This window comes from Hemibagrus wyckioides, linkage group LG20, assembly GCF_019097595.1.
Source record: "Hemibagrus wyckioides isolate EC202008001 linkage group LG20, SWU_Hwy_1.0, whole genome shotgun sequence".
In the NCBI taxonomy this organism is placed as follows: domain Eukaryota; kingdom Metazoa; phylum Chordata; class Actinopteri; order Siluriformes; family Bagridae; genus Hemibagrus; species Hemibagrus wyckioides.
The window spans coordinates 15,457,592-15,529,680 of record NC_080729.1 but is presented as its reverse complement, the minus strand read 5'-3'; the positions used below and the strand labels follow the sequence as shown (position 1 = coordinate 15,529,680).

At 39.6% G+C, this 72,089-nt stretch overlaps 2 protein-coding genes across 7 annotated transcripts; both read right to left on the bottom strand.

Moving 5' to 3' along the window:
* Positions 1-26,139: 26,139 nt before the first annotated feature.
* On the bottom strand, positions 26,140-60,231 carry epb41l3b (erythrocyte membrane protein band 4.1-like 3b). 6 transcript variants are annotated; one of them, XM_058418481.1, is made up of 22 exons: positions 60,076-60,231; positions 47,509-47,639; positions 45,904-46,027; positions 44,310-44,414; positions 44,168-44,210; positions 43,992-44,067; positions 42,887-43,105; positions 42,109-42,196; positions 39,528-39,680; positions 39,312-39,409; positions 38,998-39,173; positions 38,670-38,848; positions 37,661-38,134; positions 36,700-36,738; positions 36,443-36,478; positions 34,783-34,863; positions 32,461-32,517; positions 29,987-30,082; positions 29,791-29,889; positions 29,220-29,300; positions 28,765-28,880; positions 26,140-27,548 (listed from the first exon to the last, which is right to left on the bottom strand). In XM_058418481.1, the coding sequence occupies exons 3-21, from the start codon at positions 45,955-45,957 to the stop codon at positions 28,770-28,772; spliced, it is 2,265 nt and encodes a 754-aa protein (XP_058274464.1). In that variant the 5' UTR covers positions 45,958-46,027; positions 47,509-47,639; positions 60,076-60,231; the 3' UTR covers positions 26,140-27,548; positions 28,765-28,769. The 6 variants fall into 6 exon arrangements, with proteins under 6 accessions (XP_058274464.1, XP_058274465.1, XP_058274463.1 ...); XM_058418482.1 differs by having other exon boundaries at positions 60,081-60,218; XM_058418480.1 differs by lacking the exon at positions 60,076-60,231 and adding an exon at positions 52,485-52,640 and having other exon boundaries at positions 47,509-47,666.
* Positions 60,232-61,086: 855 nt separating this feature from the next.
* Positions 61,087-70,205, bottom strand: LOC131370601 (transmembrane protein 200C). Its single transcript, XM_058417968.1, has 2 exons — positions 70,017-70,205; positions 61,087-63,384 (listed from the first exon to the last, which is right to left on the bottom strand). Exon 2 carries the CDS (start codon positions 63,349-63,351, stop codon positions 61,822-61,824), a length of 1,530 nt encoding a protein of 509 aa, XP_058273951.1. The 5' UTR covers positions 63,352-63,384; positions 70,017-70,205; the 3' UTR covers positions 61,087-61,821.
* Positions 70,206-72,089: the final 1,884 nt, after the last annotated feature.

The following is a 72,089-nucleotide window of genomic DNA, read 5'->3' as shown; positions in this document are numbered from 1 at the left end:
TTTATAAATTTCTACACTACATGCAGTAGACATGAACCTAGCTGTTAAATATTAGCATACAAACATCATGCCAGCTTTAAATGATCCTTAGTTCCTTTGCAAGTTTCACTAATTCATCAACAATGAAGAAATTCACTGTTTGATATGAAGCATAGCCTCCTTGACTTTATCCTTGTGTCCAAAATGCTAATGCTAATGCTAATATGAAATGCTATGCTACCAGGACACCTAGTAAGCTGCTGTAACACAATAATTTCCCTAATGGGATCAATAAGGTCTATCTATCTATCTATCTATCTATCTATCTATCTATCTATCTATCTATCTATCTATCTATCTATCTATCTGTCTGTCTGTCTGTCTGTCTATCTATCTATCTATCTATCTATCTATCTATCTATCTATCTATCTATCTATCTATCTATCTATACCTACTTACTCAATAACCAATTTGGACCAATCAAGTACCAATTTGGAATTTGGAATAATTGATATTCTATGCTATTGATATTGATATTGTAACACAATAATTTCCCTAATGGGATCAATAAAGTCTATCTATCTATCTATCTATCTATCTATCTATCTATCTATCTATCTATCTATCTATCTATCTATCTATCTATCTATCTATCGGTCTGTCTGTCTGTCTGTCTGTCTGTCTATCTATCTATCTATCTATCTATCTATCTATCTATCTATCTATCTATCTATCTATCTATCTATCTATCTATCTATCTATCTATCTATCTATCTATCTATCTATACCTACATACTCAATAAATCAAGTACCAATTTGGAATTTGGAATAATTGATATTCTATGCTTAGACCAGCTATTTCTAATCAGAAATAAAATCTTACATAAATAACAGCCACAAATCCTCAACCTAGGTAATGGACTACCTGGAGATGTATAGGACTGCTGTGTAGACTATGGCGCTGGCTTTGAACTACTGTTGCGATGGTCAGTTTTGAGGTTGAGTCTTTATCATTGAACATTGGATTGCTTTGCTTGGGCAAGACAGAATTAGTGTTAAATTTATTATGAATTCAGAAACTACGCTGATTTATAAGTTCAAAAGCCGGTTACACAACTTCACTTGACTAAAAATAGTTGTAAAAAAGACATTATTTATATTTTGAGTCTGGATCCTTCTGGATTTTTTCCTCATATCATCTCAGGGAGCTTTTCTTTGCCACCGTTGCCTCAGGCTTGCTCAATAGGGATAAATATAAATTTAATTTGAAACTTTTTCATTTGTCTTCTAATTTTTAATATTTTTCTTTGTCCAGTTAGTTAGTTAGTTAGTTAGTTAAAATTGCTATACAAATAAAACTGAATAGATTTGAATAATGAGAGATCGAAGGGCAGTATGCTGACTTTAATTATCCAGCAGGATTCTATGAATCTATGAATTCTATGAATCATCAGCAGCATTCATTTGACTAAGAAAGCATTTTTTGTAATGATTTTGGAGAAGGCGAACCTATTAGCCTACTAAACCTATTCATACTACATGGTGAATATATGGTTTCTGATCAAGTCCACCTCCTTCTATTCCCTCCTGCCTTGGTCAATTTTGATTATTGAAACCAGGCATGCAAAGAATGCAAAGAAACGCTGATTTTTGTCAGAATCACTGACCCTTTCCCAATACCTGTACTTTAATCATTTTTGATCACTTGTTTCTTGCACACTACACTTGTAGATAAGGCTCACACAGTACATGATGTTTTATCATGAGAGATAATCACCCCCCAAATCCTGCTTTCTGAAAAACAAATACAAGAGCTGTTTTGTACTTATTTTGTACAGAAACAAAAAGAGAGAGAGAGAGAGAGATAAAAACGTGGACGAAATGTTCAGAGACCTGTCTGTTTTGCAAAGAGTACTGGAGCTTCATTGTTATGCTTCATTTTTGCTGTTCCTAATAAATAAATAAATAAATTTGGTATGACATGACAAATAATTTCTTGTTGAAGCATTATTACTGTGTTTACAGTTTGTACTCGCCTTCCCACGCAAATTGAAAGAAACTGGATTCAGGGATCAGGCCAACTTCATATAGACTTATAATCTATCCAGTGGTAAATGTATTTAACACCAGTTATATTTAACACTATATTAACTATTTAGCATTTGCAGACTGTCAATCATTTATGTTAAATTGCAAACTTGTCTTTGTCCTTTAAATGTCATTGGTCAATACACACTAGTCCAGGAGTGTTGTTTTAAGTCTCTCAGATTTCATTAGCGTCCTATTAGCTATATATAAATACTATAGGTGTAGTATTTGGGGGATTTTAACCCATAAAGGTCTGATAAACTCTTCCTTGCTCATTAGCAGACTTTACTCAGATCCAGGAGTGATGAGTCTCTTTCCAGATGGTTCTCTGAAATAGTGTCTGTGACATTCAACATACTCCTGTCTGGATGATGACTCAAATTTATCACTATCAAATTTAGACTATGACGTGGCATCACATGGTGAAGAGCCAGAGGAGATAAAGACACTGTCAGTGTTAGTAAAGTGTGTGTGTGTGTGTGTGTTTGTGTGTGTGTGTGTGTACATTCATATGTATTTTGATTTGTTACACTCCAGATATGCCAGTGCAATCATAAACATTTTATATGATGAAGGCTTAAATCTAGACAGAAAGACGATGGCGTTGATCCTCCAGATTCTTTCTCAGATATCTAATAACAGCAAAACATCTTCCATATGAGACTTTTCATGTGTTCTGACTGCTGAATATATGTAATTATACCGCAGTATGTACAGGACAGTCGAGCAGGCAGGAACCTGCAGTTAGCTCTGTGTGTGTGTGTGTGTGTGTGTGTGTGTTTACAGAAATGTGGCAGTCTGTAAAGATACCTTCAAAAGATGTTATCATTTGGGGGAATTCTCCAGTGGAGGTTTGGAGTAATGTGCACTGTAATACTGTAATTAAAAGCTAAATAATTATTAGTCTCATATTTTTACTATAAAGGCTTACAAACGCACAATATACAAAAAAAAAAAAAAAGATTTACACAGATCTGTAAGCATATAAATAAAGTAAAAAAGAAAGAAATTAACCAACCAACCAAATAAAAAAGGAAATCCAATTTTGTTGGCTCTTTAATCAAATTTGTTTGGTAAAAAAAAAAAGAAATAATAAATGTTGGTAAGCTGTTATAATCTTACTGTGGTGCAGGAGGAATAAAACATTATTAATGGAACATAATTGTAAAAGTCACAATATTGCAGTTGCCTCTGCAGTGTTGTTGATTATTTTCTTGAAACAGCATGTCAAAGTTGTTTTATAGATGTTGTGTATGCACAGGAAATTCCATGTAAATACAAAAGTGTATCTATTTTACAACTAAGTCTCTCCGTTTTGCTTAAACCTCAGGTGATGTAACCTTCAAGCCTTAATGTTGATGTCAGTGAAGACCCTCAAAGCTGATCTGTGCATGTCAGGTGACTCTGAAGTGATTCACAGTGTGACCTAAACCATGTGCACCACAATAACTTCCATAAGTGCAGGCAGACTGTGTCTTCAGTGAACGAAGATTTGTCCCAGACTCCTCTCGTCCTTTCTTCCTATGTGTCTCTTCAGTCGTCTCTCTCTCTCTCTCTCTCTCCCTCCCTCTAACTATACGTCTCTTCAGTCCTCACTCTTTCTCTCTCTCTCACTTTGTGTCGTTTCAGTTCTTTCTCTCATTCTCTCTCATTCCTCTTCCCTCTCACTGTGTCTCTCCCTCTGTGTCTCTTCAGTCCTCTCTCTCTCTCTCTCTCTCTCCCTCTAACTATGTGTCTCTTCAGTCCTCTCTCTCTCTCTCACTCTCTCTCTCTCCCTCTAACTATGTGTCTCTTCAGTCCTCTCTCTCTCTCTCCCTCTATGTGTCTCTCCCTCTAACTATGTGTCTCTTCAGTCCTCTCTCTCTCTCTCTCTCTCTCTCTCTCTCTCATTTCCCTTACCTCTCACTCTGTCTCTTCAGTCCTCTCTCTCTCTCTCTCTCTCTCTCTCTCTCTCTTTCTCTCTCTCTCTCTCTCTCTCATTCCTCTACCCTCTCACTATGTGTCTCTTCAGTCCTCTCTCTCTCTCTCTCTCTCTCTCTCTCATTCCTCTACCCTCTCACTATGTGTCTCTTCAGTCCTCTCTCTTTCTCTCCCTCTATGTGTCTCTCCTTCTAACTATGTGTCTCTTCAGTCCTCTCTCTCTCTCTCTCTCTCTCTCTCTCATTTCCCTTACCTCTCACTATGTGTCTCTTCAGTCCTCTCTCTTTCTCTCCCTCTATGTGTCTCTCCTTCTAACTATGTGTCTCTTCAGTCCTCTCTCTCTCTCTCTCTCTCTCTCTCTCTCTCTCTCATTTCCCTTACCTCTCACTATGTGTCTCTTCAGTCCTCTCTCTCTCTCTCTCTCTCTCTCTCTCTCTCTCTCTCTCTTTCTCATTCCTCTACCCTCTCACTATGTGTCTCTTCAGTCCTCTCTCTTTCTCTCCCTCTATGTCTCTCTCTCTCTCTCTCTCTCTCTCTCATTTCCCTTACCTCTCACTGTGTCTCTTCAGTCGTCTCTCTCTCTCTCTCCCTCTAACTATGCGTCTTTTCAGTCCTCACTCTTTTTCTCCCTTTCACTTTGAGTCGTTTCAGTTCTCTCTCTCATTCTCTCTCATTCCTCTTCCCTCTCTCACTGTGTCTCTCCCTCTAACTATGCGTCTCTTTAATCCTCTCTCTCTCTCTCTCTCTCTCTCTCTCTCTCTCTCTCTCCCTCTCCCTCTTATTCCTCTGCCCTCTCACTCTGTCTCATGGTCTGTCCCTCTGTCTGTGCAGCATCAGATGCTCTGGAGCCTGGCTAGAAGCGGAGGCTTTAAGCCTACATACATAAATAAAAAACAGCCTTTCATGCCAGTGCAGTTTACTTTTATGTTCCCCTCAAAACCTCCTAGTGTTTATGAGAGAGCAAATATATTCAAAACATCTTCTAGCCACAAAATTAGTTCTGCTTAAGCATGCCCCATCGGGACCCCAGTGCTGCCATGGAAACGAAATGTTTCTAATGTAAAACAAATATTAGTGCCCAACCTCATCCTCTGTCCAGCTAGCTATTTTCTTGACATCTTATTTTGAGATCTCTCTTTTTGTTTTATTTTTCATCGGGTCTGTTTGTAATGTGGCTTTGTAGTGGAGAAACCACTGTAGTTGACTTTTTATGGGGAAAGCAGTAAAAGAACAGAGCAAAGAAAAGGAGGTGAAAAAGAGAAAGAATGGACTTCTCAATGTCCAAACCTCTGGTTATACACAAGGCCACTACCGGCATCTAAAATCTCATTACTGTATGATTCATGGTCCTTCACTGATACTTTTGTGTTTTGCTCCAGTCAGGAAGCCATATATCACTGCACATGACCTGACCACATAAATGGCAAGACCAAGTTAGAAGAGCCTCATGGCAGAGAGAGAGAGAGAGAGAGAGAGAGGCATGTATCACAGTATACACTGTATATCAGTAGATCTTGGGAAAAAGCCTCTTATCTTGGTCAGAGGAGTAGCATGTGACAGTGTAATATAAAATGTGATTAACACTTAAATCTCTAAATTTTGATTTTATGGCATTTTGAGGAGTTTCCAGATACTTCGAGTCGGTTCAAAAGTACGCTGTCTAGGATATGCACTGAATCATAAATAACTATTAATAAACCAAATTTTATTTATATACTGGGTTTGACCTTAAGCCAACTTTACAAACTATAAAACATTGAATAAAAGAAAAATAATGGAATTTTTTTTTTTAATGTTTTTCTGCTCACTAATACTAAATAAAGAGTATTTAGTTAGCAAGAAAACATAAATGATGCTCACTGGATTTATTATTATTATTATTATTATTATTATTATTATTATTATTATTATTATTATGATTATTATTATTATTATTATTATTTTATTTTTATTTTTTTCACCTTTCTCTTTGTAAACTCTAGAGAGTGTTGTGTGTGAAGATCCAAGGAGATTAAAGTGACCTGTGGGTGTAGATCCTCTAGATATTTCCATTTATATCGAGTATTTTTGACTCTTCTAACAAGACCTGCATATAATTCATGAGTAAAAATAAATAATAATATCAGTTCAAAAGCTCTTTTATATATAATAACCTATGTGTCTTAAATTAACAGTGACCGAAATATGTGATACTGGGGTATTTAAAAGATTTCACTAGGATTTTTTCAACGTTGAGACATCATTAAAATGGTTAATGATTAATTCTACTATAGAATGTTTCAGATATGGAACCGTTTTATTTTTTTCCAGTCTGGTCTCAGGGAAAAATTTATGGTTATGTTTTACCGGCAGCAGTATGGCTCTGATGGTGCATGGAAACCACAAAAGCTTGGTGCAAGCAAGATTAACCAACAAAAAATAAAAAATCTTTTCCCCATTTTTCAGAGTGTTCTGTTCAGTGTTTGGCACAGAGGTCGTATTTATACCTTTTTCATATTGTATAAATCCAGATAAAAGAAAACCTTCAATTTTCATTCTTAAGATTCATAATAGATCAGGCTGAAGTAACCAGCAATTTTTATGTTTAACATCAGATAAAATCTCCGAATAACAACAGTTTAGATAACTGTCTCCCGGCTAATTTCATCCTTTTTAAGTTTAATGGTTGTAGTTTTGACTTTTTGTGTTGCACAGACAAATATTTTAAACCCTTAGACATATTTTATATGATTTTTTTTCTCAGTCTGTTTGAGGCAATCATCCATATATTAAAGTGAATGTAGGTGACTAGGTTGAAAAAAAAACAAAGCAATAATAATAATAATAATAATAATAATAATAATAATAATAATAATAATAATAATAATAATTTAATTTAATAATAATTGCATAATAATATTATTTTAGTATTCATTGAGCCATTATTGCGCCCGAATATTTCGTCTAGCCACGATGTCGATGTGTTCAGTCTAATATCCTGACCATCTAATGACGCATCATACAAAATATGTAACAGATTTGAAAAGCAAATGGTATTCATCATGTTATTAAAAGCAATTCATGGATGTGGCAGTCAACGCTGACTCTGCAGATACTTTCTGGAAACAGCTGGATCCATGTCTTTCCCCCTGAGACCATGGGACAGTCCTTTTCAACAGAAATCTTTCAAGTTTATTGAGAACAATATGTTTTCAAAGCCCCAGGCCTTGGTTAGGAAACACAGAATCTGTCTTCTGTTAAGACCGTGTTCTATCATGAGAAGAAAAAAAAACCCAAAAAACATCTTATTAAATCAGTGTGCTATGCAGTGCATAAGGTTATAGATGAAGGCTAGGTGTCTACAATCTATAGCTGTGACTTCCACCTTTTGTTGAAAATGACAATGTAAAACATTCAAGCTGCGTTGAACAGTGTGATTTCAGGAGTTTTGTAAGATTATGATTTGCCGTTATTCTTGAGATGACCCTAATGAAACAGCGCTGGACGCAGTAACTGGTTTGTGTTGGTACAATGTAGTACATCGACTAGAAAGTGTGCTGTACCCACATTCCAGATTTGGTCTTTTGTAGTAACTGGTTGTGTAGTAACATCAGTCACTTTAATTTAACTCACTTGAGCCTGCATATGTCCAAACCTTGTGTCTTATTATACACTTAATCACGCTAAAGTCATAATGCTATAACTATGAACAGGGATAAGTAAAACTACATTAAATTCCGGATATATTCAATACTGCAAACACCTTCTAATAAAAATGTAAATACAGCACTGAGGTAATTTTCTGATGGAAGAAAAATAGCTAGCATGAGCATCCTCCATATACCACTGTACAATAAATAATGAAGTATCCTTCAATTTTGTGAAGAATTTTTGTGCTTACTTATTGTTATTTGTCTCCCATGTGGTAGTAAACGCTTAGCATAGCTACAAGATCATAGTTGCTTTGCCTGCTAGCAAGCATCCAGCATGACTAGCTAGTCAAAGTATGTAAATACTATAATCTTAAACAAAAAACATCCAGTAATGCTAGATAGATAGATGAATGTGTTTCCGCTAGAGAGTAAACACATTACTACCTTTCCATTTCCTCATCGATGAATCAATCGGACGTTTCTACAAAATAGCAAGAACAAACAAGCACTCTTTAATTCCAGTCTCTATTTTAAACACATTTATGATAAATACTGATTACCCCTTTATACCCCAAAGAGAATGCCCAGACTTTTTATAGACTAAATTAAAGAGAATTGTCTGGTATAGCAATCCCTGTAGCTACATTTTCAGTAAGCCAAGCCACTCCAAGTGATCTTGGACACTAAAAACAGTTATCAACAAAAGCGTTGTCCTATACAAGACTGTAACACTGTCAGACTCCTTCATATAATCACCTCCTACACCCCACTTCCTTCACACTCCAGGAACGGCCATATCTGTCAGAGCGCTGTGTAAACAGATGAGAGCATGTAGTGATATATAAAGTGTTATCTATGAGACTGGTAAAGGTTTGTGGGGAAATGTGTACGAGGGTGTGTGTGTGTGTGAAGCGCTGGATTACCACAATGTCCCTCTCTCCTCCTCATGGCCTCTCCGGCTTGTCAAACAGTGTGTTACTGATGAGCTGCGGCCCGCCAGCCTCAACATTCTCCTGCTTCCCTCCTGTCTGTTCCCCCACCTTCGTCTTTTGGCAGTTTTATTCTCTCACACAGCACAGGTGGAGCGAGGTGGGACTTTTTTCTTAAACATGTCAAGCATGAGGACAAGGTGTAATCAAAAGATTTGCAGACTACAGACTAAAATAAAGACTAATGGAGTAGATTTGAGTAGATGTAAATAATGACTCCGCCCTAAAATAATGACGGGATATAATTCCACATTCAGGAGTTGGGAAACTGTGCTCGAACAATTCTACGTACATACTTTTTCAGAGACAGGAGGGTTTAGGCGTTTCAGAGACGGCGTGATAGTCTCCAAGTGGTTCTATACACAGCAGTCCTCTGGGTCACAGGCTGTCCACGCAGTATCCCCAGCTTAGAACTGATCCGAGCGCTGTGATGCAGCAACAGTACATGCTACACAGCCCTGCCATCTAAGTACAATTTCATTACAACTACAAGAAATCCTCTGTTGAGCATGTGGGGGTGTCATATCTCATATGATTGACAGTAACTTTGGGTTATAGTGCTAGTGCGAGAGAAGCATGCAGGGATTTTCAGGAGGCATTGTGTGGTTTGTTATTATAAATATTAGTAATATGTACTTTTTCCATATTTCCAGCAGCACAGTGCTCACAAAAAAGCCGCAAAATCAGATGCAGGCCAGTCTGTAAGGAGGTGATCATGGTAATTATACCTCTTCAGTGAGGCTTTTTTTTTCTGTTTGGAATGTCTTGCATTGCCACTGATCCCATATTTGGCCTCCTTTCACTGAGACAAGGACACATTTGAGTCTGTGGTGTTTTAGGTTCCAGCTGCAGGCTGATAACTTACTCCTGGAATGTCCACAGCTCCAGCAGGCCAAAGGGGATCACCGATGAAGCTGCCGTCATCAGTCTAGCATCCTCAACAGAAGCCTGGCTGACTCTGATTGGCAAGTGTAATAATATCCCTCACACATTTTAGTGTTAAGGAGCTCTTCTGTGGGTTCACTGTGAGACTCAGAGCTGTAATGCGGATAAGCAGGGTGGATGTGTCCTGGATGGCCTTCTCTTTTGTTGGCACACATGGTAGCCTAAGTACGGCATTATATGGATGCCACTGGCAATTAAGGGAGACACGGCTACTTGGATACTACTGGAAAACAACCCCAGTGCTACGGATAAGGCCAATAATTTGCTGAGAGAGTGAGAGAGAGAGAGAGAGAGAGAGAGAGGAGAGTGCATTTAATATGTTCACCACATAGCAGAACTTGTCTGAAAACCTGCAGTCTGAGAGAAAGAGAAAGTTTGGCCCATACTACATGTAAATCTAAGCGTTCAAAGGTATTTTTTAAAAACCAAAGTGAGACAAGATGTGGGTTTATCAGTACAGACAGGATAAAACAGCTTGTTGAATAAAACTGCCAAACAGAGAGTCGTATGAAATGTAATTTATTTGGAACCATCCGTAGATACTTACCAACTGTAAGGCTTGCTTTGACTTTCGACTGCAATGCCTCTGTGACTCATTTACTAAATATATTTTGAGTTAAAAAAAAAGGTGTGAGTCTCACCTCATTCACAAACAACACACTATAAGTCAATATTTGTCTTTTATAAAATATTCCCCGTGTATCCCGATGATGAAGTGCGCTTTGTGCGTCATATCTCTAAATATCCTAGACGCGTGGCGCTGGAGTATGAAGTTCTGTTTGAGCTGCCTGTGGCTCTGCTGCTGACAGCGAGGGTTGATATCATCTCAGGGAGTTGAAGAGAAGCTCTGTGCCAGTCATGCTTTATACAAACGTGGCCTTGTCTATGTTCTGGGATCAAGCCTCCATCAGAGACACCCAATACAATGCAGGCCTGGATTAAACATGTCATATTTCAGGCCTGTTTGTCATCAAACCTGGATGGCACCTCTTGCTATGGGATGCAGTGAGGAAGTGATGGAATTAACATCCTAACCCTTTTTAAGCCTGCGACCACTAGCCTAAACATTGTAGGAGAAATTGCAGGACTGGTTTCAGATACTGTATTCATGGAACTATTTCTGTCGGGTTATTTGATAGTGTGTGTTGACGATTTTTTTCTTTTGAACCTGGAAGTCAGAGTGACAGAATTCTGAAGTGTTTCACTTACTTACAAAAGTATCTTTCAAGGTACTTGAAATACACCCACACTAAATCTAAACAAACGTGACAGTAAGCTACTAAACTAAGTAAGTTAGCAAACTAGCTAAATATAGCAACTGTGAACAGTTCACAAGAGCCCAGGCTAGGTGTTACGCTACAGTAGATAGCATTTTCCTCCTAATGTGTTACGCTGCTCTGTAATGGGAGATTCTGCACCAGACAGCATAGACACCTATCTATCTATCCATCCATCCATCCATCCATCCATCCACCTAGTCCATGCATCCATCCATCCATCCATCCACCCACCCATCCATCCATCCACCCAATCCATCCATCCATCCATCCACCTACCCAATCCATCCATCCATCCAACCATACATCTAAGCCGTAACTGCATATTAACCTAAAGCTAAATTTTTTTCTGTTTATTCTTAAGGATCAGGCAAAATGGAGGAACTGCTACTATTTACATAAGGACATATAACAGTAGAAAGAAATCAGAAAACTTTTTATAAAATTTTTATGGCTTCCACAACTGCCTTTGACTTCAATTTTATGTAAATAAACAACTTTCTACTCTATTCTCAATACAAAATTGTTTATTGTTCAGTAATATCCACTTCAGGTTATTATTCCTTTAATCGCCACACAATTATTGTTGGTCTGACTCAAAGGACACACTTTTTATGATTTATCCTTCCGTTCTAGTGAGTGTCTGTGTGTGAGATGCTGTAGATGATCCTATACATGACTGTAAACCATCAAGAACTAATCAGCAATAGATGCAGACTTCAAAGGGAGCAGAGAAACCATGACCTGTATCATGCTGGAGTGCTGAATATGTATGTGTGTGTGTGTGTGTGTGTGTATGCAGCTCCAGACATATGTATAACTGATAGAAAGGAACTGGCAGTCATTAGTGTCATCTTTCTTGTGTTTAGGTTAACAAGATGCAGACACAAGAAAAAAGTGCCTTTGCATACACATGGAAAACAAGCCCTTTGATAAGTCAAACAATGTTAAGGGCTAAAACTATACACAAGATTAGATTTGAACTCAAAATGTTTGGAGTTTTTACTACCAGACCAGAGATTGGGATTAATACGGCTTGATAGGATTGATTGATAAACTGAATAATTCTCAAGTCTTTCAGTTCTGGGGTCAGTTCAAGAGGATAAGATAACTAAGAACTTCTACAAGCTTTAATATGATACCAAACCTCTCACTGTGATGGATATGACAGAGGTGCTACATGCAAGAAATCAAAATAAAGAACATCAAACTTTGATAACACGTTAAAACACAACCAGAAATGCTTGTTAATTTGAACAGCTAGTGTCTAGCTTATTTGTCTAGCTTGATATCTAAAAACATGAAGTAATTCAATACAATTGAATTCGATCTATTTGTAACAATCAACATTGTCTCAAAGCAGCATTACAGAAGTATAGGAACATAGAATATGAAATAATAAAGTTTAAAATGAAGTTACTATTTATCTCTTAACATTTATCCCTAATGAGCAAGCTTGAGGCAAGGGAAAAACTGCCTGAGATGATATAAGGAAGAAATCTTGAGAGGAACCAGGCTCTGAATGGAACCTCATACTCATATTATTAAATCTTCTTCCTGGCGTTCAGTCCTGCTGCGTCGCAGGGTCCGCCTTTTTGCATTGTCTTCCCCATTTGGCGCGATCGAGGGCATCTTCGGGGGCGACGTTGGCGCGTTTCATGTCCTTGGTGATTCTGTCCATCCAGCGTTTCTTTACTTAATAATAACTATATTTATATGCAGTAAAACACCTACAGTTAACATGTTAAATACAGACTTGCATAAACATCTCTGCGTAAGTCGGACTGGAAATCTGTAAATGAATGGGTTCGATTACTTCAGGGATATGAGAAGCGGTGTTTAATACAACAGAAAAAACTATCCACCCTCACTTAAGGGTCTTTAGGATTACTAACCAGTCCAGACTCGAACAGGTTATTTGTGAAATAAATCTCAGCTTCACACAGTACCTGTCACTATTTGTTTCTAATATCTCTTTGTGAGATAATGACTTCTTGTCTTTGTTGCTTGTCAAAACAAAATGAGAAGTTGAAAAGGAACAAAAGCTCAATTTATTCCTGTTCGTTTGAAGCCTTGGCCTATGGAGCGTTTATCTGATTAAAGGAAGACGTGGAATACTTTTCTTGGCTTCATCCTGTGCAAAGCACAAACCACAGATGAAAAAATCTTCGTATAAACATTCATCTATGTGTGTGTGTGTGTGTGTGTGTGTGTGTGTGTGTGTGTCTTTCCATGTCAGCACAGATATTCTGAATGATTCTGAATGAACAGCCATTATGCTGACACACCAAACTTCCTATGATGGCATAATCATATTCAAAACACAGGAAGAACTCCTAGGCCTTAATTAATCCAATATGTCCACATCTTTATTCAAGATCACATTCGACTCGACTAGACGAGCATGACAAGTGCACAGACGGTTAAAGGTGGCGTCTGCATTCTTGGGAGTTCTTTCTATTCCAAAACAAGCCATATCATTTCAAACATACATAAAAGAAAATGTGTAATTCGGAACATTTCTATGCAACAGATATGTGTCTTTTCTCCATTTTAAAGCTACTTTGTACATTTTTTCCAGCCCAGAAATTATTTGGGCTCCTGCCCTGAATGGAGTTCTGCATGTTTTTCTTTAAACTCACGGAGTGTACAAAGTGTACAGGGAGAGGTCAGTTTGACAGGGCTGAGCTGGTCTGTGTTTTTTAAATGTAGTTGGGATTTGCCTTGAAAGATTTTTAAGAAGCTGTAAAAATGACAAACGGCCGCTTTAATAGCATTAAGCATATAGCAACACTTCACAGAGTAGTGATTTCTCACAGAGCAGTCATTTGTTTAAGCCTGGTTTAGCAATTTTATTAAATTTAGGCTTTTGCACTCCTGAGTCAGGGGTTCATAACTACACAATGACCCGCTACCCTGCACAGGTGAGTTAAGGGTAGGGGAAACTTTACGCCGTACAGGGCAGTGGGTCTCCAGGACTGAATTGGATACCCCTTGCTATAGATAGAACATTTATCTTTGTAAAAAAAAAAAAAAAAGGAAAAGTAGAATTGTAAAGTTTGCTGAAAACATCAACTGGCTTGTTTGAGCACTGGCTCTGCGTTGGCTCTGTAGCACAAACAGCCAGGATCCTGTTAAGCAGACCAGACCACCCAGCATGACCACTGAACCCCCTCCACCTCTTTTCTCTATCCCTCTCTCCTTCCCCCACACCCTCTCGCTGCTTTCTGCTCTCGGATTACACTGCTTTAGAGGGCGAGAAAAGGAAAATGTCACCAAAAAAAAAGGAACTTGAACTTCAAACAGGGGGCTAATCTGACGGAGCACCGGCTAATCGCCTGCATCTGTTCCTCAGAGAAAGAGAGAGACTGAGGGAGAGAGTGAGAAAAAGTGAGAGAGGGACACTACTGACCAATTCATCCACTTTACCAGCATTGTGTACAATTGTGTTAGACGTGTTGTTTGTAAGTCTGTTCTGGTGATTCGTATTATTAAAGGAATACTGGAGTGTCATTACTGTTCACTGCCTCTGTGACATATATGTGATTATCACAGAGCAGAATGTTGACATGTTTACCTGTAATGAGAAAAGAACAAGTTTCCTTGTTTATGGGAATCTTGTTTATCATGGACATCAAAGCGCAAACTGCAACAAGAAATTCTTAACAAAGTAATTAAATAATTGATTGCATAGAATGTTCTAAAAAAAAAATAGATAAATAAATAAATAAATAAATACATAAATAAATAAATAAATAAATAAATGTAAACACAATTAATTTAAGAATGAATAAAAAATGTAAAATTAAAATGTTATATAAAATTCATTAATTTGTTAATAAATGGGAATTTCACTATTTTTGTGGGGTTTTTCCTCCCTCAGTATAGTAAAACATGAAAAAAATTTTTTTATTAATAGTACATACACACAGACATATTAAATTTTTAAAAATGGTAAAATATATCAGGCAAAATTTACAGGTTTATTTATAGAAATAAAGAATAAATCAGTATAAAATTAACGTCTTTATTTCTAGTTGCTAGGAAAAATATTTGTATTCAATGTCTTTTGTCTTTGAATGGTTTGTAAAAAACAAAAAAAAAACAACAACCCAAAAATCTATAGGACTCTTTACTTGGCTATCATTTTCGTTGGCTGTGTCAGTTCTCACCAAAAGGTCAATTCAGGGTGAAACGCTCTTCTTTCTCTTGCTTGACATCCATGTTCCATTTTTTTAATCTCCTCACCATCCCTTGCCCTCTTTTTTTTTTCTCCTCGGTAGTGTCTGCATTCTTTCTCTTGACAGGAAAACAGAGACTGCTGGGTTTCGTCTCCGACAGAGACTCGGCCTGGTGATAGCAGCTGAAAGACATGTGGCCAATGCCCTTGAAGGCAGCTCAGAAACATGTGTGTCAACCACACACACACACACACACACACACACACCCTCAGGGTCACCCCAGCATGGCTGTTGGGAGATGATTAGGGAGATGCCAAAATCAAAGGATCCAATTGACTAAATTATAGGACTGCCTAAGACGTTGATCTCTTTCGCGTCCCTCCCTCTGTTCCATATGTTAGAATGAAGAATGTATTTCATTCGAGGAGCTCTCTTTAATTTAACTCTTCTCCTCTGCAGATGGATGGAAGCGTCAGTGAAATTGATTTCCCTAGTTCTCCCCCTCAACAATAGGGGAAGTGGGTGTTTACATAGAGGCATGTTCATGCACTGGTGTGATTTCACTCTTAATTGTCCTTTTTCTCTCTTCTCTCTCTCTCTCTCTCTCTCTCTCTCTCTCTCTCTCTATATATATATATATATATATATCTGCTTTTCATTAAATAATTCTCATTAATTTCATTTTGTTTCGCATTGGAACATGAAGTTTTGTTCATATTTGTCTGTTTTGTATTTCTTTTACACCAGAGAAAAGACGTTATTATATGTATATCATCTTGTATGCATAGAGACACTAGGATCAACAAAACATATTTAAGGCATTAACGATGGTTTCTAAGTGAAAAGTCGGTACTTTATCTGATCAGTCCGGTCTAAATCAGTAAACAGGTGCATTTGTTTGGGCTACACAGAATTTTTAACACTGACGTTATTTTTCTCACTTTTTCAAACAGCCATCTAAAACTCAGTTTATTAATCAGCATTCATCTTAAAGCATATTATTATTCATATTCTAAGTATGATGAAAAACAGAAGTTTGGACCTGGTCTCTCAAGCTACAGGACTTCTAGTTTTACTACCATATCTGGTACATTTGGTCAATAAAAGCATCCAAGCACAGTCTACTTTCACAGAAAGACACAGTAAGATGTAACAGATGTTCAATAACATTCCTTCTCCAGGAGTTTGTCTGTAAACATGGTAAATTATCTCGTTTACTCGACAATTTAATGGCTACCAAAAAAGCTTTTTAATATTTTTTTCATGTCATTTATAAGACAGGATTCTGTGACTTGTTTTTGTGATTCTGTGACAGGTCAGTGGCTATAACTAGCTAAAAAAAGCTAAGAAGGTGAAGGTTGAGGCTAAAAAAGTATAAAAAATACAGTATTATTTATTCTATATTAGTATCATTTTTCTTATTTTAATTCTTGCTAATGATAATTATTGTATGAACTTTGTCAATGCATTAAACATATAGTATACAGATATAACAAAATGCTTTGATCCACAGGATTAACGTCCAGGTCCAGATTAATGCTCAACACACAGCATTGCATTTACACCACCAGAGCAGACTGAGAACAAGAAGCACAGACAACATTAAACACCCCATGAACTGGATAAATGGGAATAAAGACTGAATAAATGGCTCTAGTTTCCTCACACCTCTCAAAAACACATAAGTGGCTGTGTGAATGAGTGTGTGATTCCTTTAGATGGATTCATAGTCTGACTATTCTGACTGTCCTCACATTTTAACTAATAACTTCCTGTATAACATCTACACTTTCTATCTTTTGTGTCACATAGGCTTACCAATACAGTAACTATGCTAGAGAGCATGTCAATGTTAGTGACAAAACTACACTATATTGCCAAAAGTTTTGGGACACCCCTCTAAGTCATTGAATTCAGGTGTTGTTTTTTAGGGGTTTGGCTCTGCCCCTTAGTTCCAGTGAAAGGAATTCTTAGTGCTTCAACATATGAAGACATTTTGGACAATTTCATGCTTCCAACTTTGTGGGAACAGTTTGGGGATGACCCCTTCCTGTTCCAGCATGACTGCACACCAGTGCACAAAGCAAGGTCCATAAAGACATGGATGAGCGAGTTTGGTGTGGAGGAACTTCACAGAGTCCTGACCTCAACCTGATAGAACACCTTTGAGATGAATTAGAGTGGAGACTGTGAGCCAGGCCTTCTCGTCCAACATCAGTGCCTGACCTCACAAATGCACTTCTAGAGGAATGGTCAAAAATTCCCATAAACACACTCCTAAACCTTGTGGAAAGCCTTCCCAGAATTAATTGAAGCTGTTACAGCTGCAAAGGGCGGGCCAACTCCATATTACATTCATGTGCATGTAAAGGCAGATGTCCCGAAACTTTTGGCAATCATCCGGCTTATTGTATAGTAAAACTAGCAGCCAAGCCTTATCTGCAATGATTAGCTAGCTCTAATGAGTATTAATGAAAAACACTGCAGGGAAACTAAAAACACAACAGCGAATTCAAGAAAAAAGCAAGTATGGAAACACAAAAGCATTAACTCAAAACAGAAAGAAAGGGTGGGTCCTTTTTGAACATCACATGCTCGCTGCTGATTGGTTGAGACGCTGCAGAAACAAACAGCTGGATGATGTTTACAGTGAGTGGAAATAAGAACCTAAATACATCTACTGATCCTTTTATTTGTAAATTTTTATAATCAGGGGAATTCATATTGATGATATTTTAGATTTGCTGTCAGCATTGCATGGCATCAAAATGAATATGAGAATGCTGAAAGGCTGCCTGAGGGAGTTATTCAGGACAGCAAGTCACTTTTCGCTGTAATAACTTTACATAACCACATTACATTGTAGATAGAGAGAGCGAGGCTGGAAAAAAAAAAAAGCACACAGTTCTTTTCCTTATGATAGTTATAAACCATGAAGAATCAGTGAAGAGGTTGAGATGCTCAGTGAGGACGTTCTCTTTCGGTTTTGAGCTGAGGTCAGTGTTTCTGAATTTACCATTGCTTCTTTTTCTTTTTGTTTGTACACTTTTTACTGTATCATTTCACCGCAAGGAATATTGGCTCAGGAAAAAGTCACAAGAACTCATCCATTTTGACATGTCTTGCTTCATGTCTAGACTTAAACTGTTAAACTTTTATACAGGTCACACACTCAAGGGATTAACATTACATTTAAATTAGATTTAACAACTTTATTTCCACTTTTGGCTTGACACCGTGCTTGCTAGTACAGCATTTACCAACAGAAACATGCAGCTATGCTAGCCAGCTACCTAAAGAAAGCACCCAGTCAGCTAACTACACGACTTAGCTAATGTTAAACAAGCTTCTTAGACAGAATCGGGCCAAAAATCACTGGCAAGTTAGCTAATATTAAATAAAAAAGGTTTTTATTTGATTGTGTAACTAAAACTAGCAGTCAGACTGGCTAGTTCATCATCTCTTCAGTTAGCTAGCTCTACTAGCTTGCTATATTACTGTTTATCAAGCAAAGCTGATTTAAAGAAAGTTAGATTCCATGTAAAAATAACAAAAAAAACAAAAAAGCAATTTCATTACAGTCACCAATTTTTACATGAAGGCCTCAGGTGAAGGAGAATAAAAGCTAGTCAAGCAAAAATAAAGAGATGCTGTTACTGGCAGGGCGGCTCTGCGATTTTCATGAATGAGCATGATAGATGGGGGAAGTGTAAGACTGATTACTCCACAGTTTGGAATGCCAGAAAAAGATTCCTGAGAAGAAAACCCAGCAGTGTTTCTTTAAAAGGTGTTTTGCCAGGACACACAACCAGATAAGTCAGATATATATCTTTTGCCCCATACAGGTGTCACACACTCTCAAAGCCTTTTTGAGAATTGAAATCCTTTTACATGGTACGCTTGGCTTAGCGAAGTTAAGCACATATTCATTGTTTCAAGTATCAGAGAGCGCCAAAGGTTGCTGATAGATGAGCGAAAACAGTGAAGGGGAAATATTAGCTTTGGCCTGCGAGCTGAGAACTGTGCTGTGTGCTCAGTGCTCATGCTGTGGCGTATAATCTTTCGCTGGGTCTCCCACAGTGCTTTTATCGAACACGCAGTCTTTGTAGGCGCACACGCTGAAGTACTCGCCCATCCACACACAACATGTTCAGGTATGTGACCCGGTGCGTTTGATGTGAAGTGTTTCCTGCCTGACTGTCAGCACAGCAAACGGTGATTTATTGCTGGCCCATACTTCACTCTTTATAAGACACACACACACTCTTTTCCTAAGACATATGCTGACACATGATCTATCTCTTCACTCAAATGAGGTTCCTCACACATGCTTTTTCTCTCACACACTCATATAGCAACTTCAATTTCAACCTACAAGCTTTGTGAACTAAATTAAACCATTTGTCTTTATATCCAGAGGTTGTTCTACGCTTTCAGTTTTTGACCATAGATAGATAATCAGAGTAGTAGAAGAGTGATATAAGATATCTGTCAGATTGTGGACTTGAAGACGAACTCCAGCGTTTTGTTGTTGTTTTTTTTTCTTTTTTCTTCCTCATCCCATCTGTAAAGCATATGCGATTTCCACAGACACAGACTTTGAGACGTTTTCCTAAATTCTTCGAGCAAAAGTCAGACAAATGCATTCCCGTAGAACACACTCAGTAAGAAATTTGTGAATGGAGCTCGAGTTCTGTATAATATGTCTATTTGTTTTCCTCTTGGATCAGTTTGCAGTCGTAGCGCTGTGTGCACATATTGACACCACAAAACCTAACCATAATCACTGTAATTACTTGCTACAAACTACAACTTTCTCATGTTGGCTTCTTCTCGACCGTATTTAGAGTCCTGAATTTTCATCAACAAATTGAAATGTTTAGAATCGGAACTTTTCAGTGGGTTTAAGGCAACATGTTATATTTTGGAATTTTCTTCATAATGGCACATGCACCTTTTGCAACCGCTTTATTAGGAACTCCTGCTCGTTCATGCGATTTATCTGATCTGCCAATCATCTTGCAGTGGAGCACCGAATACAATAATGCAAATACAGGTCAAGAGCTTCAGTTACTGTTTGCATTAAAGGTCAGGACTGATATAAGAGAGACTGGTTTGAGCTGATAGAAAAGGCTTCAGTAACTCAGATAATAACTCTTTGCAACCATGGTGAGCTGAAAAGCATCTCAGAAAGCACAGCACGGCACACATTGAAGTAGAACTGCTTAGCAGAAACAGTAAAACGGCACACTCACCTTACTCAACCATTAAAGAAAAGGAATCCGAGGCGACCTCGAGCAACGGAAATGAGTCACTGGGTCTTGAACTAGCCAGTTTAGGTGAATGAGTAGATGTAAAGGTGGTTGGTAAGTATAGGTGATTGATGTAGTAGGTAGACAGTCAGTTAAGACCGTGGATTATTCCTTTAATCGGGCCTACAAATACTGTTATGACAAAGCTGCGATCTGTTGTGCTTGTAGGTTTATATAACTTTTCTATACAAATGTACAAGCCCATGACATAGTTTAATCTACAAATATGTTTATCTTCCTGGAATTTGCGTTACAGTGAGTGAAATACTTTGTACTTAACTGCTGCGTTGTCTCGTTCCAGATTTTGAGGTTTATAGGCTGGTTTAAAGCTTTCATCACATCATATCCACCAAGGACTGTGTAATATCTGAGATTATTTAGTTGGTCGTCTCGTTTTCTTCGTCTCGATCGAACTCGGCTCAAAAACAGCAAACTGTCTGGAGCCCTTGATCGATAATAATGTATGACAGGCATGCTGGCACAGAGACACAAACACACACATGATGAAATGTGGTTTATTTAATTCTTTACGAAACTAAGGGCACTGTGAGGCATTTCAAATCTTCCTGCCCGGACATAATTGAGAAAATCTGAAATGACAAAAGGCTAAATTCAATATATAGCACAACCCAAAACACTGTTGGTGTTATTTATACAAGCCTAGCATATGTCTTATACTAGACCTATAACAATGATTTAAATGATTTAATGCTTGAAGAAGCTCAGCCTGTACGATTTCTTCAAACAGTGTGTGTTGATACAGATGGTTTCAGGATAAAAAGCAAAAGAAGCGAGGTGGGATGCTGTGATTTCATGCAGGTCAAAAAGGTCACACCGTTATTTCTTCATTCCAACAAAACAAAAATGGCAGCGGGATGAAGAAAGAGCCAGAACGTCCCTTTAATCAGTTATTTACTCTCAGTCAGGGGTAAGTGGTTCATATGAACCGGACAAAAAAATACATCAGAAAAGAAAAACAGAGCGAGACAATGGATGTTAATTGATATGTCATGTTATATCTGCTGCTTAGTAAAACAAGCAATCCTCCGAGCTCCTATTATTTCTAACAATAACTCTGATGCTGAATGAATATTTAATTACCTTTCGGGAATTGCTCTTCGCTAACCGCTTCTCTTCTTGTTGATCTTGAGTTCAGCTCAATAGGCTTTAGAGATCTCATATGGGATTTGCAGGCCAACATACATGAGCCGAGATTCAGAGTGTAGGAGCAGATCCTAAACATTTGCAATGTCTGATCCAAATGTAATCTTCTAATTAGTTGAATTTCCACCAAATCATCGTCTCGTTGGAAGCGAACGCTGGAAATGTTTTCAGAAACCTGAGTTGTTTTTCCACCAGAGAAATGGTCAGTATGAATTTTAGTTTCTGAGTTTCATTTCCAGGAAAAAAAATTATTTCCTGCCAAGGGAGTGTTTCAATCGTGCAACAGCTTGATAGACTCAAAAAACTATATGGAGAGAAATTGGATTTCAGCAGCTAAGCAAAATAAGAATTAAAATGTAATTGTGTTTGCTAGGGGTTGAAATGTCATAGATCACAGATCGTAACAGAAATCAGTCTGTGGAGTGGATGCAGTGGAGCTCATCCTCTGGTCATAAAATGAATAGTTTCGCTTCTAAAATCTGATTTTAAGTCCTCGATATACAATACAGGCCTCAAAATAGCATCTAATGTGCCTGGTTTTAACCCTCTCCAAAAAAAAAAACAACTACATACTACATCATTGCCTATTGCAAATATTATTTAATGCCACTGGATTTTATTCTATTGTTTTTGTCACTGAGAACTCAGCTTACCTGTAATAACATCACCGTAACACATGCCCTCTTCATGCCTTACTGATTTATTAATATGACTGTATCAGACATTAAACTGATACAACACTTGATTCCAGCCAAAGTATCGAGACTCAAAAATCTGTCTGTTTAAAGTCCTTGTCTCTGCAGTGTGGTAAAAATCAAAGCGGTGGAGCTGTAGCTCTTGTTCAGCTCCTTAAAATGCTCTGGATGGAGCCTGGACCGTGTTGTTAGGTTAGTATCTTGTCAATATCGATCTCTGTGTAGTAAAATGCAGAGCTTGGAATAGACTAAATCTGATTTCTGTCATTATCACTACAGATTCGAGTCCAAATCTTTCGTAATACAGACGGGTAGATATCTTAATAACTACGTTTCTAGCATTTATACTGATTATAAAGCCAAGTAAATTATAAATAAACAGTATTATACCATAAGGTTCAACAAAGCATGTCGACGCTCATCTCCATTATTTCTACCGAGATCTTTTATCTCAGTGATGATCATTAATGTTCATCAAGTAAGTCTGCCCTCGACAGACATATGTTTGGATAACGTATTCCATCTGAATGGTATGTACAAGGATGAGAGGAGATCAGAGGAGAAACTGGAGCCTATGGATGAAGAGAAGTAGTTAAAGACCATGAAGAAATAGGAGAGGAGATCTAAAGAGTGGCGGAGGCTCAGTGGGCTGATTCCGGGTCATATCTGGAGCTGATTAGCACAGAATGAGGCTTGGAGATGAGAGGAACTCTTCCCAGAAGTGCTTCAAATGACATTAGTGTCATACAGCGTGTTCAAAAGCATTAAATCAAGTTTGTCTTCAGAGGGCATTCAAGTCCTCGAACTCATACCAAGAAGGCCTTGTTTCAGTTAGCGCTGCATAGTGAAGAAGCCGTGAACCGCGGCAGGGACACAGCACCATGTGAGACTTTGCAGCAAGTACATATAACAAGATAGTAATAAAAAGATATCGTTAAATAATACTAAGGTCATTGTTACATTATAAGAGAAAACAGATGGAGCAGTAAATGTGATAGTTGTGATATTGCTAATGAGGCATCACACGAAGATGGCCTGGCGGCCCATCCAGGGTGTGTTCCCATCTCACACCCAGTGTTCCTGGGATAGGCTCCGGATCCACCACCACCCTGACTGCTATAAAGCATGTATTGAAGATAAATGAGTGAATAATGAATCATCGCAGTCTCTCTCTCTCTCTCTCTCTCTCTCTCTCTCTCACACAGAGCCAAATTCTCAGAGTGATTTAAAGATAGGGAATGAAAAGCTGAGGAATTTAATTAGACAGAGTTATGCACCATAGATCACACACGCATGGTCTCACACTGAGATAGCTGTGTGTGTGTGTGTGTGTTGCTCCAGACACATGTGGCTTTGTGACCCCTTGAGAACAAAGCTTGTCTCAGACCTGGTTAACTCTGTAATGCTTCTCCATGTGACCTGTTTTGATGGTGCGAAATAATTCAAGATGATTAAAAAAAAAAGAAAGAAAGAAAAGAAAGATCTTCTCCAAACTCATTTCTCATGGGACAGGAGAATAATGGGGGGAAAAAAGCACATAGACATATGAGCCACATGTGTATCAGTGAGCTCTGTTGCTGTTGTAGCTTATTAGAGCCCTGAGCTTATGTTTGATGGTCAAGATAATAAGATGGTTATGAGTGACGTGAAGCAGCTGTGTGGCGTGCAAGAGCGAGGGACAGGAAGAGAGAGAACGAGCAAGAAACATTCAGCTTATTAGACGTTTCACTTGGATTCCTTTAAGGCTCTCAGGGTCAGGAGCGATGACCTGATAACACGTGTGTGTGTGTGCATGCTGTTGCGGTGTAAGAACACAGGGGTTTTAAGGAATACTGCAGCATTGCCAAACTAATCTTGATCCACCACATCTGTAAAGTGTGTATGACTGCCACGGACAATCGTTTCAGCACGGTTCCGTGTGCCGAGAAAACAACTGTTACCCAAAGCATGCATATAATGGAAGGGGAACAAAATCAGTCAAAACATGATTAAAATAGAGGACTATTAATGACTAAGGCATTTCTTTAGCTGGGTTCAAAACGGCGGATTCATAGCATTTACCCAACATCCATAAAGCACCCAAAGCTGTGCTTATACGCAGTTATGTATGTATGTAATCATGACTGTAAGATTTGAACCTACAAAAGAATAATAAAATCAAAATAGAAAGCCCGTCCTTGTATCTGTACATACATTGGATCAAAAATACACTCTCGAAGGTATCAGTCCTCCAATGGAGACAGGGTCACACTCTATAGCAGATTCTCGTTTGCAGCAAACCATGATTTATTCCTGTCTACATCTTTCCACATACAATTCCCTTTTCCATCCATCCTTTAGGGAAGGGTGGAGTTTTCATTTCAAGAGGTGGCTTTGTTGGAATTTCCTGCTACTTAAATCAATTCCGTCTTCGGACAATTTCAAGGTTTCTCCATCAGTAAACTTGAGATTTAATCCATCAAGTAAAGTAATACTTATAAGCCTAATGTTCAGAGGCATTAAGATGCTCCCCCGGTGACAACCCTGCAGCTCTCCATATACAGCTAAATGAGGCTTTAAATGATCGTTAATGATTTCATTTCATCACAGCTTCATCTAAAAGCAAAATGTCTCTTGGGAAATCCAGTATAACATCACAAGGCGAATGACAATAATAGAGAATTGTTAAGGCGGGTGTAGGACTACACAGTGTTTCTCTGCTTATGTTGGAGGAGGAGGTGGGGTGAGACTTGTGGTCTGGCCCAGTAAAAACCACTGCCTGCTAATGCAAACCGGCTGACCCCTGCCCCTCCAAACCCACACACACACACAGCGAGTGAACAAAACACAGGTAGCCCCTTTCATGCTATAATGCATTGTCCTTTCCTTGGTGCAGATGCTACATGATCAGATGAAGCATGTTAAGCCTATCATCATCATCGTCACCTCCTTGAGCCAAGAATGTGCTCATGTTCCTGAATGAGCATGCCCATACACTACACACTCACACGTCAAACCCAGAATATGTCCCTCATTACTGTGAACATACTGCGAGTATTTTGGATCAGAAATGCAAAAAGCAGACTTGTGGTATACTGTAATGCAAAGCCACAGTGTGTGTGTGTAATTCAGAAAGCAGATCTGTGGTAGAATGCAGCACTACCAACTCTGCTTAACTAAACCCCTCCATTGCACTCGGAGCCTGACGTCACTTTTCCACACAGAACTCTTCACTTACACACCAGACCCTGAAACCAATGCTGCCTCTCTTTCTCTCTCTCTCTCTCTGCTCCAACTTAAGACATCATTTCACTGCACAGAGATGCTGCTGTCCGTGGGTCAGCTTTCTTGTTCATGGATAAGGTCCATAACACACAACACGAAGCCGTAAACCTCCATCATCTGTACAGACGATCAGTTAGATCATTGTTGTTCATGGTAAGGAACTTCCTATACATGATGGCTCTTACCCTAGACAAGCCTACAGGCAACTTAAGTATGTAGCGATGCTAGGAATTTACAAGACGCCATCTTGTGGTGAAAAGTTAAAACAGCCTCTTTTTAATTCAGGAATATGAGTAAACAATGGATTCTGTATTTTACTAGTCACTTATAATGACAGCCTGAGAAATAATATGATTTGCTATTAAATAGCAAATGAACTAATAGACAAATTATATTGCGGCATTGAATTCTCCGAAGCCGATTGGTCAGAAGGTGTCGCTTAACATTCAGTGACTTCAAATCCCAGCTTTATATTGAATATGCTCCTAATGTTATTGTTTCTATAGTAAATGACATGTATAGTGGATGCTCCACAAACCAATAAAAACAACAACAAAACACACTATTGTGTAAGAAAGACAATCATAATTGCTGTTAAAGTGAAGATTTTATACGTTTTTATTAAATGGAAGGAGTCTGTACTTTATAATGGATAAAGGTTTCCCACCCAAAAAAAATCTCCAAGATAGGAATCAGGTAGAATGTGTGTTTATTAAGGAATGAATGATAATTATTAGCAGATTGCTGTGGTATAAAAGGAATAAAACACCCTGCTACTGATTATTTTCACAGCATGCTCTGTCGTCATTATATCCTGAAGTAATTTCACCAAAATGTGAATGCGGGCTTTGTAGGGCTGTTTTTCCAGGGAAACTCCTCTTTGGGCTTGGGGGTGATTCCAGTTTTTCTGTTCACAATTTGTCTGTGTTTAATGAGATTAAAAGCACAAGCACATATTTCTGTGCCAAACAGTTTTGTCGAACATTTTGGGAACCATCATTGTATAAAACGGTCTATTTTAATTTGGGTAACTAATGTGGCTAAATAAACGGAATGGAAACAGTTGATTTTAATAATATTTAATTAAAAAAATTAAACCAAAATAAAATCACATCCAAATGGTTTTAAATTTTTGTTGTGTTTAGAATGGAGAAAATGGCGAGAGGATTCTGAGGAACTCAGGTTCAGGTCACCAGAGGAGCATGAAATAACTCTGCTGGGATCAACATTTTTATAAAAAAAAGCCCCATAGGTCTTTCCTACCCCATATTTAAAATTTGAAGACATACCATTTGTAACTTCTCCAGAGCAACAGTGAGATAAAAAAAGGTCAAAGATCAGATTTAATGAGTTTCCAAGTAAACCAAAAGCAGCCCTTTTTATAGTGGTATAGTTTTTAGGACTTGTAATGCTAAAATCATTTTTAATGAACAAACAATGTACTACAGAGAATTCATGTTATTGTAGATAATAAGCTTATATAATGTATATACAAGACTTAACTTTAACCCAATACCTTTAAGTCCTGGCCTGTGAGCTGGTTTCTCCATGTACACATAAATCCAAGTCTCCATGCTAATCTGATCTGCCAGTCAGAATTCAGTAAAAACATTTTAGACACTTGGAAGAAATTTAGTTTGTGTCAGCAAACCTGGCTCTAATGCGATATCTCCTTGGAACACTGGAGTATGGATTTATAGCTCTGTCGTTGGCACGATGATTTAAGTGTCAGCTATAAATAAAATGAAGGTGCATAAATTAAAACAATCGTTTTTAAGGCAGTTGCACAAATGTTTTTTGAGGATATTCTCCCCCATTCTGGAGCTTTCGTTTGTCCATGGCGTCCTGGGATTATTGCTGTTAACAGTAAAATGATCATTCCAATAAAAAGCTGAGCTTTTGGAAATGTTGGAGTGTAGGGCTGACTTTGTGTGTGTGTGTGTGTGTGTGTGTGTGTGTGTGAATCATCGCTTCTCCACTGTCCCAGCACATCCACTAAGCTGTCTGGATCCGAGATCAAAGGTCACAGAAGCTGCGAGTCCACAGGTCCAAGGAGTGGGGAAAAAAATGGCACTGTCCTCAGTCAAACTGGTGTTTACTCCTAAACATAGGAGAGAGAGAGAGAGAGAGAGAGAGAGAGAGAGAGAGATCAGTCAGTGTGGGTAAATATGAGTGTTACAATCCAGCGATGTACTCTAGCTACACACTAAGCTGCTAATGATTGTAGCATGAACTGAAAATGTGACACAAATGAACAGGAAAGTGGCATTTATGCTGGTTCTGTCATGACACACTCCAGGACAGCCTGTAAGCACTTCAAGAGCAATGCCAGAACTCTTTACACAAGAGCCAGGACCAGACCAGCAGCAAATGACTTCAGCATGCACTGAGAGGCACCAAAGCTTTCGGTACAGCACATGCCAGACACGGAGAAGAGGACAAAGCGGAGGAAGACCTTCTGTTCTCGAAACGGTCATAAACAGAAGTCTCAGAGTCACAGAGAACCACAGGGACGCATGGAATTTGCTGTAAAGCCAGTGAAGGAACACAAACAGCACAAGGACACGAAACCCATTCAGACACAGCGCAACAAAACATGCATCAACAGGATGCAGCAGTAGAAGCAGACCTCAATGCCAAGACAGAGCAATGCCCTGTGCCTTTAAGGGAGAGATATAATGTGCTGTGCGGAGACCTACCTGATTAGACTAAAAACAAATGGCAGCTTATAATATAATAAAGTATGGCTAGGTAGTTAAGTGCTATGAACAAGCGCGTGTTTAGAAGAGTTATATAACGGTTTGTCGTCACACTTCATCAATATTTCCATGGCATGCATCATCTGTGCACGCTACAGATCGTGCCTCAGCTGATGTGCATAGGGCAGCAGGTGGTGGAGTTAGGAAAGTGGATAAAAGGCTGAGTAGCTTATTTTTTTTTTTTTTGGCTTATTCCAATCTGGCGATAATTGTGAAGGCCAAATTAATTAACTAAATAAATAAAAAAAGCAGACTAACTGAAAAAGACCAATTAAATAAGCAACTTTTAACAGGGATGCGTCTTACAATTGCAGCAGCACCATGAAGGTAGAAAGGAAATGAAACAACAAATCACTTCACTAGCATGGAAAGCAAGTTCATGCTGCTGATACAGCCACACAAGCGCGCACACACACACACAAAGCAAAACCATTACACATACACAGCTAAACTAGCACAGGTCAGAACAGAGCGTGCAGAGTCCAGCAGTGAAGAGCAACTGTAGTAGTGGAAAGCACTACGGTTCTAATGGAGGCTCGGCTACGCTCCCTCCCTTACCTGCATCACTGGTCACCTTCGCTAGGCGAGATCTCCGTCTCTTTATGAACCACTACTTTGGTGACAGACATGTCTGGATGCTGCTCTTTGATCTCTTTTATGGCCTGAGCCAGAGCCTTGTTCAGAGAAATGCCACACAAGACCAGCAGGGGGCAGACACAGGACATAGGATAATCATCAAAATTACATAGCAATCAATCAGTGAATTCATGCATGTTAATGAAATTGCATACTTTATTACATTTTAAATAATGACCTAAAAAATTTTGTGATTAGCAAAGATTTTTTTATTTATTTATTATATATATATTTCTGCATTTATTTAGAACAGAAGCGAAGCCAAAACCCAAACCCTGCATTGAATTACTTAGCCTCTCTCCCCTGAAATCTGAAATGAAACCTGAATCCACACTGAATGGATGTGTATGCATGGAAGAATTGGCCAGCCTCAGTACCTGGTCATGATCGATGTTGGCGTCCCCAGAGATGACGATTCTCTTCTCGATCCGTGTCTCTGAGATGCCTCCCTTCACCGTCTAACAGAGGAGAAAATAAACAAGGTGTAAATATGAATTATGTAGTAAAGGAGACATGATGTGATTCATTCAAATAGATTGCACTCTAATCTAAATGTAAAGTGAGTGAAGCACAGGCAGTAATATGAATGCAAGGTAAAATGTAATAGAGGTGTTTATATATTGCATCAACCAAGGAGTAATGGAGGCAAAAATGAAGCAGTGAGATGTGTTAGATATAGCGGGAATTATTGTGCTGCTATTGAAAATGGTGTGCACATGCTTGTGTCGCTCAGCTCGTTTCCAATTTGTAAAAATTTCCGATTTCTAAGCCGTTAACGTGAAATGACACAAAATCAAATAAGCTAGTGAGGTCAGTAGTTTAAATGTCAGGACAACACAAAATCATTTAGAAGCACAAGGGAAGGAATTTTCTCCTCTGATGAAATTTATGACATGTGGCTGTTTGGTCTTCAGTGACCAAAAGGTCTCCGGGTTCACGTTCACTGACCTTTGTTATTTGCGTGGTGGTCGTGGTGCTGTTGTTCTCAGAGGTGATGGTCTGAGCGCTCATCAGAACTCCAGGTTCTGTGTCACCATTTGCATCCACCTTCACATTTGTATACAAAAACACCACAAGACGACCATTCATGAAGGTAAAGTGCATTATAAGCTTGAGTGTAACTATAGTTAAGGAGAACGTGTACCTCAGCAGACTCGTATGTGATGGTTTTGGTTTCAGTATGAACAATGGGCACCTCAGTGGTCACCGGTTGCACCGGCTTCTCGGACACCTCTGACTTCTGCGCAGATTCAGAGAGATAAGAGTGAGGAACACACGACTAGTCATAAAGACAGCAGAGGAACATCTACAGATTAGCTGGAAAACTGATCTACAGAGACACATGCATTTGTTTCTTTCATTTCATGCTAAACTAGGGTGTGAATTCTTAAACACTTTTTAGCACTGGAGGTGTGATTGTGGTCTGGCTGGTAAATATAAAAGAAGCAACAAGGCTGCTAATTATTCTGTCACATGGCACAGATGTAAAAATAAAGTTTGCTGTCCCATCTAAAGACATGACCTACTCTAGGGCTTTGGCTATTCTGAGGACTTATTTTTTTGTTAGCAATGTTGGCACCTCTGCTACATATTTTTCTGCATGCAAAGTCAAAGGCATTTTTCCCCACTCTAGTAATACTACCAGTATTTTTGCTTGAAGAAGTATTCCTTCACAGGGAGTACAGGTAGTGATTCCTCCACATATTGAGTGCTCTTTATTATTATTTTTATTTATTATTATTATTACTAAGAAGCTAAATCTCAGACAGAACATGAAACGTACTACATGCAATGGGATACACATCATTGAACACAGTGACAATGATGCAGATTCATGCGAATGCAGTGATTTATACACTAACAAGTCACTTAAATAAGACAAAACGAGAGGTGGATACAAGTCCCTTTTGAATTAGTCAAAGTTTGTGCTGGACATGTAAAAACCGTGAGGTTAAATCAACCAAGTTACTTCAACAAGGCAGTAGCACTAACTGTGTTCACTTCCTGCGTCATCTTCGTTGCTTCCTGTAGAACCTCTTCTACTTCACTCTCATTCTTCTGTCCATATTTAGCCTTTACTCCTTCTTTGGTTTCACAGTGCAATGTCTCTGAAGATATGAAGTTTTCATATCCTGCTGCGTTTTCCTCTTCCACGTCCTCTTGTAAATTTTGCTCGGCGGTGAGACCTTCCTCACAGGGTGACGCAGTCACAGTCAGTCGGGTTTCATCAGGTTGGACTTGCCCCTGCTTAATGATGGGTGAGCCAGCAGAAGCATAAATGTCAATCTTCAAACTCGTTCTTGATTCATGAGAAAGGTTTTCACCGTCTCCACAGAACGACACACGTTTCCGGATAGGGATTCGGCTCTCCTGACCTGTGGACTCATCTGGAGAAGCACATTTCTCTTCAGGCCCCACAGACTCCTGATTCGCTCTCTGACTATCTTCATGTAACTCTTTTTCTTCAGTCTGCTCATTTATTTCTCTGTGCACTTCTTCTGGAATCTGGTTTTCTTCTGAGAGCTGAGCAACAGCTCCATCTACCACCAAATCACTATCGGTTTCCTTTAATGGCAACTTCATTTCTTCTCTACCTTCCATTTCACGAGCGGAAACATCCTCCGAATACATCTTTTCCTCAAAAGAAAATTCTTCTGCAATACGAGTTTGAGCAGATTGTTCTGTATCATCTGGAAGGATTTGGGCAGGAAATCCATCCTTCTCAACTTGGGTTTGAGCAGAAAGTTCTATGTTCTCAAAAGCAACTCGAGCAGGAAGTTCCCGAACAAGAATATCTTCCATCTCAGAAGAGGTGTGAACAGGAAGTCCTTCCATCGTATCCGGGGTCTGAGCCAGAAACTCCTCTTCCTTGATATGGGTCTGAATGTGAATTTCAATCTTCTTATTTTGGGTCTGAGCAGAAAGTTCTTCTTCCCCAATACAAGTCTGAGCAGACAGTTTTGCCTCCTTTAGATGGGTTTGAACAGAAAATCCATTCTTCTCTATAAAGGGCAGAGAATGAAACTCTTCATTCTCAATATGAGATTGAGCCAGCAGTTTCTCCTTACCAGCTAGGTTCAGAACCAGAAATTGTTCTGTGTCAGTATGGGTCTGAGCCAGAGGTCGTTCATGCTTATCAGGAGTCTGAGCAAGGGACTCTTCTTCCTCAATATGGGTCTTAATGTAAAATTCTTGATCCTCAGTAGGGGTCTGAGCAGGAAATTCTTCTATTTCAATATGGAGAAGAGAAGGAAACTGTTCCATATCAGATGTGTGAACAGAAAATTCTTTCTCCTCAACATGAGCAGAAAGTTTTTTCCTCTCTGTATATATACCTGCAAAAAGCCCTGGCACTGTGTCCAGTGCAAGTGTACCTTGCTCAGTAGATTCTCTTTCCATGAGCACCTGAGCTTCACCAGCAGAGGGCGCCATTGCATTGCTTTCCTCATTCGTATAAAGCACCGACATCTCTTTTTCAGTAAGAGATTTTTCATTGACTGTTTTTGAATGTACGCTTCCAGATATTGGGATCTGCTTCTCAGACAAACACAGAGGAGCTGGAGAACCAACTTTCTCAATCAACAAACGATCTGAAGCTTTAAACGGCAGAATATTCACCATAACTTCTGCTTCCTCTTGCTCTACCTCCGTATTGTCCTGTTGGTCTTCTGAGCTCTGCAACATACAAAAAGCACACTATTATATAAAATTCTATTACAAACAGAGTTGTGCTTAACATGAACCTGTATATTAATAAATAGATACTGAAAAAAACACAGTACATACAGTGTATTTGAGCTAATATAGTATCCTGAATCAGATAACAGTATTTACAGACTTGCTCCCATGCACAGATAAAATCTACGCACATCATCAAGACCATTCTGGCATGTTTATAGACTAGATGTAGAAAAGATAAACAGGAAAAGTGTAGGAGAGGATTACAAAAAATTCTACCCAGACAGAAAGTCATATTCACTGCATTAAAGTTAACCAAGAGATATTGTCTCTCTTGCCCTTGTATATTCATTATAAAATAGGAATGATTTGGTCTTAAAGCAGGGACTCACTTTAAGAGGAGGAAAATATATATATATAAGAAGATAAACACGGGAATGTATGCACTACAGAACTGTCGCTCTATTGAGAAATGAACAAGCTGAAGCTAGGCTCTCCCTCAAATCTAACAACCGGAAACATCTCTTCTGAATAAATACACCAAATGCAGCGTTACCATCACTCCTAATTAAATAGCATTCTTTACTTCACGTGGTCTCTCTAATAAAGTGAGTTGAGGGACTAAACATAAAGCACAGATAATGCATCATTATGGATCATCATCAAAGTAATTAACATGGGGGGGGGGGAGCAGATGAATGATAAGGCTAATGAACAGTGTCTGTGACTGAGAACAAGACAACATTTCAGAATGATGTTGCCATCTGCTGCCAAGAAACCCATTTTAGTGTGCAGTGAACTCCATTCAATGATGGATTCGTCAACCAAGCTAATATTTTATATATATATATATATATATATATATATATATATATATATATATATATATAAAAAATAGCCCCATATTATATTTTGCCTGGTTAGGCTGCATACTACACGATGTGCAAATCTTCTCAGACATAAGGACAATTTCATCAACATTATAATCCTCCGAACGGCCACAGTAGACGATTTGACCCGTTTGTAGTAATGGTTTCACGTTGGTGATTCCACAGACACAAGATTTCCCAGAAACTTGTGTGATCAAATCAGTTTGCTACCCTGGCATCCATTCTGTTTTGCTGCAAAAATATGGTCATGTTAGAGAGCGAGCAGCCTGGAAAGCATCACCTACCAGCTCACACTGACTAGTCTGTGTAGAGATCAGGGGGGCTCTGAGTCTATCAGGATCGGTAAAATCATCATACTGATAAACACTTGAGGATTATTTAGGATGTGACAAGCCTCAAATCCAGCCACAATCACTTTGGGGGGGGGGGGCAACTCAGGCCTAAAATCCTGCATCAAATCATCTAGTGTAGCCAGCCTTTGTCGTTTTGAGTGCCTTTGCCTTTACAGTCATCACACAAGGTGCGACTTTGATTTGATTACAGTCTTGCTTTGGTCTGCTATCTCTTGGCAAGCTGTAGCTGTAGCCGATGCCATCTTGAGCTCACTGCCTAACACGTTGCTGACGTTTATCATGTACCACACCGCTTTCATGAGTGCATGCAACTCTTTCCATTACAATATTATCACATATGGTGTACTGGGTCTGGGATTGTCAGGGTGTCGGTTTCATCTGGGCTTTTGTTGCCTTCTATTTTTTCTTTCCTTGTAATGGATTTTGCATGTGATATTTATAAAAGGACAGCATTTCATCCCGTTTCCCCTCGTTCCACTGCCAACATCTCTCATATGGGTTTGTTTCCCACAAGCACAAACTCACTGTATATACAAATCAAGCAATGAGGAGAATATCTTCACCATGCGAGTCAAGAATTGCTGCTTTGTGATTCATGGATGGCTATAAAAAAAAAAAAAAAAAACTCTATACAATAACATTAGCAGCATATGCACAGGAAGACTTTTCTATACGAGTTAAGAGTTTGCATGACTTGAATACAGTATTCTATGCTAACATTCAATGCATTCAATGTCCCCCCCCCCCCAACCTACTTCATACATATCTATGACATCATGTTAAAGATATTCTGTGGTTACAGCAGTGGAACCTATTGGATAGTGGGAAAAGCAACGGCTGGCAATATTTTACTAGCTTCCCACAACCGCTATATCTGGACAACACTCCCTTTCCAGACATGGTCATTAAATAGAAAGATCAAAACACAACCATCTGAAGGACTCGAGGCGACTGAAACAAGCACTGTTACAGATCATGCTTGGACAGTACAATAATAGAACAGTTGAGTTTAATGCTACCTCAGCAGAGTTAGCCTCCGCAGGCTCTGGTTTTTCTTCCGAAATGTCATGAGGAGGTTGAGATTTGGCATCTTCTGCAGTCTACAAAGGGAAAGAGACAAAAACATAATGAGGGTCGCTATGTTTACAATATTGCAAACCCAAAGTACATAAAGCTTGTGGGTGCGGGTGTGCATGTTTGGGATGTGGGGCGGATCATGCAGACCACGAAGGAAAAATGACTTGAGCAAACAGAAAAACCAAAGGAAGGAGAAACCCACAACAATGGGGTGAAACTTTTTTTTTTTTTTTTTATAAAAGTGTAACAAAATCCCAGTACTGTTAAACAGATCGGCTCAAAGATTAACAACCGTAGGGAATTAATAAACTCTCAGCCACAGCTTTAAATTATTTACAACTCAACAAATTCTGTACATCACCCTTCATGCCCTGATATCTCACAGCAAACCCAAGCTTTACGACACGAACAAGCCACTTTAATACTCTGTACTAGAGGGTGCACTTTTTGGTTTGGGAAAACCTCACACAGGCATGCATGTGCAGAATTTCCTAAGCCAACTACCCAGCTTACATCCTGTATGGGTAACTGAGGTCTGATCGTGGCTGTGTCACTCAGTCGGGGACAGTGAGAAGGGAAAGAGGCCAGCCTCTTGTCCCATTCACTGCCTCCTAATGACTCCGGGAGCATCCCCACAAATGACCTCTTCAGCTCGCTGATCTTCGCCCGCCTCTTCAGCAACTCTTCTGCGGCATCAGCCTCCTGACACAGGGACGGCATGATCAGTTGAGGTCTAAACCATTTGGGGTTAAGACTGTCATTTCAGTCCCAGTCCTAACGTGGTGTTTAAGTTACTTTATGTCTGCCACACAGCGGGAGTTTAGGAGGTTAGGAATCTGAGCTACACTCACATTCATGATTCACATATGTTAAAACCATTTCAACAAAAGTTATGCACCATGCAAGCAAATGCTACGAGGCAACATCCAAATCTAATATGAACACCATCTTTCTTCATTATGTTTCCACACCATTGTTAGAAAACACGGTATTTTCCAACACGACCATTCATATAGAAGCTGGCTGAGTAAGAGAGAGATTCAGATAAAGAATCAGTTTCAGTCTAACACACACACAATCTTTTCATGCCCTCCCAGCATGCCACACCCACACAAACACTTCATACACATTTCCTTTGCAGACCTCCAACATGAGATTACTGTGTTTGATAAACACATCCTCTCCCCTTATCTGCCTTTTATTATTCTAGGAGGAGAAAACGGAAAAAAATGTCTCCAAGGAATGAAACACAATATCATTAGAGAAAAGATTAATAAAATAAAACTGCTGCTGTAATAGTAAGTGAACGGGCATCTATTATTTTAACAGCGTTGTGGTTTTCACCAACAATACGAGGAACTGCGTCATTTTATAAGCAAAGTCTTGAGACTCATGCAAAAACAACACCCTGGTCAAGCAAGTGTGCATGACTTTACCCACAAACTTTACTCATAAAAGACCATAATCATTGATGGTTTGATGGAAAAATGACGTGTGATGGTGATCCGGATGCAACAGCATGGCAAAATCAGTTTGAGATCATGTTGCATCAGCGGTGGAATTAAAGAGAACAAGATTGCTGAGGACACTGCAGTGGAGTACCTGGGTCATCAGTTCTGATTCATCCTCTGGCTCAGACTACAAGCCAAAGTCAACAACATCAAGAAGAAAAAGCAAAGAAACAATGATTATCTGACATTGTCCCAAATCCACAAAAAGACTAAAACATTATTCTTTAAACAGTTTGTAGCCTCAAACTCACAGACAATAGCTGAAAATCTGAATCATTTAGGTTTAGCTGCTAGATAATTTAATCGTCATAAACACAAAAAAAACTGCCAACACACACACACACAGACCTCGGTCGCTGTTGTCTCGTCGGTTTGCTCGCTGTCTGTCTGTCTCAGATACGATAACAGACAGGACAGATTCCATTGGAAAGCAGCAGTGAGGGGGGGAAAAAGTCCAATACATTAGATTGCTGTGTCTCAATATGAATCACGTTATAGGGTACAGATGGAATGATGGATACAGGATAGTAGAAAGGACGGACTAATCTGAATACAGAATCACGTATGGAGAAAAGACTCCACTTCAGAGCTATTGTAAAGTCCACATTCAACAGATTCAGCTTTCTTGAATTGGAAAATTTATGGAGACTTTTGTTTGCATGATAATTTATACCAATAACTTGTCTGCAAAAACCTGTTGGATGTGACATTTTAGCAGAATTGTGAACCCCTGCCTATGAAAGAGTTTTACATTTAAGTACATTCAACACTGCAGTGGAGTCAAATTTCACTGCAATTTTTGGTGGAAGCCAAATTTTAAATAGCTTTTTTGTGGTTGACACACACACATATATATATATATATATGTTAGATGTTTTAGTTCAGGAAAGCCTATAGTTTAGAAAAGTACATATAATTTCACATCACCACACATTTAGTGTATGGAAAAATGTTTCTGATGTTTTCTGCACAGATTTTTTCCTTCAGGCTCCAGGAACTAGGTGTTTACTCTGTATTGGTTTTCTTGTAGGCGTTAGTGGTCATAGATTGCCTTTAGTGGACTGCCAGTAGAGAACTTACAATAAAAAATACCCTATAAAATCTAAAGGGATATCAGAATATGGGCCTATTTTCATCCCTTGATAATGAAGATGTAGCTTGATATTTCACAGAGGCCCAGCATGCAATTCAACTTTTTTTTTTCCAGTCTCATGCATGCAGGTCCGGTACATGAAGATGATGACGGGTGAAGATCAAAATGAAGAGACATGATGCCGGCCTGAATGGCCAAACACATACACACACACACCTCGTCATCTGAACTGTCCTGAAAGCTGTTGGTAAAGGAGGTGGTGAGTGACGCGGTCTTGGGCTCCAGATAGCAGAGGCACAGTGCCAGCGGGAAAGAGAGCGTAAGTGCATACGGTACAGAGAAAGAGGTAGACAACAGAAAGAAGAAGATGAAAAGGAAGCAGGGCACGAGAGATGGTGATTTGATGGGCAGGAAGTGTTGGAAGGTCTCAGGCAGGAAGTTCATCTCGGACAGGTCAGGGAAACTCAGGTAGCCATCTTCGTCCAGGAGAGACGACAGGTCTGGGAGGTGCAGGGAGAAGGAGAAAAGCGTTCCCCCTTTGGGCCGGTTCTGGTCTGAAATCTGCTTGCCCTTCGCTGGGCTTCCTGAGGCTGCGTGCTCAGAACTGCTCCGTCTGCGTTTCCTCCTCCGCATTTTAGTGGAGGAGAGTGGTGAGGAAAGGAGGGTGTGTTCAGAGGCAAGAGGAGAGCACTGACGATGTGGGAGTGAAGACAAAATCGTGGAGTAAAGGGTGGATCAGGCCAAAGGGCCCATGGAATAGTGCAAATGGTAGTGTATGAACAAGTGAACCAAACATGCATGAACATGAAAGAAAGGGTAAAAAAGAGAACAAGCTATTTAGTCAAAAGGTCAAATATTGTACAGTACAAATACAATGGGTAACAAATATACCCAAGTAATATCTGATTCATAATACACAATGCTTCAGAAGCCTAACAACAACACTATGTTCATTCACAGAGCCTGGCTACTTAAAAACCTCGAGCCTTAAGAGTAGCAAGCAATTTTATTTCAGAAAATTATTTCGATAACTTCTGATTTTAATTAGCAGGAAAATCAACAAAAACAGGCCTAAATTTACAGTTTGTACAAACAAAACTTCTGACCAGGGTGTCTTTCTGTGGGTAACCCTCCAAACCAGTAGAGGTGTTTAAACATGTATGATTTAACACGAAACTAACCAAACAGATGAGGAAAAGAGGAAATTGTCTGAAATTGTGGTTACCTTGGAAACAGGAGCAGGAGGGGCTTCCTCAGATGCCTCTGAAGCAGGAGTGCTTTCATCTTCAACTGCGTTTTCTTCCTCCGCCTTTTTCTCTGGCGTTACCGTGGTGATGAGGGTCCCTGTGGCAAAGGCTGGTTTAGAGTCTTCCATCAAATTGTCATTGTTGGCCATGGCTGGTGCTGGAGAAAAGAGGTGTGAAAACAGTTAGTCGGCAAAAGGGGACAAATGTCAGAAAGCAGTGATAACAGCTGAGCTCAAATCAGTTACTGAGATGGATTACCAATTATCTCTGTTCACCTGCTAGATTATTATACCAGTATCACATTACCTATATCTAGACTGCGAGTGGTGGTGAGCCGTTTGCTGGAGGAGCGTTGAAACTGGGGTGCAGACCGAGAGATCTGCTGGCTGGCACGTCGGGCCTGTGTTTGCGTTCTACCACTGTAGCGGAACTTGGAGCCCAGTGACAGGAATTTCTTGGCAGGAGGTTCGGGAGCCACCAATCTGCAGAAGAGGCAGTGATCATCAGGAAGCTTTTTATGATCAAATAGGAAGAGGAAGCTATAAAAGGTTTTGCCCGTTGACTAACTTATTACCATGACTAATTCCTTCAAGACTTGTGTGCTTGTTCTTTGTGCTTACCTGAAAAACGTGTGATGTTCTACGCACACTTTCCACAATCTCTTTGCTGCTTTGTGATTTGGAAGTTTAAAACCAATGGTGCTCTCAAACTGCTCGAACTAGAAAAACAAATGACGCATCTATTGATTACGGGAAATTACTGACCAGTTAGATAAATATCTTCTAGCATTAAGTCAGATGTCTTTCCATAACAATGTCATGTGCCAAGTGTTTCACCTCTCCAGGGCGTATCTTGACATAAAAGCTGTTTCGCTTGTAGGATATCTTGAGGATTTTGGGCCAGGCAAATCGATTTATGCGCAGTCGGTCTCTGTAAACAAGAAGGCCGCTGCTACACACTCCTAACATAATCTCCACTCCCTCCGAATCCTGAAAGGAGAAAAACACATGGAGGGTGAGGAGGGTGTGGAAGGAAAAGGAATTAAATGACTAGACCAACTAGAAACAGAAAGCTAGCGGGGAAACATAGGGAGGAATGAGCATAAATCACTAAATGACCCAACACCATTCAACACAAGAGGGAGAGAGTGATCGAGAGCACGAAAAGAAACGCACAGAAAGTGACTGATGAGTTACTGCAGCACAAACATTCCAGCAACAGTGGGGGTAATGATCTGCTAAAGGATGAACCAGACTAATTAGTAAGCATTAAGAATGGAAAGAAAAAAGGGAATGTGGCAAATGTGATGAACATAAAATCATTCATCTTGATAAATACCACAGAACTGACATACTGGCGAAAAAGTTTTGATTTAAAGCCGTTAATAAAAGGTGCCATTAACCACCGTCAACTCCACGAACACAGTGTTCTCGCCACTTTCAGCACTGTTATCTAGGAATCACTAGAAGACGTTAAGGCATTTGCAGGCTATAACGACTGGATGACTATGGTGCAGAGAAGAGAAAAGATGAGGGAAAAATCCTGCACAGCACTGCAATGCAGCATGTGGTGAAGAAATTTCTCTCTATTTAATATCATGCTCATGCAGAGAATGCACAGACATATGAAATGATGCACACACATCAGTACGATGAACCACGAGTCATGCATGCAGAAGACATTCATAACGCCAATCACGTCACATGAGAATGCTCCGGAATAAGGTAATGCAATAGCTAGACGTTACACAGGCAGACATATGTGAATATATACACACAAGACGCAGCATCTTACCTCTTCCTTAGCTAGCCCTAAGCACTCAAAGAGCTTCCCTACCAACTACGTCATCGATGAGCAGAAGAGAGAGAGAGAGAGAGAGAGAGAGAGAGAGAGAGAGAGAGAGAGAGAGAGAGAGAGAGAGAGAGAGATGCGCAGAGCGAGCTGAGCCAAGAGCAACATTGAAAAGGGAGGTGCATTTACATTCAGGAGGTAACACTATAGAGCTAAAGGCATTGCATCCCCCGCTCCACTCATCCTTGAATTCATATATTCTCTTGGCCCACAGGATAATTATGCAGTGTGTTTACCATCAATATAATTAAATAATATAATGAATAAAAATTTATATTAAAATATTTTTCAAAAATTAATGTCTCTAAGTGCATTTATTAATCTGCAAAAGTAATCTGATTTATAATGTAAAACTAAATACATATATCTAACCGAATCAAGAAATATATTTCATCCCTTGTGGGCCTGCAGGTCCTTATATCTTTCTTTCACAGGAGCTCAGTGGCATTTGTGTCTGCATTAGTAACATTTCGTACAGAACGAAAGCTGAGCTCAACGTGCAGCACTGAAGCGGCAGCAGATCAGCAGTGAGCAAGAGCCATGTCGGTGCAGCGGCCTCGAGATACACGGCATCCACAGAGAGAGCAGGTTCATTTGCATTACACTGAGCCATTACTCAAATCAGCATATTCATAATTCAGGCGCATGACCAGTCACTAAATCTGTTTTTCAACCGCAAGCAGCAATGCTTAGATTACGGTAACACAATCATATTTCCCCAATCAAAAAATACCCTCTATATATCATTCAGTAAAAACAGACACTGTCTCTGTATAGGTGTGAACTTGAAAAAATAAATAAATGAAAAATAATAGCAATAAATAAAAATACAAAAATAAATAAAAAGACAAAAATTGCCCCCAAAAATAATAAAAATAATAAAACAAACAAAACCAACAGACAGCCATGTTAGTTAATTGGACTGCCATTAGATGGTGCTACAATACCAACAGCAGCCATAGACTATGTATTTTTGTGTTCAATACTTAAATTTCACTTCAAAATTACAGAATTGTGATTTTAGAAACAAGAGGGAAAACCAAGCAACAGCCTAGAAAGGCTGAAACTTTGAGCAAAATATTATTATTAATAAGAAGAAGAAGAAAAAGAAAGAATAAAATTATTATTGTATAATTATTAGAAATGAAACTATTACAACAACATAAAATATTAAAATATTTAAGTAAACACAAAATAATTGGTACATGTGTTTTTATGAAAATATTAGAACAGAAGGGGAGAGTCTAATAAGTGACCCGTTTTTCCAGTTGAAGGGTAACCAGGTGAAATTTTAATGCTAATTCGATTTTTTTTTAATGCAGTCATACTGGATTGTGTGTTATCTTGATGCATGGTTTAAAATGGTAGCTAACTAAGCGTTATCAATGGATTTGAACAGTGGAATGGAAATAAAATAATAATAATAAAAAAAAATAAATAAATAAAAAAAACAAAAGAAAGTATAGTCTCTGAAACACTAGCCACAAATGTGGCTTCACATCAGGTTTCGGTTTCCTTTAAACCCCCTGGTTTCCATAGTCTCAAGTTTTTTTTTTTCCTTTTTACCTTAGCATGATGCAGATCTACTCCATACATGGAAAGCTTCTTGGCATTTTCCAGAAAATGCATCTCTGCCTCAGCTGGAGTCATTCCTCTGCAATGAAAAAGGAAAAGACAATCATGAGACTAAACCGCAGAATAATATCTTTAGCAAGCCTTAACAACAAAAAAATCTGAATACAGTAAATTAGGGGCAGTGATCTGCCTTTGTCTAGATGTTGAGAGGTTAAGATGATAAATCGGGGGGAAAAAAAACAACTCATTAAATTGAAGCAGCTAACAATGGATCTACTGAACACACAGTACTCACTTGTGTGAGATTTTCTAGACTCAGAATAAAGCTGCAATGTGTGGATGAAGATGAGAACACAATAAAAGCTTCAGTGTGACTTGTGTAAACAGATATTCATCTGCATTTATGCGTTGATGAATGAATAAAAGAAGGGCTTATTTTTTTTAGTTAAAGGGACACAAAGCTTGCACGCTGCTATGAAAAGATCCGCAGTTTAAACGATCAGAAAGGACTAGAATGGATCTAGCGCACTTAGTGTTACGGCTGAAAGCATTTTCACTCGTAGTTATATTCTGCTTATATAATGAAAGGCATCTACAGGGGATAAATGGGAATAGATGTATTCAAGCATATTGGAATTCACACCCAATACAAAGTTGGTTCTTGTATACACTATAGTCATTGTCTCTATTGGAACAGATTTGCTAGTTCTCTCTATACTGTAGCTACAGGTCAAGTCGAGATGATTGTACTATGGAGAGCTCTACTCACTTGTGGCTGCGATGAAGGTCAATGACCTTTTCCTCCAACTCTTTGGTCTGGTTGGGAGCAAAGCGGAGGTCGCTGAGGTAATCACTGCCCAGCTCAACAGGGTCGTAGTCTCCCAGCTCAGACTGGGCGATGTATGAACCCAGGAGAGTGTGAGTGGCAAAGGAGCATGGCAAACGGCCTGACACGACATCATCTCTCAGCTGAAGGCAAAGGTAGAACCTGACCGAGAGAAAGAACTTTCATGATGCCTTGACACTGCAATTATATAATTATGTCAATATCTGGGTTTCTGACATGTTGTATCATAAGCCATTTTTCACTATAAATATCACCACAACATTATGATTGCAAACAAAGTGCCAGCAGAATAGTGAGGCCAAAGAAAAAGAAAAAGCAAAAGGGTGTGGCACACAAGAATATTAGCGATGATTTCAGAGCGTCATTTATCTGGATATCACTGTTAAATGATCAATTCTGCCTGATGAAAGTGTCAGCACTTTATAAGAAGAGGAAGTAAAGCTAAATAAAGATAAAGTCTTTTGAAAAAGGAATTTGCAGTTTCATGGTAACATTATACATTTATTTTAGAACTTTAAGCCGAGTTATCTAGCTGCTACAATGCAAGTGTTAACAGGGAGTAACTTCGAAGCTTTTCCACAACATTAAATGTAACTTATACGGGGGGGTAGAATGAAACAATACAAACAACTGTAATCTTAGCAAAGTGCTGTGGTACAAGAGGAAGTGTTTTGGTGTGTTTGGCATAAAAATCTATAACAGCATGACTTAACATGTTTAATTCCTTACTGAATATCATTTTGTCATAACAGCTATAGTAAAAAACTGTGCTAAAGTGCTACACAGTATTGAGGAGAGTATGTGAATAAGTGAGCATGCGGGGGGGTATTTTACTGTGGAAATTCCATGTGATGCTTCATGGGAAGGTAATGCTTCCATCAAAACGAAACAAGCTGTTATGGAAACGAATGCAGTCACACTACGCTATTATCCACTAACACTTCTAACTGTATGAGAAATTACACAAGAAGGAAAAGCTTACTATGTATTAAAATTAAATACTGAACTGAATTCTGTTGACTCTTACCGGGTGATATCTTCACTCAGATGAGATGGATCAGGAGGATAAAACTTCACATTAAACCCAAAGTTCCAGGGACCAGCTAATACACACACACACACACACACACACACACAATCCCAATTGGCATCTTAAGTGAAGAGACATAGGGTCAAATAAAACAAAACAGAGAGGTAACATACTTCTAATTTGTTTCTTCAGTTCTTTCAAAGGGTCCAGCCAGTTCTGGAAAGAAACCACAAACAGGAAGTAAGATATAATTATAAGGATGATACTTAAACTAAAATCATCAAGCCATAGGGGCAAGGTTGAAAGCATTTGTACCTTCTGATGTTCTGCGTCACGGTACGTGAGCCCAAAGTAGTCCTTCTCCATAAGGTTGAGGTGGTCACATACTTTATCAAACAGGACCTGGCCTTTGGCTTTCTTCTGTTGATGACGACGCAGAACAGAATATGTTATTGCTAAAAATGTTAGTGTTGCATGTGATTCATTTTTAAAGTCAGTTTGCTATGGCACAATAAGGTGAAGCCATGATCAGGGTGGTTTACTGAATAAACAAACCCTCTGAGGTTTCAAAGACGGAGACAAACGGCTTGCTGCACTGTAAACATGTCGGGTTGGATTCTCAGTAACGTCTTTTACAGGTTTGTAGCGTGCCTTTAGGAAAACTAACACTCTGAAGGATAAACAGGTAAAGCCAGACACTTAATCCGACAGCCTCATCCAATGGCAATACCATGTCCTGTTAAAACAATCCGTTCTGCCGACAAGCTGAGTGCAAATTAAAATTAAATAGCGCTATCCTGCAGTGAAAGCATACGACACCCGCAACCGAGCGAGCAAACTACACTAGATTCTACTTCTTTAAATTAGTCCCAGAATGAGAGTAATAAGCAGTGCTATGATGGTTTACACATGCTTTAGATTATGCAGCATGTAATTTTGCAAGCTGTAATTTTGGATAGCAGTGGGTGAAAGGCATTGGGGTCCAGGAAAGGAAAACCCAACACTTGGCAGGTCTGGCAGATTACTGCCTGTATGTACTCATTTTGCCAGACCTCTAACATCGCACACAATCCTCAATGCCTCTTTTATACCGATTCTTTTTGCTTTTTTCTCCTTCTGAGCATCAGGAAGCATCTGAACACTGTGAAGAATGTAAGGAAGAGCTGTAATAATTCACGAGGATAAAAAGTAAATACACTGGATAGAAATATACAAGTCAAATTCTTCGAGCCTTTCATCATACACCAGTGGACCTTTTGTAAAGTTACTTCCGCTGCTGCAGATAGGCCATCAATTAATATCTCAACTGCAAGCCAAGCATAGCAACTAAAACAACAAATCTCTTCCTTAAAACTCTGACTCTCAGAGCCCTACAAATATGCAGTAATCTCCAGCCTGTGGCTTTCTTTAGTGTCAGGCTTCAGTAATCCATCCTGACACTAAAGAAAGAGAATTAGGATATGATTGGCATAAACACATTATAAGCATGAGAATCATTTTTAAGGACAGACAGGCAAATATTTTGAATATGTTTAGATAGAAGACGAATGAACTAGAGTGAACTTTAATGGTGCTGTAGAGGTTAGTGGGTTTTCCTGCTTCAAAACATTCGATTTCAATCTCTTCTTCACAAGAAACTTTACCGCATGATAACACACATAGAAACATTAATATAAACCTTGTAGCCAGAATTACTTGCATAGCTGCTGGTATAGAAACTAAATCAACACCTTTGGACCAATCAGAATTCAGAACTATTTTATAATTGAAAAAATAGTACCAGATGATAATTATGCTTCTCTCATCATAAGTGATGAAAGTGAAGTTTACTTGTTTTATCATGGTCCTCTGTACTAGTCAGAACTTCCCTTTAGCCACACCCACTGTAGCATCTCCTGGCTCCACCCACCTCCACAGTGCAGGTGTAGTCAGTGCCATCCAACAGCGTGATTTTGCACTCCATGGTGTTTAACTGGTGTGATCCAGGAACGCTTGCTTAAAGACTTCTGGGATATCCGGTCCACTTCACCACTCTGTTGGAAAAAAAAAAAACACAATGGTGGATAAGTTGTTATAGTGTTATATGAATCAGGGTTTCTTCATGCCAACACCTTCGTCGATGATTCCATTAAGCACATCGGGCTCAAAAGTGATTTAGAATAAACAGAGTTGTGTAATTTCAGGGGCTGCAGTAACACAAGCCCTCCTGGTAAATCCACTAAAACATGACATTCAATTATGTAATGAGACATTTAGGATATAAAGGCATTTCAAAAGTGCTCCGATGTTTTGTTTCCAGAGGCATTACATCCAGAGTCTGTAATTGAACCATAAATCTTTGCTGAAGTAAATTAGTTTCAGCCTAAAACACGAGTCGCTTCAAAAGAGATCCCATCGGTTTGGGTTTGGAGATTCATAACGACACGTTCTGCAAATTCATTTTTACAGCTCAACGACTCCAGAACTACAGAAAGAGGCGAAAGCAGTGAAAAGGTACAGACAACCTGAATTCAATTCTAATAACAGAACACAGACATGCTGAATTAATTTAGCTCCATTACTGAAACTGTGTTACTTCCAAAAAAAACCCAAAGCCAATAGAGATCAGCTTAGAGGAAAGTAACAAATCGTAGTGAACGATTTGATTGTTCGGGAAATAGTAGAGACGAAGGTGGGGTGGTATGAGGGAAATCATATTTGTAGAGTAATGGTCTGTATTATGCCATAAAGCATTTAGGGAAAATGGCTGTGTATCAACTGTACTCTTTCTGTATGGAAACAAATGATACTTTCGAAAAGCTTGACAAGTTAAACTCACAGAGATTTATTACTGTCTTAAGTACTATTCTAGAGCTGTAGTCGATCTTCCCTCAACAGCCTTTTATATTCTTATGCCAGCAGGCACATCACCACTAATCCCGTTTAACCTCAATCTTTTCAGCTACAGAATAGGTGAAAGGCTGGATCTCTTGAAATATTTGCCAAGTCCTTTAGTGTTGGTAAGGAACATGGATTGGGTGAGGGATATTGTGCGAAATGCCTCTTTAAAACCCTCACAGACCTCTGAAACGGCTGCATTACATCACTTCCTTATACAAGCCTGCTGTTAAACTAAACACACAGTGCCATCTGTGAAGAGAGTCTAGATCTTTGGCTATCTTTTAGATTTATAGCAGGGAGGATAAATTAGTTTTGGGAATGAATTTATCAGCATCTTTCTTGCTCTGGGGGTGCTTGTATATTTCACTTACATTTACTCATTTGGCTGATGCATGAAACCAGATGAGGGTTAAAGGCCTCGGTCAAGGACCCAACAAGAGGAAGCTCAGCACTACTAGGATTCAAACCCATCAACATCCCATAGACCTAACTACTGAGCTACTTCTTCAGTAATTATTAAAAACTGCTCAGTACAGATAAGCCATTAATACTTTTCCTTATACCTGGATCCTAAGTACCTAGTACATAACCAGTATTCTATTTGTGTGTGTGTGTGTGTGTGTGTGAGACCTACCTAGAGCTGTGCCCGTGTGGCCCAACTTGCGTCTCCACCTATTGCTCGTGCAATACTTGATGGACGATGATCTCGGGACGGCTGGAGCTGCTGGTTATGAATGTGACTCTGCCTGCCTGCTGAATCCCGGTCTGCATCAGCAGTCATGGCAAGTCACACTGTAATTAAAAAGAGACAGGAAGTCAGTTTTCTATTCTTCGAAAAGCACTCAAATAAAATCAATCAACATTACTTCATTGTGCATACATATAACAAAGACACAAATTACTTATCTCTGTGGCATATTTCTCAAAAAAATCTTATTTGGCTTTTCTAGAAGTAGTCTTCTACCCACAACTTAATAATAAATAATCCATAATAACAGTAAACCATGCACATGTTTCACCGACATGGACGCGTTTTATTTACTAGTAAATCTGACCTTGGATAAAAAGAGGTTTAACAAATATGTTTTTACCACCAATCTAAACGGCTGAAACATTGCGAGCTAATTATGATTTCTGATGATGTCCGAGATGCGTGTCAAACAATATTTTAAACACAATTTGTTCACTTCCCCAGACTTTAAAATGCTATAACTAGAACATCAGGAAACTATTCGGATAAGGAAAGTGTGTAGGTCTCAGAACGTTTCCCCATGTGAATATTGCAGATCTTCCTGTTATACAGGAACACATTCATGTCCAGTGTGCAAACAAAAAAATTTTTTACGCTTCAAATCGCGAGGAGAATGAAAACCGCACTCTAGACGTTGGCAAATGTTTATAAAAGCCGAGGTTCAGTTAAAGTGAAACTATTCATACTGGAACAGGCATCTCGTTAACCAAACACTTTAACAAACACATCCATTTACAGTGAGGAACACTAACAGCAGTTACGCACACAGTGGAGACTCTGAAAAGGCTAAGGGAAAAATGCAGAGTGAATAATTCTCATTTCTCTCTCTAATACATACACAGCTCTATTTTTAGCTGTGTTTACACACGAGTCTGTGGGTTCAGGGCAGCTCATTGGCACATATGTAGTCAGGGCAGGATCTCGGAGCTCAAGGATTCCAAGATTGCAGTGGGAATGTCAACACTAGGCCGAATAGTCACTAGTGGGTTAAAGGGGATTTCAGAAACGTCAGAGGGAAAAAGGGGGGGGGGTAAAACCATTACATCTACCATAACATAAGGGGATAACAGTGCAACAGCAAATGTAAGTATAAAAACAAACATGTATAGATTGTCAAAATCAAATAAATAAAATTGTACATGTTGGCAAACTGCTGTGGAATAAAAGCAATAAAACACTTAAGGATGTGTAACTTTGTGTTTGTTTGTATCTCACAAGAGCGTACTGCTCACCCGAAGCGGATCAAAGCTAACGCACGCTTCCTCTGAGACCTGTGATGCCGTATAATTCATCTTTCCAAACAGCTCATGCAGTGTCACGGGGTGTTCCAACATATTCAGAGAATCAAAGGAAAGAACAATCTGCCCCCCTCCACATGCAGGATCTCACAGAGGCCCATGACTGGCTACTGTCGGTGTGATTGACGAGGGAGCGAGAGAGTATACCATCTAGGATTGGAACCTGATCTCCAGATGATGGCGTGGAAAAAAAAAAAACCCATAATATTTTAACCTCTGAAAAACTGAGGCCCTTCCCCCTTTATCTGGCTTCGGTGTATTAAACCATAAGTAATGAATCATCCAAGTGGACATATCCTAAATAGGTCAGAATGAACCACAGGGCAGGAAAATAGGGCACTGAGTATGTGCTTTCTGTTTAATACTTGTGCGTGCGTGTGTGTGTGTGAGTAAAAGAGAGAGAGAGAGAGAGAATTAGTGTATGCTGGAAAGGACACCAAGGTCACTCAGAGTCTGATTAACGTGTATGGACATGAGGATATAAAACTACTCAGCTGTACAAGATATAATTTCAACCTCTCTCTGTTTTTATGAATCAAAAATGAAACCTGACCCGTTCTAGCCCCCACCCACACGTCCTTCCAGGCTTTGTTGAATATTTTCTGCAGCATCCATTTACGATTACAGAGCTCTCACGCTAGTTACCAGAGAAACGCCGTGTCGTTATAGTAACCCACGGTTTTGCACTGAATGCCATCCATCCTTAAGGAATCACATTAAAAACAGCTGCCCATAGCAACTTATTGGACACTATATACACCTACAAAGAAAAGATCAATTAAAATACGAAAGGCAATCCTGAACACAGATCTAAACATAGGCGAATGATGCTGGAAATCATTTCATCCATTAGCGCAGTGAAGAGTGACGGAAAGCTGCTGGCTGCTGAATCAGCGCTAATTGGCATCGTGTCCCTGGGGCCAAATCGACACTGGAACATCTGTCAGAGCTACTGTGGCAATTTCATGCCAGTTTGTCATGGAACAAACGCCGCTAAAATAAGTCTAGTGTGAAACGTAATGTATGTAGAGAGAGAGAGAGAGAGAGAGAGAGAGAGAGAGAGAGAGAGAGGGATGGACTGAGGTATGGAGGCCAGAAAGCATTTGCATGCTTGTAATTTTCCAAGCACATCTGGAAACATGCGTGTTCCTCCAAAATTAGTTAGGTGTCACAAGTGAATTACAGGGCTTTTGTGGCTCACAAAGATCCATTTTAGCTCCATAAAACACTCGGTCTTACAAAATAAACTGAATAAATAAATAAATAAATAAATAAATAAATAAATAAATAAATAAATAAATAAATAAATACATAAATAAATACATAAATATCTATCATGAAAACTAATCTTTTTATTTTGCCTAAAGTTTCCAATTATAAAACCTTCAGTTCATTACTAAGCTCTGAATGAAACGGCTATTTCATGAGAATTCCCTGGTATGCGTTAAGAATCTCCGATGCTGTAAATGGCAAGAGTCAATCTTTGTACGAACTCATTCAAACTCAAAGTGTGGAACAGAAGCGAGACAAAGCCGCTCGTTTATCCCACAGCCTCTCATTCACCATGAACACTCGCTCATCTGAATAGTGGCCATGTACGCCGGGTCAGAAGGTCATGCGGCTGTTGCAGAGAAATGTTATCCAGCCACACAAAAATGGCAACTATTTATGTTGCTCAGTGGCAGGCACAGAAAGCCATGTTACACAATGTGTGAGCTGTTACACGTGTGTGCGCTCACACAATGCTTCTGAAGACACCGACGTCACAAAACACATCCCAGATGCTTCGAGTCTCCGTTAAACGTTGTATAATCAGTCACATTAACCATCAGGGAATCACTGTGTCTTTACTGCCAGCTGAACATGTGCGACCTCTGACACCGAGCTGGATGAAGTAACTCATCACAAGCCATTTGATCTACAGCCACAAACGAAAAAGCGAGGTGTGCAAAGCCTCACTGAATTAAATCAATATTTATGATCATGATGCACCAATTAAAAGCCACATCCTTGGGAGGAGATGAAGATGAAACAACTTTCGTTCTATTTACCCCGTAGATACGTGTCTGTCTCTCTCGATCCTCCTGAATCCAAAAGTAGTTCATTTTAGGATATTTTTTCCTCTCTCCTACCAATAAACGTGAGCCATAGCGTTTTTCATGACCTCCCCCCCCCCATCATGAGGAATGTTGACTGACAACACTTATCTCGTACGTGAACACAAGACGCAACACGTCTCTGCTCAACCACTGCTACACTGCAACATTGTGTAAACAGACAGCGTGTGTATTCACAATTATAGACCTACCGACCCAATACCCGATATCGGTAACGATACTAGCTTGGAGCTCTGAATGGGTTTCAAATCATGAACAGGTTCGACAGGACGCAAATCTTGTTCATGCATGTCATGATATCGTTGAGCTTCTGTTTAAATCAGGCTTCATGCATGATTTTGCACGTTGCGGACAGAAAACAATCCTTAGGTCGCAAAAGTGTGACAAGAGATGTGACGTGCTGTTCAAGACAGTTAATCACGAAATGTTGTGAACTACTACGACGTTCATCTACATATTAAAGGATTACGCGAGACATCTACGAATGCAACAGCAGCAAGGACAAATCACAAACTAAACAAGCGAATGGACGAGAAAGAAAGCATCCTTATGACTTGAGTCACACTTCTGTTTATCTGATGAGGCAAGAATGTAATTCTTTCCATGAGATGACCTCCAGTGGACATGAAAAACGTGTTGGCGAACAGCCTGAGAACGTTTTCTAGTAGAAGACATGTCTCAAAAGACAGGCAAAATGAAATGGCACACTGTAAGGGTTCAAACTTCAACACGGGATCAGTATCAGGTACTGGTATTGAGGGTTGGCATGTTCTAATCTGATTTGTGTTTATTATTATGGTGAGCTCTTCGGAAAAAACAACAAGAACAAATAAAACACCTATAGGTATGCATTTAGTAGTAAAATATGAAGGAGCATACTGTGAACATCTGAAGTGCGCATGCGCACCCGTAGCCCAGATATATATTAACGGGGCTATACGTCCAAAACCGCATACAACTGTACTACGTAGTATTCAAAACAGACGGTCACCAATAGTAACGGTGACCTGCTATGTGATTCTCGCGCACTGTCGAGCACGCCAGTAAGCAACTTGGCACGTGACCAATACAATGTGCACGTGAGGTTTTTCTATAGAACCGTACTAAAGCACAAACGGAGCAGATTAAACCCTGAAGTCTGTGTTGCATTATATAACGGTGCAACTCAGAGGCGTGTTTACTTACAAGGCTGTCTAACAAAACACAAAATTTGCATGATTTCTATCCATGAAGGCAACTTCTATCAAACATTAGATTAAATCAAAATTCCACACGAGCCTAAAAAGCAAACCGGAAAAAAAAAATTAAGCTAACGTAGCTCTGCGTTCGGATGAAAACAAGCCACTACACGCTACTACAGGCTAATGTAACACTTCACACGCAGCCAAAAGAGCACACCTCTAAAACACACCAAGCTCTAAGTTATGGTAAATGGGAACATTACCGAAATGTCCGTGTCGTTTCCACCGTTTCCCGGTCACAGAGCCACGGACAGCGGTGCACTTTAGATTGAGTGAGACCACCTTATCATCCACGCACGAGCTCCAGATGGTGGGCTGGAGTGCGCGCGATGTAGCGTAGTGACGCAAATACTCCAGCCAATCACAGCGCGCCAGTGCAACGTCAGAATCGCCGCGGGAAAAGAATGCGGAAGCGCGCAAACCCCAAGCGTGCATATGCAGCATTGAACCATACAGAGTCCTACACACCAGGACCACAACCTGGTAAATACACAGCTGGAATCTACACACCAGGAACACAACCTGGTAAATACACAGCTGGAAACTACACACCAGGAACACAACCTGGTAAATACACAGCTGGAAACTACACACCAGGAACACAACCTGGTAAATACACAGCTGGAAACTACACACCAGGAACACAACCTGGTAAATACACAGCTGGAATCTACACACCAGGACCACAACCTGGTAAATACACAGCTGGAATCTACACACCAGGACCACACCCTGGTAAATACACAGCTGGAATCTACACACCAGGACCACACCCTGGTAAATACACAGCTGGAATCTACCCACCAGGACCACACCCTGGTAAATACACAGCTGGAATCTACCCACCAGGACCACACCCTGGTAAATACACAGCTGGAATCTACCCACCAGGACCACACCCTGGTAAATACACAGCTGGAAACTAGACACCAGGACCACACCCTGGTAAATACACAGCTGGAAACTAGACACCAGGACCACACCCTGGTAAATACACAGCTGGAAACTAGACACCAGGACCACACCCTGGTAAATACACAGCTGGAAACTAGACACCAGGACCACACCCTGGTAAATACACAGCTGGAAACTAGACACCAGGACCACACCCTGGTAAATACACAGCTGGAAACTAGACACCAGGACCACACCCTGGTAAATACACAGCTGGAAACTAGACACCAGGACCACACCCTGGTAAATACACAGCTGGAAACTAGACACCAGGACCACACCCTGGTAAATACACAGCTGGAAACTAGACACCAGGACCACACCCTGGTAAATACACAGCTGGAAACTAGACACCAGGACCACACCCTGGTAAATACACAGCTGGAAACTAGACACCAGGACCACACCCTGGTAAATACACAGCTGGAAACTAGACACCAGGACCACACCCTGGTAAATACACAGCTGGAAACTAGACACCAGGACCACACCCTGGTAAATACACAGCTGGAAACTAGACACCAGGACCACACCCTGGTAAATACACAGCTGGAAACTAGACACCAGGACCACACCCTGGTAAATACACAGCTGGAAACTAGACACCAGGACCACACCCTGGTAAATACACAGCTGGAAACTAGACACCAGGACCACACCCTGGTAAATACACAGCTGGAAACTAGACACCAGGACCACACCCTGGTAAATACACAGCTGGAAACTAGACACCAGGACTACAACCTGGTAAATACACAGCTGGAAACTACACACCAGGAACACAACCTGGTAAATACACAGCTGGAAACTACACACCAGGAACACAACCTGGTAACACTAGGTGCCTCCTAGTACTAGCCTCCACTGCAAAATTGTCTGTGGTGGCATGGAGAATATTTATTTTTTGGATGAGCCATCATATTTTACTACTGTTCCTCTACTAAAAATAATTTAAAATTGCCCTTGATAGTATAGTATTCATAAACCCTCTCAGTTACATGTCTCCATCTGTCTTTGATCCCTGGAAAATAGATCATTAATGAGAGACTGCATGTATGGCATTCAGTAACTGCATTGGGAAAAGTTTACACTCACTCTCAAACATGATACGAAACACAGATCTAAATCCAGGTTTGGATGTCTTTCGATGGTGAGTGCATTTTGAAAATGCTTAACTTAATATAAAAACTTCTTTCGGGAAGTACAACCCCCTCTATACACCCTCCCCCAAGCGTTAACACAGCAGTTCCTGAACACAAAGCTCAGCTATTTTAAGACAAGTTAAAGTTGTAACAGACAACAATTGGACGTTTGGCCAAAGGGGTCATTAGGCAAAGCTGTAGGGTCCGTTTTTATTCCATTGTGCCTGGTCAAAACAGATTTGAAAGACATGTCTTGACAATCCACATGTACAGTAATAACAGCCTACTGTGAGAGTGAGAGAAACAGTAAAGACATGATGGCCTGCCCTCTTTCCTATACTGAATGCTATGATTAGGGATAGAAAGCAGGACCTCTTTTACATACCTATAGCCTTTTTGTACTCAATCCTTCTCAATAATTAAATTTAGCTTTGTAATAATTAATACTGCGGTCTATATCATCTGTATCTGGACATATCACTAGATACTCAGTTTCCCAGCAGAACCTTTCCTTAATTTCTAAAATAATGCTCTTCCACTTCTGCTGTGTTGTGTTGAGTCCACAATTTCAACATGATCCATATGCTTCCTTCCAAATTTCCACAAAACAATTCTTTTTTTTTTTTTCCTTTTACATGCAAGAAGACAGTGTGCTTTAAAATAATGGACTTCCTTATTATGCATCTGTAGACTATTACAATCGGGGGGTTTCAACAACATTCTTCCAAAACAGTGAGACATTTCTTTGTAGCAAAATTCGTCATTTAAATTAAGAAAAACTATTTTTGTTCCAAAAATCCATATATACTTGAATCTGGAAATAATAATCTAATCATTCATTTTAAATCTTTAAGCTTAATCAATGTTCCTAAATGTGCAGGGAATCAAATAACAGTTCAATAAATATTTATCAAAAGATAATCACTTATTTTGTGTGCTACACTGAGTACGAACGCTTTGGATCGGTCACTGGAAAGTGTGCCGTTAGTTGGAACTCGGCAACATCCTCATATTCACTCCTCCTTAAGCCACTGAATCATCGTCTTGGGGCACAAAGGAAAGAGGAAAAAAAACCATGTTCGTCAGCATTGTGAATAAGAGCAGACATCAGCTGATCTCGGTTCTCTACGCTATTTTAGTTTCTATCTATTTTGAAATAGCTTCCTTCATACTTATAAACAGGTTCGCCCCCTACAGGTACGCCCCCTACAGGTCATCCCGAACGGACTTTAACCTCAGCCACGACTACGTGCACGTGTCAGATATCTGCAGTCATTAACTCGTCATGGATATGAGCAGAGTGTGCATGATCTTGATGTGGACCGGCTTGCAGTTGATTAAGCTTAGCAAAACAATGAGCTTCGTGGGTAAGTATGGCACAGATGTTTCCGAAAGTCATCTGATCAAACCAACCAGGTCTAAAGGTCGTCCTCTCGTAGCGACGCACGTTAACTCTATGCGCTTAATAAGATATGATGAGACAGCATGTGCTGAGAGCTTGTTCAAGCCAGTCAGTGCTTATCTCAACACAGGGTCAGCACTTTCATTACATCATAAGACACACAGCACGTTATGGTAAGCACATCAGCACTTTCTTAAGATCATAAGACACGCTTAACGCTTTCATAATTTTAAAAAGAAGAGAGTTCAGAGGCACTGTCTCATCGTCAGCACATTAAATACAGCGGTGATGTCGTCAGAGCTATACAACGTCAAGAGGACTGAGGAATTGTCATGCAGTAAAACACCTATTGTTATGCAAAATCTGCTGTATGCTTAATTAACATATTAAAGGACTAATCTGAAAATCAAACGAACGTCATTAAGTAGTAGTCGGTTTTAAATGACATGAAGATGAAAGATGAATGAAAGATGAATCCATTTGAAATTATTTTATTATTATATTATTTTATATAATAAAATAATGTTTAATGGGCAGCATTATCCCAGCTGGAAAATATCCTTCTAAATTTTTATTTTTATATTAAAAAGTGCATGCATTTAGAACATGCAGAGGAACTTCAGCATGTCATTTTATTTTGTTTCAAGAACAAAGCCTTATATCCAATTTGATCTGATGCTATAAACCCTAAACTGTCAAAAATTCAGTTAGCTTAGATTGGCTTTTACCTCAGCCACCTTCTGGAAAATCTTCACTGCTTTCCTCAAGCTTTTAGAGTGCTAAAGTAAGTCATTTGAAAAGGGGAAATAAAGTGTCCAAACACCACTCGATTAAGTAATGGTGATATTTTAAAATATCCTAAAAGCCTTCTTCTGTTTTTAAGCTGTTTATGGTGCAGAGATAATAAAGAAGTTTAGCTTGTGACTTTGATATTATTCACTACGGTCATAAAGGGGCTACGAAACCAAGTGTCCACCAAACAAGTGCTGGAGAGTTAAAAGAGGAACAGACAGAGCCACAGGGTTCGAGTCATTCAAACCCAGAACTATAAAATTTTACACTCTGACTACCAAGAACATACCTACAAGCAGCAACGGCTATCAATCAAGATAACATCTCACACATCTCGCCAAGAGAAGATGTGAGGGAAATTCTATACCTTCACACTACTACTACTAAAGCTTTAGGGTCCAAATTCCTGACTCCCAGGTACTATCTTCAAGGAAGTCATTGCCCATCTGGCTGATGAAGATTATCTTAAAGAATATAAAACTCGGTGTCTACAGGATCATGGTTACATCGTTAAGGGAACATTTACCTTGTTTGCACCTCAGGTAATAGCACTTTACCAGCACAGTCCCATTTTTACAGACCGTGTGGTTTGCATTACTGATAAATTCTGGATCCTATCCTGTGAACACTAGGTGAGTCGTGGAAATACACCCACCATACATGTACACACACACACACTTGCCTGCATGTTTTTAGAACCAGAGCTAAGGCTCAAACCAGAGACTCTGATTTAAATCAGAAAGATAAAATTCTTACCATAATAAAAACTCACACTCTCAGTCTTACACTATATACCCCACTCTGGAGCACACAAATCTGCCTCAGTAGTATGTACCAGGACTATAAATTACATAATGAACTGCTTGGGAACAAACGTCTGTTACTTCCATCTAACAAAACGTGTAAATATCAAATACACTCACAAGGTTAATAATGTTGGAACAAGTCTATTATAGTGCACATTAGAATAATTATACTACGGTTAATGACCGGACGAAAATACGATGCGGACACGGTTAAGAAGAAAATACTGAAGCTCTATTGTATTTGACAATCAGTGCACAAGCTGATATCAGCACAGTACACAGATCCAGCACTAAATGCGATATTTGCGTTCCATATTAAACAAATTCGTAATGTGTGCTTGAATACGGCTGACATCTGAGGTTTTACTTCCCATAAAGGCCTAGATAAGTGCTGTTTTATTCTTGATTAAAAAGTATGGTAGTAAGAGTGACAAAGCTGGTTGCTTTAGGCAACAAAAGTCAATAAATTCCTGCTTCCTCAAACCTATGCAAGACGTTTACAGTGCCTGGTAGGTGTCGGAGATCATTTCCTAAAGCACAAGATAAGAAATTCTGGTAAGGACTTTGAGAATTGTTGCAGAAATTCTTATCGTGCCTTATCTGTGTGTGATCGATAATCAACGGCCAGAGCAACCGCTGATGGCTGAGAAACAGATTCCAATGTGGAAAAAAATTATTTCCTGCCAAAACTGTAACACCTTTCTGAGAAAAATCACACGAGTGCCCACTCGAAAGACATTTCAAGACACCTCTCTGCTATTAATACCCGCTAATGATAAGGTGCTCTCTCTCCCCCGAGTGCCACGTCTATTTATGGGCAAAATCAGAATCCAGCCACCGAGTACAGCTCATCCTTGAACGTCAGCTGGATCAATCAGAGCTTCCTTATCACTGCTGTGCCTGTGGTTTTGCTTCAGGCACATGCCATTCACATGTCCCCCAGAAGGAATGGGCCTTCGGCAGGAAGTCAAAAGTGCAGACTGAGCACCTAAACCAAAGTCTAGAGTATGATGAAACTAGGTAAAGCTGAGGAACAGAACAGGGTTTTCCTGCACCGTGTGACCTCTAAATCATCTTAAGAGCAAGAGAACATGGCAGAACAAGGACGGACATGGACTACGGACTACCTTCAACCTTTGAGCAACATCTTATCATTTGCTGACCTGATAACAAGCATGAAATGGACTGATGCTTCATTCCTGTGAACTTTCATCCTAAGAACAACAATCTTGAAGACACTGTTTTATCTTACACCCTCCATGTGATGTAAGGACAAAGTCATAGTCATTGTTCCTTTTGAAGGAAAATCATGGTGTGTATTGGGATTTTACTTAACATATCATCTCCATAAGTGTTCATTACAATTCTACACAAGAATTTAGAGGAACTTCATAGGACTAGAAATTTATTTCATTTCTAATGCTATATAGTGTTTATGTCTAGTACACTTAGAGACAAAACTAACATTTTAAAACACCTTTGGCTTCTCTGCTCCAACCATCATTAAATACACTCACCGTCCACTTTAACAGGAACACCCATTCATTTATACAGCTGTCCAATCACCCAGTCATGTGGCAGAAACACACGAGCTTAAGTTAAATGTTTTACATTTAATTAATACAGCAAAATATTTAGGAAATGTGTGACTTTTTTCCACAAGAATAATACCGGGCATGTTCATTATCGGGACATTCATAGTGAGTAAAACAATAACGCCTGCTCAAACAAGACCACATTCTCTCTGCAGGTCTCCGGCATTTCAGTTGGATCTTTATTACAGCCTGAAGCAGCAAATATTTTCTTAAACCTGTCCTAAAGATATCCCGTAGTGAGGCATTCCCATTAACCAAATTTTTTTTTTAATGTGTAGAGTAGAGTTAAAGTAAAGATTCAGCAGTCAAAGACAGACAGGAAGTGAAAGCCAGAAACAAAGAGGAATCATTTCCTCTTTCCAGACCACAGCCACCACTTTTAACACATCAGCTGGTGATCACCTGACTCCAAAACCTCAACTCACTATAAAACAGACTCACAGAGCCAGGCATGCCAGATGGACACCGTGAAAAGTTTTCAGAGTAAACACGATCAAACGATGTCATGGTAAAAACGTAGAGAGAGGTCAGAAAAAGGAACTGTGCAAGTGCTGAGTGGTTTCCTGTTCCATAATAAGCGTTCAAAGAAAGCCTGTTTCTACAAAACAAAGATCTACACACAAAATCCCCAAAAGTTTGATGTTTCTTGGAAAAGTGAGCTTACCAAAAGCAGGAGTGATGAGAAGGTCCGGACCAATGGTTCAACATTTGAAGGGCGGATTCAAAGAGGGGTAAAAAATGGGACACAGAAAAATACAAATTCAGTACATACATATAGAAACAGAAAGAGACTAGGCTTAGAGCCAACCCCCCCCCCAAATCTGCTCTGCATATGCTGTATATGAACTCAGTGCCAGACTTTATTTTATGTCTGCACAGTAGATTCAAAGGATATTAAATCTATCTAACCTGGTTGCAGTGTTGTCACCCTGATATGACTGAACTGAATTAGTGTGAAAGCGCGTGCCCAACTTTTTCAGCGTGCACGCGCGCTCAGAACTTATCCCACGTTCACACCCATCACTTTTGCGCGTTAAAAAACAAAAACGAAACATGAACCTGGCTAAATGGCACCGTTTAAAGGAGTAAGAGACCCCACTCACATTACCAGCAGAAGTTATAAAGCCGGCACGGACGATCTTCTGGCACTTCCGGCAAGACGCACTGTCGAGTAGAAAGACGCAGTAACTGCGCTCACCTGAGCAAGAAGCCGCTTTGATCCACTCGGATGTGCGGAGGGAGTCTTCCTGAAATCTCGAAACCACGCCCCTCCTGCGCTATTGGCCGGACATGCTGTATGTCAGCGTAAGAATAAAGAATAAACCCCGCCCACTATTGTAATCCTGGTACTTATCAATTAATCTTAATACATGTTTCTAAACTTTTTTTTTTTTTTACCAAGCCACAACAGTCACAGAAAGTGGACATTTCAAGTGGACGTTTCCACTTATAACAATATAAATGACAAATTATTCATTAGAACAGCAGTTGGAAACAAAACATCAGCCATCACCGAAAAGTACCGAAAAATCTGGCAAGGGTTTAGCAGTCTCTCTAAAGGCATACCATTGCTATAAATAGCTTAAGTAAGAAAGAATGGTGGAGTCCCTTAAAAATAAAAGTGAAAGTATGAAAGTACCTAAAACTGAAATATTGTTTCAGCATTAACATTTATTTCACTCTATGTTTGTTTTGAATATAATTCGAATTTAATCGTCTACACTTACATATAGAAGTAATGACAGATAAAGTGAAAAAAAAAAATCTTATGAAGCAAATTCCAAGGCTTCACAAATAACTAGCATTTAATAACGTGTTGGTTCTTCTAATAAGGAAAAAAAAGACAAACAAAGACAATGAATCATAACAGATCTAATCAAGGGGGGGGGATCTACTATTCTATAATAAATCCAGAAATCTTGTCCAAAGAAAGTTCACTACCATTCATCACCAACAGAGGTCGCTACAAACCAAAACATTTCACACACTTCACGAGGACCTATATATATATATATATATATATATATATATATATATATATATATATATATATATATTTTAATTGACGATGAAACAAAAATCAGCAATAAATATTAATTGTCAATTTGTATGGTTTATGTAATTTATTGACTCTTGACCAGTAACAATTGTGCATGAACTTGACATACATTCAACCACAAAATAGTCTATAGGAAAAAAAAAAAAACATCACTTCATTTATGGCCTTCGTCATTTTCCAGCCAGGGTAAAACCTGAGAATTCATCTCTAGCAGTTATTGCTGTTTGATTGCACAACAATATCCGGGTACAATGAAACATAGTTCATGAAGTTGCATAATAATATTCTGTTGATGGATATGCAAAGCAAGATGGTGTTTCTTTTACAAATACGGCAGCTTTGACTGACAACTGAAAAGAGGTCTTTGATTTTTTTAACCGAAAAAGTCATTTGTGTTGGTGAATCTGGAGAAAACACATCAATAACACAATTGTTCAATAATTATTACAAGGATAGTTACTTAACAAGTGACACAATGCAGGACAAGAACAGCATATAAGCCTAACAGATCAGTGGAAGGCACAAGAACAACTCATTTTCTACTCTTGGACTTCATCTAAATACTGCACAAAAGTGAGTGATGGTGTCCTCAAAAGTTGGATTGTACCTCTGGTCTTTTTTTCTTTTTTTTTTTTTAAATACGTATATCTAATTTTTATGAGTGTTGTGTTCAGCACAAAATCTTATTTAAGCTACAAACTAAGTAAACTGCCCACAGAAGAACCCTACTAAGCAGTTAATGACTACATCTTACTTAAATGCCTGAGCATATAGGCTTGTTCAGACTTGCTCAGACTTGCTCTCCCTGTTGGAGATTTGCCTTTGGGTCCACGTCTACATCGGTTGGATGAGAGTTCGATATGGTAGGTTCTGTGTGCAGCTGTGTGAGGGAGTTATTGGGGGATATATGTGTATTCATAACATAACTCTGTGTTCCTGTCTGTTCTGGTCCCTCTACACCTGTTTCTGGTGCCCCATCTGGAGCTTCAAATGAGTCTCCTCCTAATGCTGCCAGTTTTATATAGCCCTTACTACCCAAGCGGTCCAGCCTCGGGCAGCTGAATCTGCGTGACCTTTCTTCATGCCGTGCAGTGCCCAGGTCAGAAAGGGCATTCAGGGACAGGTGGGAGCCCAGGATCCTGAACCCAGAATTGGGAAGCTGCAGCTGTTGCTGGCATATACTGGATATGTCACCTGAGAGCTTGGAATCCCGAGATACCGACAAACCTGCCCTCAATACTTCAGCTTTGGTTTGTATGGCAGTGCTGAGAAGTTCTTCAGAGCATCCAGAGCCCTGGCACTCTGGCTGCAGTTTGTCTGTCAGACTGCACGGCGTGGCATGCTCTCCCTCACGCACTTCTCTCGCCTCCATTTCATGGTTGTTGAGTTTAATCACAGGTAATGTGAATGCATTAACTGATGAAGAGACTATAGAGCGCGTCTCCCACTCCTTGGGAGCAGGTGCTGGCTCTTTAAACCTGTTCTGATCTCTGTAAATGGTGTAGATTGTCTCAGTAAGTGACTGCCTTTCTCTACACCAGCTAAACTTTCTGGCGAATGATGATCTGCTGTAATCCTTTTCTTTACATGAGACAGTCGAAGGCCACGAGCCTCTTGAAGGCATGGCTGTCTTATATGTGGTTGAGGAAAGATCTCCTTCCTTGGACTGTGTGCATCCCAACAGCCCGTTAAGAGGGGCATGGCCTTTTGAGCGCAAGCTATGGATGTCTATAACCGTTGAGTATATGTCCCTCAGGTCAATGATTTTGGTCTTCTTGTCACGGTTCTCATGGAGCACGGCATTGGCGCAAATAAAAAGGAAGATGCCAATACCCATGACCAGTGGTCCAAACACTTTGAGGTTGTCGGAGTACAGATAAGTGGAGAAAATACCCTCAAAAAATCCAACAGGCCGGAAATTAGGCTTGGTAGCATTAATCATACCGTCGCTGCTATTCCAGTGCAGCTTCATCCAAAGCTTTGTATTGCTCGTGAAGTTTGATCCTGGCCGAAGGATTTTTTTGGCAACAGTTGCCTGTTTCATTGGCTGCTTCTCTCTTGGAAAGACTTTTGGGTAAGCTGAGGTTTCTTTGGGCCAGTATCCGAGGACCGCCATTGATATTCCCACCATTAAGATGACCACTCCGACTGCTGCAACCAGGCCAGATACAGAAAACAGCTTCAGCTTGCCCTTCACCACCACCACATTGTTCTTCATCTTCTTCCTGGCTTTCCTTCTTCGCTTGTTCTCCGCCCGGTTTTTGGTGCGCAGCGAATCCTGCCGCCGGGAGATCCTCAGGAGCCCGCCTGTCGCTATCATTGTGACTGCTAGACAATGGATCTGTCAGTCAACCTGCAGGAAACACAAAAATGTAGACATATTCCACATCAGTGACTTACTGGCTACTACTATTTTGACAAGTCAAAGGAAAAAAAACACCATGTCTAAACATTCAGTAGTTTAGTATCATGTCAATGATGTCCAGGGACACTCAGTCCTCCAGTCCTGCCAACTCACGAGAAGCACCTGCACTACACACCTGATACTCATTCATCAAGACTATAATGGTCCTTTCAGCATGTGCACTCATTTCTTTGCAGTACAGTATGTTGGCAGCTCTGAGACCAAACACGTTGTGCAGATATGTGTGGAAATGTACACAATGTACGCCATATTTTTGCCAGAACCATTGAGGAGAGAATTTTCTACACTCTTATTAAAATTCTTACAAACTATGTTTTGTCAACAACATAACAACAATTCATACAGACAAAAAATGAAAAAAGCATTTTTTCCGCCTCCTTAGACAGATCACTAGTCACTGCAAATCAATACAAAGTTCTTCTGACTGAACTTGTGCCAATAATAATAATAATAATAAAACATTTCTCTCTTAATAGTAGTGGTTTCATCCAGGTTGGCCCCACCCACATCCACAGGGCTTAATGGCTCATTGAGTGGTTTGATGAAGATGAAAATAATGCCTTTGCACTCACCAGAACCCAACCCAGCTGATCTCCTCTGGGATATTTCAGAGCAACCTTTTAGACAGCACTCTCTCTAATGTCAGCATCAAAACTTTTTGGATATAAATTGAGGCAATATCTTTTGAAAGAACAGTGTTCATCCTTACGGTACATTGCACGTACTTGCAGAATCTATAGAGAGGCCGAGTGAAGTTCAACATCATATCTGGTTGGTACAGCTGAATTTTAATTTTTACAAATATTAATATTCACTCGACACTTTATTAGGAACACCTATACACCTGCACATCCATGCAGGTATCTAATCAGCCAGTCATGTGCAGCGATGCAATTCATGAAATTCGTCTGTACACATCAAGAGCTTTCGTAAAGAATGTACATCAAACCTCAGAATGGGAAATAGCGTGATCTCTGTGACTTTAACCATAACATGATGGTTGGTACCAGATGGGCTGGTCTGTGTATTTCATAGACGGCTGATCTTCTTGTTTTTTCACACAATACAGTCTCTAGAGTTTACACAGAATGGTGTGAAAAACCAAAAAAACTGTGAGTGGAGGGTCTGCAGGCTGAAACAACTTGTTGAGAGAGAATGGAGAAAAATGAACAGACCATTTTGTCCTCCAGTCTTTAACTGTCCAGTTGTCCAGGCTGATAGGAGTAAAAAAAACAGTGTAGTTTTCTGCTGTTTTAGCCCATTCACCTTGATGTTTTATGCATACTGAGATGCTTTTCTCCACACTTCACGGTTGTAAAGAGTGATTATTTGAGTTATTATAAAATTTCTGGCAATCCATCCATTTTCCTCTGAACTCTCATATCAACGAAGAGTTTCCACCAACAGAACTGACTCTCACTCCATGTTTTTGCACCAGTCTGTGTAAACTCTAGAGACTATTTTGTGTGAAATTCCCAGGAGATCAGCAGTTTATGAAATACTCAAACCGGCCCATCTGGTACCAACATTCATGCCACAATCAACGTCACAAAGGACACACTTTTTTCTTCATTCTGATGTGAACTGAAGCTCTTGACGTATTTGCATGATTTTTTGTTATATATTTTTGCATGGTGATGCTGCCACATGATTGACTGATTAGATAACTGCATGAATGTGCAGGCCTACAGGTGTTCCCAATACAGTGGATAGTGAGTGTATGTTCTGTATATATTTTATGTATAGGCTCTTGATGACACTCTTGATCTTATTGCCATCAAATCTGGAACACAACACCACACTGAAATCAGATAAGCAATACAATTCAACTTGAACCCGTGGAGTACTACTAAACGACTCCAGATTATTTCTAAAATCTGCACTTTGTGTTTTCTGACAGCTAGTACCTCACATATGACAACCCCCTAAACTGCCTCATCACATAAACCAACTGCTTTGAGAAGATGCCATGGCTTAATTGCACTGAATAATGTACAATTCACCCCCGACTTTGCCGGTAGGTGATCCATTTGCTTAATCATTCATAATTATGTGTGGCTTAGGGTGAATTTATGAATAATTCATCTCATAAATGTCTGCCCTGGCACACAGTTTTTTGGAAATGCCAGGGTTTTAGAATGGCAGGCTATCGGGAATGTGAGCTTGAATGTGCTGGCTGAGACCCCTGCTGGAGCTCCATAACAAGCCCAAGGGTCAGGGACCTTCAGTGAGAGTCTTTTCAATGTATCTCAATGCAGAAAGACACAACAGCTTAATCTGTATTTATAATAGCTGTCTATACTGTAGTGTACATCCATTCAGATATAGTGTAAATGTGTAGCATTTGCTCCAATCTACCGTTCTCAGATCTACCTCCTCAGTGGTGACTTTCTTTAAGCAAAATGTATGTTCTGTAAAATTCACAAAGGTTTTAAAGACTCAGTGATGAACTGAGTAGAGCTGAGCACTGTTTTGGACTCTAATGTTATTTATTAGCAGTGTTACTGAATACACATACGTCAAAACTGCTAATCTACACATACAGATTCAAACAGAAGGTGCACTATTCATGGCAGAAAAGGTTCACAAGGAATCTGTACATTCAGACCAAAAGAATTGCCATGAGATCTTTTTGCTTTCTGAGTAAACGAGCGAGCAGATATGAAGCTTGAGGGACAAAAGACGGACCATAGTGCTGCATGATGCATTTTACAGCATTTATTCTTTCATCCTTATTGACTGGTTGGGGACAATGTGCTTTAAATTAGGATACTAGTTTGTTTTTCTGTACTTTGGGAAATTGAACCAACAAAATTTGATGTAAAATACTGCAGGCAAGTACAAACAAGAAAAATAATTGTGTGTGTGAGATTTACAGAGAAAACACTCCCAGAAACATGCAGTTGAGCCCAATTATGGCTGCGAGTGTTGTAGCTGTCAGAGACCGGCTTCACAGACATGCTTTCTTCCCGATTTAAACTTCAGCTTAAAATACGAATCTGTGCAACCTTTATCACATATTTCAGATCACGCTAATACGTGAAAGCCAATTTTGCCATGCCTGTTCTGAACTAGTTCGTTTACGAGATTATTACTGACACAGGACTTGATTGATTTTCACTTTTCTCTGTTGGAATATAGAGTTTATGGATTAATATGGACTGTGTAGGTTGGCATCAATCAATGGTCATGCATATGTCTCTAACAAACCTGCAGGTACTCATAAGTGCGTGTTCATATAATGCTGGTGATATAACAAAAAATCTCTCTCTCGATCCCTCTTTTTAACTGAGCAGAGCTAAAAGAACAATGCAAACTGTACACGCATACATACTCCCACACTCACACCCTGGAAACTCCATATGCCTCCTTCATAGGGTCAGTAAAGGGCCAGTCCTCGTCTTTGGGCCATTTATAAGTTGGCTGCATTGAAGTGTGATGTTTCGGGAGAACATAATATCACCTCCTTGTGTGAAGAGCAGAGGAGCAGCTTCTCTGGAAAGGACAAGCCTCTCCTTGGGCCTAATGCATGTGAAAGGTCAATGAACAAACACACACACACACACACACACTCCCATGCACCATACTGACGTATTATTTGCACAGACACAAAGTACCATGCTCTTAAGTGTTGCATATTTTCTGCACATCATCTGTAACGGCTAGATACAGAACTGACTTAGACTGGGTTTTTGATGAACTGATCAAAGGCCTCACTATGTAATGATTAAAACACACCACAGTGGATTATTTTCCCATAACTTAAGAACTTCTTTGCATCTGTTAATGAGATAGAAAATTCAGCTTGCTCAAAGTTCAAAACTCTTTATTATAAAGACATTCCTGTGGAAGAAAACTCACTGACTTGGCAAAATACAGGCAACTCTCACCATAAATATTTAATAAACAGCTAAAACCTTCACACTGTATCAATGATTATAAGATCCTTAGATTATATCGATTGCCCACCAGACAAGTCCCTGTGAACAAATCGTTACTATAGAAACGATAATCTATTTAAAAAAAAAAGGGCAGATCAGATTTGAGAATTCAGCAGTACCGTGTTAATTATTCGTTATTTGAGAAATCTGGCACTGGCATCATAGTGTTGCTTGTTTGTGAATCTTGAGTACAAATTTGTAGGCAAACAGAAATAGTGATTTTAATTTCAGTTATCTACAAAATCTGATTATTCATTTATGAGTCTCTTGGTGTTTTGATATTGTTTAACATTCTCTGATCAAAGACCATGTTGGTTTTTTCTCTCACAGGCAAAAATAAAAATGCATAAAATGTTGCTAATCAGTTTATAAAAAACAACAACAAAAACGGTTCATGTTAGGGAAAATATCTTAGTATCCTAGCACTTGCCATAATTTAAAAAAAAAAATGTTGAGCATAACATTAATTCATTATAAAAGAAAAAATGACAGCTACAACAACAACAACAAAAACACCTTCACTCTGTCCATGGTGCTGATGTGATAAACACTGGAAGATCAATGGGCTCCACATGACTAAAACATACACCCAACTTTGAACATACATTACAGGCTGATATAAAGCACATGCTGTCATTCTGTAACGACTGGATACTCAATCATACACATGCTTGAGCTTAATCGTTCGAAACCAGTAATAAACCACGTTCATGACAAAACAAAACGAAAATGCACACTCGAACACACACAGCCTTGAGGTTTTGTATCTTCTGTTCTGACACCTGAAGCTGGAGGGCTAATTAAACGCTGGAAGGATGTTGTGACTCAGGTGTGTTAGAAAATGGAACGGTGTGGAGTCTGTGCTTGTAGTCCTTGAGGATTGGATTGAAAATCCCTGGTTTGTACAATTTTATAAACATAGAATAACACCCCCCCCCACCTCCCAACCCCAGCCCCCCCCACCACACACACTCACACACACACACACACACACATATACCAACGCTGCCTCGTTATGCATTTTCATCTTCTGACAATAAAACCACAGGCTTACTGAGAAAATAGTTCTTCAAATCTTTTCTGATCTCCTTTTTTATGTTAATAGCTCCTTGGCCTTTAGGAAAAACACAACCATATGTGACATTTTTGAATGATGAAACAGCTGTGTGTGCTTTACTTGACTTTCATTCAAAGCTTTGATTTATTTATCAGCATCCTCCATGCGCCAGTTCCATTTACTCTGAGTCTTAATGGAATGCACACACAGGACCACCACTGACCAGACCTTATTATGTCACCTTCTCAGGACAGCAGTGACCTCGACATGATAGTGGTGTGCTTCGTGAGTGTTGGGGTGATAAGAGTGCATCAGGTGCAGCAGTATTATTGGGAATTGAAACACCTGGCGTGATGAGAACCAAATGCAGAAGAAGCAACACCAACATGCTAGGAGTGTCCAGTAAAGCATGTGATACACTCAGATCAACACCACAAGTGCTACCATGGCAGTACGACTGCTGGAAATAAAGGAAATTATTTTATAAATAAAAGAAAAAGTGGATGTTTCCTTGTTGTTATGTGCTATCAAATAAACTTCTTGTTGTATGTATTTTTCACCTGGATGAGTGCACCTTTAATTATGAGTACATAATTATTTAGATGATTTGGAGTATATAATTAGACTTGAAGGGCTGTTTAATGCTCATTAACATACACATACACATTCCCAAACTTAAATACACATAATGCAGGAACAACAAAGGTACAGTTTGAGAATAGTCCAACACCTGAATCTATGGTGTGCATTGGTCCTATAGGGGTCCATTTACACCGATGCATGGGGTAAAAGGAGGATGGCAGATTGTGCCTAGCAACAGATGGGCTACAGTCAGTAACCATACCTACGAAGCAGAACCTGATAAAATGTCCAAAGTAAATGCATTTACCTTACAATAACAACTGAGTATTAGAACATTTATTAGGCCATTATAACGTATTTAAATTACACCACAGGCTCTGTTATATTCTAGAGGGTAAGAGCTGCGCCAGTCTCACGCGCTTTCATCAACCTTTTACAAAAGACTGACCATTCGCACGACTGACAGAAAAAGCGAATGGTTATTCATATATGTTCAAATGACTGCTTACAACCAGCTCGCCACTGTCTGGCACTGTCTGAGCAGTTACTCCGAGTTTGGAGGTAGAGAATGGAGGAGCGCGAGACAACCAAACGCACATGATCCCTGAGTGATGTACTTGCATATGAAGCTGTTCGTAGATTCATAGATTCCCAGAAACTGATCAATATGATGGATATGATGCCATTAAATAGAGAGATTACTTAGCACATTATTATTTCAATCTAGAAAAGAGACACGCGCGTGCTCAGCTCAGCGTTTGCGTGGTATTATCGCTGTTATGCGCGCTCACCGAATCAAAAGACAGCACTAAGGGTCGATCTTAAAGGATGAGTGCACATTATTCAACCCAATTATCCTATAAAAGTTCCGCCATCTTAATGCACGATAATGTACAACAGTGCACAATTGCACGTCGAGTTGAATCGGATAAAGTTTCCTTTCAAAGACAAAAAGCAAGCCCTGTCCGCGCGCGCCTTACCGAAATGACGCCTCTCCATCGCTCGCGCCTCAGAGCTCTCGCGCCTCCACTTCAGTAGTAACGAGCCATGGCGCTGGAGGATCGCTCGCGCTCGTGCGCCTCACCGGCTTCGGAAATGAACCGACAGTCGAAAATCCAGTCGCCTAAAGGGGAGGGCTGAACCCACGCGCGTCCCGCTGATGAAAAGACATGTTGCCAGATCATGCAGTTTCGCATGCAGTCGTAAAGTGTAGAATCACAGGTCCAGGGGATGGACTCGAACCTGGGCCAGCACCTCCCATGTCATGACGTAAACACTCGTTTAGAAGTCATTGTTAAATCACACACAACACAGCTGGAAAGTCAAATGTCCCCAATTTGTTTACCCCATCTGAGAAGAACAATCACATACACACTCACTGACCACTTTATTAGGAACACCTGTACATTGGCTCATTCATGCAATTCAATTACCCAATCATGCGATAGCAGCGTGCTGGATGCAGAAACGTCAACCGTCCAGTTGATTAAGCCTGTGTCCACTGTAGTCTCAGAGTCCTGTTCCTGGAGTCAGGAGCAGAACCCCATGCAGTGATTTAGGGCCTCAAGTGTTGCCATGATGTACATTCTGAGATGCTTTTCTGCTCACCATAGTTGCAAAGAGGGATTATTTGAGTTAGCATAGCTTGCCAATCAGCTCAAACCAACTGGCCATACATTTCTGAAGCCGAAGCTTCTTTACTTTCTGCATGATTCCATAGATTGTGCTGCTGCCTCATGATTAGCTGATTAGATAATTGAGTGAATACGTGGTGGCCAGTGGGTGTATTTCACCGTGTTATCCTATCTGATTTACTTGTCTTAATAAATGAATTCCATAAGTAGAGAGAGATTTTTTGGTGACACAAATTCATTTTATTTTATTTTATTTTATTTTATTTTATTTTATTTTATTTTATTTTATTTTATTTTTATACCATTACTGCATTACACATTCAACATAATTTGCTTCATCTGTATTTAAATATATACTCAATAAAATATTTAATAAACATTTGGCTAATGGCATGAGTGCAGATGGATCAGGTCCAACTCTGACTTTGCAGTAAAGAACGTCTCTTTATTTCTATATTTATACCTGATTATGCTAGGCTGAAAAATTGATTTGGAATGGTAGCCTTAATTTGGCAAATTAACAAGCAAATTAATTTGGCTGGGCTTTTAACTGGGACTAGGCTACAAATCGACTGCAATCTGGCAACCCTTAAGACAAATGTTGGATTTAAGAGCTTGCGAAGCAGTCTTTGCAAAGGATTCATAAATACATTAGAATTAAAATGTCAAATGTAATGAGTTATAGAATCGTGTAAAGGAAAAAAAAAAACTTTTCTCAACTGGCTGTCCTAATGCGTTTGCTTGCTCTCAAAGCCTGATGCATTCCAGGCCTCTGAAATTGTCTCATAATGTTTGGATAGTGAACAGCTAATGCACTGAACAGGAACAGGCTATTAAACAAAGGTGTGTTTAACATTTTTGGCTGATGAGCATTGTGTTTTTGTGATCGTGTGCTCGACTGGTTTATGACTGGTCTTTGTGGACAAGAACGAGGGATATGCATATCACGCATGGGACTTTGACTAGACTGTAACAACATGTTGACATTCCTGCTCTGAGTTCTGCAGAAAGGAAGGCAGTGACACAGCACAGGCAACCCATTAACGCTGAAAAATACACAGGTCTGTTTGATATTTTTTCTTCGCCTTTTGCCTTTTGACTGCTGAGAATATTGTCAAGAATAGTCTTCGAACTGACTGACAGTGGTACTTTTAAATGAACTGGAGGAATTGATCCACCAGCCAGTTTGCATTATTTATTGATCTGCACACTTACCACTCACCAAAAACCACAATATCGTTAGCTAAACGTTTATGTTTGGTGATTATCAGGGCAGCTGCGCAAGCTAGCAAAGCTTTTAGGAGAAAGGTGTAAGACGAACAATTTGCACTCTTATCAAACATTTAGAAGAAAACAGTGTCATGTTACAGTTATGACATTATTTGCATGTCACACAAATGTTCTGGCTTTACTGGTAAA

Excerpts from the sequence above, each read along its gene's own strand:
- epb41l3b (XM_058418481.1), bottom strand. The coding sequence starts at position 45,957 with ATGGAGTGCAAAATCACGCTGTTGGATGGCACTGACTACACCTGCACT. Across the intron at positions 44,068-44,167 it reads ACTGAAGAAACAAATTAGAA|CTGGTCCCTGGAACTTTGGG; the intron begins GTATGTTACCTC and ends TGTGTGTATTAG. Across the intron at positions 28,881-29,219 it reads CCAACATCGATCATGACCAG|GCTCTGGCTCAGGCCATAAA; the intron begins GTACTGAGGCTG and ends TCTCTGAACAAG.
- LOC131370601 (XM_058417968.1), bottom strand. The coding sequence starts at position 63,351 with ATGATAGCGACAGGCGGGCTCCTGAGGATCTCCCGGCGGCAGGATTCG.